Source organism: Plecotus auritus (genome assembly GCF_963455305.1).
Source record: "Plecotus auritus genome assembly, chromosome: 1".
Lineage (NCBI taxonomy): Eukaryota > Metazoa > Chordata > Mammalia > Chiroptera > Vespertilionidae > Plecotus > Plecotus auritus.
Genome location: NC_137770.1, coordinates 33,039,872 through 33,111,960, shown reverse-complemented (window position 1 = coordinate 33,111,960; position 72,089 = coordinate 33,039,872).

The following is a 72,089-nucleotide window of genomic DNA, read 5'->3' as shown; positions in this document are numbered from 1 at the left end:
AATTATACCCATTCTTGGTTCTTATTAAATCCTGACTAGTAGCTCATAGACTGCCTTTGGACATTATTAATTAGGCTGGATTCTCTTAAAGTTATATTATTCTCCCCGTTATAATTTTTTGTTTATTTGTCTCGACCATTAGCATGTAAGGCCCCTAAGGCCAGGTACTGGTCTGTTTTGTTTATTGCTGGCTCCCCAGAACCTAACACTAACAATGTTGATGGATCACTGACTACATAGTAACCCTAAGAAAGCCCCGAAAACATCTCACTTGGCAATCACATCTAAACTGAAAGAGGAACCTAATTTTAGAGATGCTCTCAGCCCATCATGCACGCATCACCATCAATGAATGAGCTTCAAGCCAGGCTCTCATTAAACCAAAGTAAAGGACAAGTCAGGAGAACTTGGCTTTTGCTGTTTTAATTTTCTCTTCAGTGATTTTAGCCTCTCGGTCATTTGTAGATGACAAAGTTTGACAAGGTGTCTCCCTGCCTTTTTTTGGATGCTAATTACATCTTTGTTTCTAATGACTTTACAATCCCACAGGGGTATTGGCAGGGTTCTGGCAAACGGTCCAGGAGCAGGTTGACAATCAATGTGATCATGATAACTTATTTCTGCTGACGCTCAGAAAGTGCACCAGTTTCCCGAATATACAAAATCTCCTTACTAGAAATAATGAAAGAAAAGAAAGAGGAAAAATAAACTGCCTGGTTCACATTGGTGTCATAACCCAGATCTCTTCAGAGATCTAAGAAAGAGGCCATTTTTCAATACTAACTTCATCAATTAACATTTTAAGACTCCAAGACTTGCTATTCTGAGGCTATAGAAGCAAATGTCAGAGGAATCATGTACTGCATAATAATAATAGCCAACAGTTATTGGTTCCTTATTACTCACCTGGCTGATTTGTAAATACCAACCCATTTAATCATCAAAACAATATGGAGAAATGGGTATTATTATTAACCCTTTTATAGTTGAGGAAACTGAGGCTTGAAAACGTTAAGTCAAGCATGTCAAACTTGCGGCCCGCAGGTCACATGCAGCTCACAACAAATATTTTTGCGGCCCAGCCAATATAACAGTATGTAAGAAACATTTTAATAAAAATTTCATAACTTAATTTTTACAATATCCTGTTATATGTAATCTATATTATAAAAAGCCAGTGGCCGCAACGCTGTAACGCCAGAACGACCAAATGACCGGTCACCAGGAAGTGCATTGATGGGTCCTACGGGGGCGGGAAGGACTCTGGGTCCTGTGGTGGTGGTGGGCGGGACTCTGGTCTTGCGCGATTTTGCATGCTGGTCCTCTAGTTGTTAATAACGAACTACAATGTTCACTAATGATTACTATTACCATGTTTCATTCATTTCCCTTACACGCCTTATGCACAGGCGCAACATTTCTTTCCACTAATACTAGCAGCGAATATTTTAGCAGCTGATTGCCACGTCATTAGTCTTGTATTGACTTGTTTGGTGTGCGCAACAGGAAATATTTCGCTTTCTAAGAACAAGAAAAATAGGTTTATTTGTGTTACACTTAATAATTTGTACAGTTATTCAATGCCTGGTAAGTTAATGTTCAAGAAAAAATATTAATTTTTATTAAAATGTTCTATTACTTTATGTTAACTATTACTCATTTATTTCAGCCCTTTGTAGTCAGCATATCTCTATCAAAATAAACCTACGTTTCTGTGAAAATTGAAGCTTTTGTTTTTTTTTTGTGGCCCACATAAACTTAAACCTTGTTTATTTGGCTGTATTAGCCTTTGAGTTTGACATGCTTGCATTAAGTAATTTGCCAGTGATATCCCAGCTTGTAAAAGGTGACTCTTGGATTTGAATTTAGATAGTTAAGGCCACAAAATCCCTCCCTGTCTCATATTTGGGAGTCTCCCTCCCCCCCTTGCCTCCCCAGGGCCATGTATGAATTGGTCAAAATGTGCAAATTTCCCTGCTGGAGGTTCACTCATACCTAATTAACTGCTAGAAATGCCCACCTTAAGAAATGTAAGGAGCGGCTATAGGGTCAAGCCTGGGACTGACCTGTGGCAGGGCCACAAATAAGTCCCAGCTTGGAGGGCAGAGCTCTCCTAGCATAATTAAGTCCTCCCTTGCTTCTTCCTAGGTAGCTAATGGGCTGTGAGGGGTTCAGCAAGTGCTGCCAAAGCAAGATGAAACTCACAAGAACATTGTAAACATGTTGACCACTACCCTTGTTTTGCTTTGTGTGCTCTGACTATAAAACAAAGACTCGGCTTCCACGCTGTCTCTCCATCAGAGAAGCAGCGTCCCACCGAGCCCCAGCTGTATGCTCTTGTCTGTCTTCTTTAATCCTTCACTGCCCCTCCTCAGGCTCACCGAACCTGCCTGTGCTGGACACGGCGCAAAGAAACACTCTCTTAATTGTGATAAACATTGACAGACAAGGGCTCCTTCACCTATCTCTTGCTTGGGCTACTCAGCACTTCCTGAAATGACCTGGGGGGAGGCAGAAGTATAAGCTCTACTATAATAGTAAGTGCCCAGGGGGTAGAATCATGGATGTGGGCCTCAAAGCACTGCTTACTTGGCCTCTGGATTTAACAAACTAAAATTTTAGCTGTTAAGGCCCAGTTTTAATCTATGAGACACTCTGCTTTATCCTCTGGACTTGACCAGGCCTTGCCCTGCACAAAGCCTTCAGTGGCTCCATACTGCCTATTAAAATGCCCATGTTCTTTTTTTTTTTAATTTTTAAATAACACATGAGACATACATGTCTAGGTTATACAATAATTACAGAGCAACCATCTGCATCAATATCACCCACAAAAGACAAAAGTGCATTGCACCCAGGTGACAATGATCAGCATCTGCTGAATCACAGAAACAGACCCTCAGGCTCTGTGACCCTCCAGAGGGAAGGGCAGCCCTACAGTAAAGGAGTCTAGCCCAGAACACTGAACCCAAATCTGATGAAACTCTAGATTGAACTGCCAATTTGTGCAAAACCCTGGGGGCATTACCTATTCTAGAGATGCAGTCTGCAAAATCCAGACAGGAAAACTCTGCAGGACAAATGTAACAAATTGCAAGAAGAGAGAGAGAGAGAGAGAGAGAGAGAGAGAGAGAGAGAGAGAGAGAGAGAGAGAGAGAGAGAAGGAAACTACTGAAGAGTCCTATCAACCTAGTTTGTATTCTGATTTGAACAACCCAACTGTAAAAAGAAATTATGAGACAATTGAGGGCTGATTGCATATTTGATGATATTAAGGAAGTTGTTTTAAGTGCAATAATTGTATTGTGCTTATATTAAAATAATGAGTCTTTATTGAAGTGCATTCCTCTGAAATAATGTGCTTCCTGAGATTTGAGTGGAAATGATGTAGTGGAGGTTGTGGTGGGAAGTGGGTGGGGTTTTACATGAAACCATGTCTTGAGATTTGAGGCTGGGTGATGTGCACATGGGAGTTCATTATACATTCTCTCTACTCTTGAATATATTTGAACACATCTTCTTTAAGGTCCGATTCAAATGCCACCTCACTCAAATCAAAGGTGATCTTTTTCTCCTCAGTTAACTCACAGGGTTTCTTTCCTCTTCAATCTCAGTGTGAATCCTCATTTGTGTTTCTTTACACCTTACCTTCCCCTCCCTCCTTCTCCTCAGTTTGCTGGTGTCTCAAGGCAAGAACTTTGTTGTTGTGCTCCCGCCCCCACCCCCAGCAAAGTGCCTGGATGGCAGGTGCTCAATAAACACACATTAAATTAAGTGGAAAGAGACTCCAGAAAGCATCAAAGATATCTTTAACAAAACTCAGCAGTTGTCTGCACCCCCAACCACCCACAGAGGAGTAACTCTGAGGCAGGATGATCTCCTTTTCATATGTGGGGAGACTGAGGTTGGAGAGGAGCCTGGGCAGGCTGGGAGTCTGGGATGGGGTTTCTTATGCGGCCACAGTAATGCACTCACCATCCACCCACATCAGAGCTGGCCCTCGCCCTGGAGTCCTTTCGGGTGGGCTCTGCTGCAGAGGCTGCCTCTAATGGACACAGAGCCCTCAGTGAGGTTTCCACCCACTTGTCTTCTCTGGCTTTTCTCTCTGCGTGTCTGAGACCAGCAAGAAAGTCCAACGCTTTGAATAAAATCAGGAGATTAGAGGTAATTGTGACCAAACAAGTTGTCATAGAACAATGCTGAGTGCTTTGCCCGAGACCCTCCATCGTTTCCTGGGATTGGAGCACTCTGGCCAGGGGATGCCTCTGCAGACATCCTGCATCCCCAGAATACCATTCACTGTCACCAGCACTAGGCTATCATCATTCCTTTTTCATTTTCATTATGAACATCACAATCATCATCGTCTACTATTTCTTAGCGTCATTATATGCCATTATATGTAAATGTGCAGAGCACTGTACAATGAAGACAGGCATTTCTGGGGAGAAAATGATCTGAGAATCACAGTGAAGCAGCAGCTACATCAAGGTAGAAATTGGTGTTATTTAAAAGCAAACATGCAATTTGGGGGCAGGATAAGAGAAAACACACCTATATCTATTGGAGTGGGCTGCTACACTTAATCTTAGATCACTGTATTTTGAAAAGAAGGGATAGCAATTGAAATGATGCTGAAAAGAGACAGAGACAATAGAGGAAATGCTTCTAACCCTAAGGTTACAAGCGTATTTTTTTCCTGGAGGAAGAGGAGACTGCATTAGGAAAGCTGATTTCTAACCATGGCTAGAGCTTCTCCATCAACTTGGAAGATTAAAGGAGAAGAAATGGACCCCATCAAGAGAAATTTTAATTAAAAGAAAACTGTGCCCATGATCACAAGCCAGAACACTCTCAAAAGAGGTAATTGAGCCTCTATTGGCTCAAATCTTTGAAAATAGAATGATTCCTTTTTTCTCCTACATGATCTAAAGACAGGTGCACTTAGGGACATTCGGCTGAATCAGGAGACTTCCAACTTGAACTCCTACTACTAAATGCTGTCTCTTGCCTAGAGCTTACCTATCACCCCTTTTCTGCCTCCCTCACCGTCCCCGTCCCCCCCCCCCCCCCCGCCTCCAACACACACACACACACACAACAGCAATACTCATGAAGTTATTTGCTCACAGGGTCTGGGGTTTGTGGCAATATTCTTCCACCATCCTGAATGCCACTAAACCCAGGGCTACTCAAGGTAGGCCCACTGCCTGTCTCCCTACTCATGTTTCACAAAGAATTGTGGGTTGAAAATGACCTGTAAATTGTTGAGTTTTACCCTTTTGTTTTGCAGATAAACAATCAAATTGGAGGATTGACTTGTCCAAGGCCACAAAACTGGCAGATTCCTGGATTCCTGGTGATGCCCAGGCAGCCCCATCTCCCCCTATTTCCATAGACAGGAAATGGGAGATCAACTCTTAAGAAGAGCGGAAGTCAAATCGACTCCAACCACAGGCAAGAAAAAGAATAAATAATAAAATGAGAGCTTTGCAGAGCTGCAGGTTTTTTTTTTCTTTTTTCCTCAATCCCCTGGGCATATAAGAGTGAAAGAGGTAGACCAGCTTGTTGGAGAGAAGGACAGAGGTCTGAACTTCAGGGAAATCCAATGAAGATGGACTGAATTGGCAAAGGAGTAGGAGTTACAGCAACCCCATCCTTGCCTTGTGATTTTTTTCGCTTACTATTCGTGAAAAAGGACCCACTATGTGCTGGGCATTGAGCTCAATGCTATCTATACTAATAAAAGGGTAATATGCTAATTAGGGCGGACATCCATCCAGACAAAGCCACAGTGGCTGCAAGGCCTGGGACTCACGGCAGCTGTGGGCTCAGGTAGCTGTGAGCCCCAGCGGCTGTGAGGCCCAGGGCTCAGGCTTCGCAGCCTCCACAGCCGGCAGTGGCAGAAGCAGTGGGGTGATGGGGGCGGCGCCTTCCCCTGATCAGCCCGGTTGGCTCCTGCAGAGGGAGGCCAGACTGTGGCTACAGGGAGCAGGCCTAAGCCGTCAGTAGGACATCCCCTGAGGGCTCCTGGACTGTGAGAGGGGGCAGGCCAGGCTGAGGGACCTTTCGTGCACTGGACCTCTAGTCCTAGCTAATAAAAGAGTAATATGCAAATTGACCATACCTCCACTACACCCACCAGCCACGCCCACCAGCCAATCAGGAGCAAGTATGCAAATTAACCCACCCAAGATGGCGGTTAATTTGCATATCCAGGAGTAGAGCAAAGACTGAAGACAGCGTAGAAGGAAGCCAAGCGTTGCAGAAGGGAGCGAAGCTGTGGAGAAGCAAGCAAGTGGGGCTGCTGAGAAGGGAGGGAAGCAGGCGGGGCGGGGGAGAAGGGAGGGAAGCAGGCAGGGTTGGGGAGAAGGGAGGGAAGCAGACTGCCGCAGGAAGCCCTATTGCAGGAATCTTCCTGCAACGGGCCTCTAGTAATAAATAAAGGTAAATATAAATCTCTGACTTTAACTATTTTTCAGATAGGAGACACAGAGCCCCACAATGCAAGCATGTAGATGCCTAAGGAACTAGGTCATCAAGCAGCCCCAACATTGTGTCTAGGACCCTGGCAAGTCAGAGCCTGGGCATGGCTCACTCCAGGATTGGGGCAGTCAAATGAAATCATTTTGGCCCACAGATCACTTTGTTTTGTTCTTTTTCTCCTCAGAATCTCAAGACTAGAATGAACCTTAGAGATCATTGAGCCCCCTGTCTTCATCACATGGATGGGTAAATGGAAAGAGGGTAGTGATACTAAATAAGTGCCCATGTAAAGGGGAGCCTGGGTTGAAACACTTCCCACAGTGAGCAGCTCAGCCACCCTGCGCAGGGAACATGAGCTGAGCTGCTCCCCTTCAGTCCTTCCCGGATCAATGTCAGTGGCCAAGACCCAGTGCAAAGCAGGTTTTGAAGCAGAAACCTGCTAAATGTGGACACACTGAATTATTTATATTTGGGGTCATAAATAATGTATTGAGAATTAATATCAGATTTATAAATGTATCCATAGTCCTAGGGGTATTAGTCACTGTTATATGCCTTCCAGAGCTAACAGATTACCTGGCCCTAGTGTCTTTGATTAGCCCCTGTCCTTTGGGATGGATCCCCTGCAAGAGCTGTACCCTTCCCATCTCTGTTACTCTGATGCTGAATTGCAGATGTCTGGGCCCCAGTGTGCTTTCAACCACCAGCTCGAACACCAGCTGCTTTATCAAGCACTCAATATAGGTGCGTGATAGCGCCCCCTGGGTCCTTGGCCCCCTTACTTCTGTCTGCCTCACAGTTTTAAGAGTCTCTCCCTCATTTTAGGTTGACAATTTATAGTGAATGCATTCTCTCCAGCCATCTTTTGGTACCTATTTTATTGCTGTGTAAAGATAATCAAGGAAAGCAAAGGTCATTGTTTGAAGGTCAGACACTGAATTGCCTAAGGGAGTGATTTGGGGAAATACTGGTCTCTAACAGATTGTCTCAGGATTTCCTTCTGTGAGGGAAGGAATGAGAATGGAAGATCCTGGTCCAAGAGGTAGCAAAAGTAATCTAGTTTCAACTTGGTCCAAGTCAGGAGAAGGGAGGTAGGCAAAGTGGTTACTAACTATCTCTAAGGTGAAAAGATACCGAAAGAGAGGAAGCATGCTCACCCTTGAGAGGACCTCAGTGCCTATGCACAGGGGACAAGGTCAGGAAGAAGGTCATGCCAAATAACCCATAACAGGAAGCCAGAGCTTTTGCAGGTCCCATAGCCCAGACCCAACACAGTACAGTGCGAGAGCCTCACGTTGGGCATCAGTTGCGGGTACCCTACGTTGGGCTGCCAGTTCTGAGTATCCCCCCTACGACCCGCGTGGTTCAGGGTTCAGGTTCAGGTTCAGGGTTCGGGCTCTGGAGGAGGCCGCACACAAATGGAAGAGACTAGAAAATATAAATTTGGGAATATTGGGGGCCAGGTGGGAGCCCAACTCAAGGGGAAGGACTCCACCCTGCTCTGGCCTTGCTATCCCTTTTATTAAGACTACTAGAGGCCCGGTGCATGAAATTCATGCACTGGGGGGGGGGGGTTCCTCAGCCCAACCTGCACCCTCTCCAATCTGGGACCCCTCGGGGATGTCCAACTGCCTGTTTAGGCCAGATTCCTGTGGGATCGGGCCTAAACAGGCTGTCAGGCATCCCTTTCACAATCCAGGACTGCTGGCTCCCAACTGCTTGCCTGCCTGCCTGATTGCCCCTAACTGCTTCTGCCTGCCAGCCTGATCACCCCCTAACCACTCCCCTGCCAGCCTGATCAATGCGTAACTGCTCCCCTGCCTGCCCGATCGTCCCCAACTACTCTCCCCTGACAACCCGGTCACCCCCAAATGCCCTCCCCTGCATATTCCCTCTTTATTAGATAGGGTTTTTTCTTTAACATATTGGACAGCCCTAACTGGTTTGGCTAGGTGGATGGAGCATCAGCCTGCAGACTCAAGGGTCACAGGTTCGATTCTGGTCAAGGGCATGTACCTTGGTTGGGGGCACATACCCAGCGGGGAGTGTGCAGGAGGCAGCTGATCAACGTTTCTCTGTCATAGATGTTTCTAGCTCTCTATCCTTTTCCCTTCCTCTCTGTAAAAAAATCAATAAAATATATATTTTTTAAAAAAGAAACATTTAAGATTCCTCCATATCTGCCTGGCTGGTGTGACTCAGTGGTTGAGACCCCAGGCTGCTGCCGCTGGAAGGGGGATCACGCTGTAGGGGTGCGTGGCCCTGCTGGGCTGAGACCCCAGCCCAGGGTGCCGCCATTGGGAGGGGATGGGGACGTGGGGAGTGAATTTGTTTTTGTTTTTTACAAAGGGTCAGGAGGGGCTCTGGGCAGCATTCCGCCAGGCTGCTTACTCTGCAGACTCTCAGCAGCAGCCCTCCCTGAGACTGGGGGACTCCGGCAGGGCTGAGAGGACTGGGCGCCGCCATCTTGTGGTTATGGGCGCCGCCATTTTGTCACAGAGTTACAGTTAATTTGCATATTACTCTTTTATTAGATAGATGGGATACACCCATAGCGTTTAGGCAGGCAATTCCAATAATAGCCCATCAGCAAGAATCTGCATAAAACTAAAAGGTGGAAGTTGCTTTAGCTACCATTGTCTCAACTAGACAGTGGGTGGTTGGCTCTGACCTTTCAGACCTTCAAGGTTGACCAGCCTTTTGGGTTCCTTGTCCACACCTCTCTGCTAGTGAGGACAATGGGCGGCTTCCAACAGTACAGGGTCCTTCCTTTACTTCTGTATCTAGGCTCAGAGTCCAATCTTGTTCCTCAAAGTCTCAATCAGAGAGGCAAGAAACAGCCTTGTCCTTTACCATTAGAAATGGAGTGAGGGAGCCCATGAGCTGCCCCCAAGTGGCTGGAATGAACCTTAACAATATAGAGGAAATGGGTCCTGCCCATTGCCCCCATTGATCCCTGAATCAGAGAAGGGCAAGCAGTGAGATCTAAATTCTTAGTGCCTGGTTATGAGGACAGGAGCACCCATGCTGGTCAGGAGGTCCCCTGCCAGCCACAGGAGAGGGCCCTTGGGGGCAGAGGTGCCTCTCCACCTGGCATCCCGCTGGGCCCCGACGGGTCTCTGCCAGTGAACCCGTGGGCACATATGGGAGCCTCTGCAGCACCCACTGCTACCAGTGGTGTGAAAACAATAACATTATGGCTTTGCTACGAGGGGGTGCTGACATGTTGATGCAAATGCTCATTTCCGACAAGACTGAGAAAATGAAATGGCTCAGAAGGGAATGGAGAAGTGTCCAGGGAGTAATAACTGTTATGCTGTTGAAAAGCTTCGACAATGGATAGCTCTGCTGTGATTTCATCAGCTGAAACCCAATTAACCCTCTCGGAGCTATTCACCACTCGGAGGCAGGCGGGGTAGTGGGAAATGCCTCCAGGGATCGCCTAGACCAGTGATCGGCAAACTCATTAGTCAACAGAGCCAAATATCAACAGTACAACGATTGAAATTTCTTTTGAGAGCCAAATTTTTTAAACTTAAACTTCTTCTAACGCTACTTCTTCACAATAGACTCACCCAGGCCATGGTATTTTGTGGAAGAGCCACACTCAAGGGGCCAAAGAGCCGCATGTGGCTCATGAGCCACGGTTTGCTGACCACTGGCCTAGACTTCTCTTTCACCAGCTAAGCAATAGTGCTGAGGTCCAAGGTGAGAAATGTCCACAAACGTGCATTTCAGGGTACACTATCTGATGGGTGATGCCCTGCAGTTGCCCAGTTCCCACAGTAGATCCCCTCAGTGACCAGGGTGGGCAGGAGTGAGCCAGTCTGATATCACCAGTTTGGGTAACGGGAGATGAGCAAGAGCGTTTGGGAAAGACAGAACCAGGATGCCACCCAGAGAAACTGCCCCTTCTGCAGCCCCTGCTGCTCAGAGGGTCTGCGTTTCACCAAGTGGCTCTGTGCCCCTCCCCCTTCAGAGGAACTGACCCAAGTACAGCCACCTGGACTTCTCAGACCAAAGCCCAGCAGGAAGAGATGACTGGAGCCCATCAGATCCCCCCAACCTCAAACCAGAGGACTTCAGAGCCCGACTCTACACAGGTGGAGCTGAGGTCATGAGGTTGGGAAAGGCCATGATGGGCAAGTGCAGGACAGGTGGAGAGGAGCAGAAACCAGGATCACAGAGGAGGCAACTGGAGAGAGAGATGCTAAGAGGAGGCAGGCAGCCTTGGAGGGAGGCAGAGGGCAGCTGCTCCCAGGACCTCTCCTCTCTTAGGCCCTGTTAGTTCTCAAAGGTACACACCCAGCCTCTCTCCACTGAACCTTTGCAGTGACCCCCACCCGCACCCCCCGCCTTTTCTCCAGGCTGTGAATGAGCCTCTGTTTCTTGCAACCAAAAATGCCTCCATGAAAACATGTGGCGAGGGGAGGAAAGACCACGTTTCGAACAGAGTCAGAAAAGCACATTCACAATCCAGCATGGAGAAGCCCGGTCGAGAGCAGCATCTAGAATAAGCAAGGAGGGTCGAGGACAGAACTTTTCGCACAATACAAGACAACAGCCCACTTTCCCCGCCTCCAATCCATTGCAAACTGATTTTCCAAGCATAAATGCAATAAAAATGTTGTGGCTATGTCAAATTGCTGTAAAAACTTCTAACCACTTACTCAGGAATCTCATTGCAGAGCGGTAGCACCTGCACAGTTTGGGGTACCACTGACTAGGAGGTTGTCATAGGGGAGCTGAGGGGTTGAAAGCTTCTGGTTATTGGCCAGCAGCTACATGCGGAGAGCTGAACAGAGACGGCTCAAAGTGGTAACTCTCCACTCGGGGTATAGCCCCTGCCCCTGCCCCTGCCAGAGGCGCACAGAAGGAATTGTCCTGCACGAGGCCAGAAGCACCTCTGTTGGGAAACACTGGTTTGAAGCTTAAAAATTAGGGCAAACCCTCTCCTCTGTAGCAACCCAGACAGGTGGCCTATTAACCAGCATCTCTGCCCAAGAACAAGGAGGATCTGGGGCCCAGGACAGGGCAGGCGAAAGGGTGCTGGAGAGGCAGCTCTGGGCTCCCAGCCAAGCAGAGCCTGTCACGCCCAAGGACAGAGAGATAGCGTAACCTTTGACAAACTGCAGTGGCTTAAGAGTTGTCAGCTCAGACAGAACTGCCTACAGCCATTTAATTAGATTTTAATTTCTCTTTACACATTTGGTTTTCAAAGAGTCTAAGAAGTAATTGTTTCCTGTATCAAATGATGAGGAAGAACAATCCCCAACTTAGAATAAGCAGCTTAAAGAGGTTTGTCTGATCCCTGTTCAAACAGGAGTGCCTTCCAGCAGCTGCTGGACTGTACTGCAGGCCCCGGAGCTGGCAGGGACAGCAACACCTGGCGGGAGGGGGCAGGTGGAGGTGTGAGAGAGGAGGAGGAGAGCTCTCCTGCCTGTCACCTCTGAGATGCAGAGAATGAAAGAGGGAAAGAAACTCCAGTGATGCCACTTGGGCCCAGAGCTGCGGAATTATAAGCAACTGCGCCTTACCCGTCTTTTGGTGTTCAATAAAAACTGTCTATTCTCAAATAAAAAATGAGATTCCCACCCCCCTCTCTCTCTGGATTACCTTTTGGGAGAATCAGTTGCCTTATCATGGAACCCTCACAAAGTGTCCCACATTAAAGGACACAGCCTTCAGTTACCTTATTTTAAACCCCAAACACTGGAGAAACTGCCCCAGCTAATGTCATAGAGGTCACCTCTGCTGGACTCGGTTAAAAAGAAACAAGGGGCACAGAAATTGAATAATTGAGCTCCATTAATCGCTGAGTATGTAATCTCACAATTTTATCCCCATTACTATGTAGCTATTATTTATTAGTTTTAGCTCCATTTATCATTGTTGAGTGGTAACCTCACAATTGCAAGTATGGCCGTCATCGAAAATAAGCCTTTTCATTTATTTTGCATTTTTTCTTTTTTATTCAATTTATTGGGGTGGCATTAGTTAATAAAATTATATAGGTTTCAGGGATACTATTCTATAATACATCATTTGTATATTGTATTGTGTCTTCATCATCTCAAGTCAAGTCTCCTTCCATTACCATTTATCCCACCTTTATTCTCTTCTACTTCCCCCCAATCCCCTTTCCCTCTGCTAATCACCATACTGTTTCTGTGTTTATGAGGTTTTTTTTGTTTTTGTTTTTGCTTAATCCCTTCACCTTATTCACGGAGCCCCCCCAAACCCCCAAAAGCTGTCTGTCTGTTCTCTATCTATGAGTCTGCTCTATTTTGTTTGTTAGTTCATTTTGTTCACTAGAATGCACAAATGAGTGAAGTCATATGGCACTTGTCTTTCTCTGACTGGGAATTAAGCCTTTTTAAGACTCACTTTAAGGAACAATACAGCAAGGGGTTTGTAGGTTGTAAAACCCAGGATGTGTTCACAGCAGAAGTAATAGTTGAAATGTCTAACAATTGCTCAGGAGATACAGAGCAATCAGAACAGAGTGAGGGGTAAGCTTAGCCCATCAGCCGACCACCAGCCCTGCCCACAACACACACACACACACACACACACACACACACACACACACACACACACGGACAATCTAACTGTCTTGATGTTATGCAAATGCATTTTTTATGCCATGGGATGAAATTTCCATGTGATACCTAAATGGGAAAACTGGTATGTTTCAATCAGCGAACTGCTGTGCGGGTGATGCATACCAGAAACTGTGCAGATGTCACCAGCTGTGGCTTTAGGGAAGTGAAAAGGAGCCTGTGGTAGAGGATGCATGTGAAGTTCAAATAAGACTCTTCTGTGGAATATGAGAATGGAAAAGCAATGTTTTAAAATTAATTTGTTAGTCTGTGTAATGCATGATTTTAAAGGTATATATGTGACTAAATTAATAAGTAAAACCTAAGTAGGTATTCTGATCACATTCTAAAAGCTCACATGTCCAAGTTGGCTAAAACTTGATGGGACTCCTTTCAGCTGTGTTTTCTTATATGTTGGCACATATGACATTTGATGATTGGATGGTGGAAACAATGAATGAATGCACTTGACCAGCCCAAATCTAAAGCATTAGCATTCACTGGGGAACTATAAAAATTTTGATTTTTAGATACCACTCCGGAACAAAAGAGTCAGAATTTCTGGGGCTGTTGCTCAGCCCCTGGTGTTCTGGAAAGCTCTGTAACTGATTGTAAAGTGCTCTACCGGTCTATTTCACATATCTACAACGATGTTCTTTTTTGGAGGATATTCAGTGAAGTTTGTGGTTAAGAGCAAAGGCTCTGGATGAGTTCAAGTCCTGACTCTTCTACTAACTAGCTGTGTGACCTTGGAAAAATCACTCTACCTTCCTGTGCCCCAGGTTTCTCATATGTAAAATGGGAAAGCAGAAAGAAAAAAAAGAGCAGCAACTCAGTGAGCAGTTTTTATGAAGAGCAGTATATTAACATATACAACGCCCTTAGAATAGCGACTGGTACAAAATGGGAGCTCAACCCATGCTGGCTGGCATGATCCCCTGGGTTGAGTGAAGCAGGCACGCTTCCTGCTGCCACCCAGCCTCGGTGTGCGTACATCAGCTCTTCCACGGTTCAGCTTCTAGCATGACACCTTTTAAGGAGAGGAGACAAGGAGTGGGAAACGGGAGTGGATGGGGAGCCTGAGGACTGGGTGTAGGGTTTCAGCGCAATGTTACCTGCCAGCACTGGTCATGCCCCCTCCACAGGGGCTGAAAAGGGGAGGTCCAGGTGGTGTCTGGGGGAAAGAGAGCCGGCTGACAGAATATCTAAACCTTACACCCTTTACACTTCCTGAGTGGCCATTCTTGCCATAATTCATACACTACTCAGGGGCAGTGACACCATTTCCATGTTTAGAAGCCCATGCACAGACACCAGAGAAAATGGCAGCTAAATAGGCAGACATGTCACGCAAATCATCCCAGGGCCAGACTGGAAATACAACTAAATTGGAGAATATTCACCCAAAATTAGCAAACGCAGCCCGGCTGAGGTGACTTATAGCAAGGAAGGATAGAAGCCCATGCAGCAGCCCCTTGCATTGATGTGTGTGTGTGTGTGTGTGTGTGTGTGTGTGTGTGTGTGTGTGTCCCTCCAGGTCTGCTTGGAGTGACACATGGAGATTCTGGGGATACTGGTTTACATATGGGGGTGGCTTCCTAGACAGAATAATGCAAGTTGAAAGGTAGTCTGTGCCCTGGAGCTCAGCACAGTTCCAAGGGAAGGACTTACCTCCTGTCCCTATAGCATAGCAAGAGCCTGGCTAGCTATGGGAGCATGCACTGGGAAGCCAGTCTGTGTGGGTTCAGCTGCACCACTCATTAGCTGTGATCTTGGGCCACATGCTTAACCCTTTTGTGCTCAGTTTCCTCATCAGTAAAAGGAGTTTTGTGAGGATTAAGTGAATTGACATATGTGGAACATCTAGAACAATGTCTGGTACATAATACACAATATATAAATACTGGCTGTTGTTTTTATAATTTTATGCTCTGAAGATGTCAGTCTCCTATGGAACACACTTTATTTTTTTTCAAATTTGATTTTCCTTTCCCTTCAGATCTCACTAAATCTTAAAGGACAGGTCACTGTGGCATCTCAGTCTCATGCCAAGTCCTTCTTCTATGTTTTAATGAAGAGCTCTTAGGGAATATCATTGTGTTCCAGGGTGTTCTCACTCCTAGAATTACTAATTTAATTTAAGTTATAATGAAACTCACACTCTGTCCATTTTTTGGTACATTCTCCAAATATTGGAGGACTTTATCTGTTATGTTGGCTAGGACAGACTAGCTGTGGGAACAAGACAAAGATTCAAATGGTACAATCAAACTCAAGAGAGGTACAAATCAAGGGTAATGGAGGTCAAAGCGGATAGGGATCCCACCTGGTGGAAGGGCCATATGATTTCATCAAGTGGGGATAGAGGAGTGGGGGGAAAAAGCACTCCAGAGTTTATATGAAAAAAATAACAAGTAGAAATATGAAGATGGAGAAGTGCCAGAAGTCATCTAATTTGATTGATGTGTAAGGTACAGAAGGGTAGAGTTGGGGGACAAAGTAGATCAGGGCTTTGTCATAAAAGACCTTAGATTCAAGGGTGGGCAATTTATACATAATTTGTCAGTCAGTGGAGAGCCATCAAGGGTTTGTAAAGGAATGCCTAATCACAGCTGTGCTTAAGGAAGAGTAATTATTCTCACAAGGGAGAGAGGTGAAAGGTATGGAGACTAGAGAGAGGTTCCCAAGATATTTCAGATGAGGATTAATGTGAGTTTAAGCAAAGGTGGTTATGGAGGGACAAGGAAATGACAGAATCGAGGGTACATATTAAATTGATTGATTGTTATGGGAAAAGGAACAATCAAAGATGAAGCCAAGGTCGCCAGCCTGGGGGAATAGAAGACGGATGGAGCAATTAACCAAAATTGTAAACCACGTGGGGAAATGGTTTGGGGAGGCTGGTGAATTAGGGTTGAGGTGCCAGTAGAGATGTAGGTAATATGGAGCTGGAGGACAGGAAATTGAGGCTAAATATTTCACTGGTCCTAAAGCTGTATTATTTCCTCCTACTTTTGAATCATCTAGTTCTATGCTTAAGACCGAATAGATGCTCAGTAAGTCAATGATCTCAATTAGAGAGTAATCTCCATGAGTGTGGTAGCTGAAACCCAAGGAGAAGCTTAGCACAAAAGGAGCAAAATTTGAGGGTGGAACTACAAGGAACATACATGCATACTTAGGGATAGGACATCTAGACATGTGAGCCAGAAAGGAGAAAAAAAAATCGCAGAGCAATAAAAAGTAACATAATGCTGAGTTGAGGAGGTCAAGACAAAGGAGTTTTGAGATAGAGGAGCAGTAAATAGAACAGGTTGAAAACGCAAAAGGAGAACTCTAGCAATTTCCAAGCTTCCATAACTAAGTACCACAAGCTGGGAGGTTTAAACCAGAAATTGATACTCTCACAGTTCTGGAAGCCACGAGGAGTTGTCAAGGCCATGTTGCCCACAAAGCCTCTAAAAGAGAATTCTTCCTTGCCTCTTCCTAGCTTCTGTGGCCCTAGGTGTTCCTTGGCTTGTTAGTAGCATAACTCCAACCTCTGCTTCTATCTTCACACCTTGTTTTCTTATGAAGACACAAATCCTATTAGATTAAGGTCCCACCTTTTTCCCATATGATCTCATTCTAACTAATTATATCTCATTCTGAGGTTCTCATTCTGGGGTTAGGACTTCAACGTGTGTTTTTTGGGGACACACTTCAACCCATTTTAAGGACCAAGCACAGACTGTTGGGTTGAATGGTTGGAAGGTGGCTGGTAAGGTTTGTAAAAATGCTATTTGGCCCAAAAATTTGGGATGGAAGCCAGATTTTTTTTTTCCTTTGGGAGGGCGGGAAGTAATGAGTAAAAGGTGAAGGAAAAAAAGCAAAAAATGTGGCAATGAGTGGAAAGTAAGAAACAGGGTATGAGGGGCATCTGTCCATGTGTTTTAGTTTTATGCCACCAACATGCAGTGCATTGGTGGTCCTTTCACAGCAGCGTGTGCTGCCTAGCATGTCTTTGGGCCTTAACATCAAAGCCTCTTTACCAGGATTTTAGTGGCCAAAATTGGTTCCCATTTTGGTTCAAACAACTTCTCTTCTTGTCAAACCAGATCATCTGGCTGTTTACACAGGTATTTGCAATTCATCTATGGAGCCCAGCCCCTGAAATGGAGACAAGATCACCTGTCTGATTTGGCCCCACTTTCAAGTGGAAAAAGAACTGGGTGATAGGAAGGCATTGGAGAAGAACCAGAATATGCTACTGCATGAGTGAAACACAAAACGATGAGCCAGTATGAGTCTGTAAGTATCTTAATTAATTAGAAAACAACAATTGCAGCCTATGACCCACTCAAACAAAAATGAGGCCATATTGATAATGCAGTCCTCCCCAAAGTTTTAGGAACCCTGCATATCCACTCAGCATACCCACAGGCACAACCTGAGCTTCATCCATGTTCCATGTGTGCTGAAGCAGCCAGAATCCTTGGTGGTTTCCTGGACTAATGTTTTCAGGAAACTCCATAAACTACTCATTTTAGTTCATAAATATCCAACTTTGGCTTTCTGACAATTTTAATTGCATGCTTGGTATGTTATTAAGAACTAGCTTATTTATACACAAAAATGCACCTGGTATAGTGACAGACACATAAATTGGTCAGCAAATGATCCTATTCATATTATCAGACTGATGTGAGTTTAAGAGGGTTGGTTGGGAAATAAAATCACATGGTCGGCTCTAAGATAAACTCAGAGCCTCCTCTGATCATGTCGGTTTTCCCTGAGGATTAAGCTCATTGTTCTGGCCCTTATATTCCTTAGAATGGATGATATCCCAGGGCACTCCTTAACGGACTTCTTTCTGATAACCCCATCCATGAATTACACGTGGCTTAATCTCAGGCTTTGGACCCAGCTGGGCCTTCTTACCCCAGATATGCTTCCAATGGATTGAGAATGTTCCAAACAATGGAGGTGGGGACAGGGCAGGGGGATAAGACAAAGGAGAGAGAGCGCAGGAGTCTCTTGCCTCAGCAAACACTACTCAATGGCCCAGCATCTGAGAATCCCTCCTCCTGCCCTCGCTTTGTAAAATTGGCTTCCTCAAGAGAAACTACACATGGAGTCATCTAGAAGAGTTGGGTGTCACCTAGCGAGACAGCTATTTTTCTAGATAGCCATTTAGTAAAACAAAGGGACGGTTAGCCTATGAAAACATTCCCCCGTGGAACTTCTGGAAGATGCAGAGGTGGCTGAACTCTCAGCCTAAGGAAACACTGAGTGGCTCCCTGCAAGATCACTCCATTTTTCTTCCTTTCCTCTCCATATCTCCTGGGCCCATTAATGCCTTTTGAAGCCAAATTTGTTTGGATTATGAGGGCAGTAAACAGCAAGATTTATTGCCAGGCTCGAAAGGAGCACGCCTGCATAATCCATGACCCAGCTGTGGCAGCCCCAAGCCGCAGGTGGCTCTGCTCCAACCTTCTCTTCCTTTGGCTGTAAACTGGACTCATTCTGCAAGCAGGTGCCCCAAGACATTCACCCCAGCTGCACAGCACAACCGGGATCCATGGAAGGAACCAAGACTCTTCAGCTCAGCTGGGATCATGGAGGAATTACAGCTTCATCACGGAGCTCCAGTGAGCTGGCCAGGCAGCCAACCAGTAGATATATGTTTACGGGTACAAATGCTTTCTCTGCCTTCAGCTTTCTTTAGTTTCAGAAAGAGCATTTCAAGCAACTTGTTTTTCTCTACTGTTCTGGCCCAGTGTGCTAGGTAAAGTGGAATACAAGAATCATGAGGTGAGGGTACATTTTCAATCCTCATATGGTCTGTTAGTTTCACATGGGATTCTCTCCCCATCCCCTATTATATCTCAAACCATCTGAGCATTTCTTTTTGCACTGTCAGATGACCTTATGCTTTGAGTTAATTTTGCTCTGTTGGTAGTGAGTTGTTTGGGGCCATTCACATGCTGATGTATTTGTGAGCCCTAAGCCATCTCTGGAAGGTGGCAGCTCCTTCTTAGAGGTATTGTCTGTGGTCATTGTAAAACCCGAATATGCTGATTTGTATATAACCCGAATATAATATTTTCAATGTCAGGGTAACTGAACCATATATGATGTGAGCCTATATGACCTTGACCTAGAGCCCTAGACCCACCACAACAGAGACATGCTTTTCTACATTGCTCAGCTCTTTTGCAGTTGGACAGAGTCAACTGGTTACTAGGCTGTTTGTGAAAGTGATATATGTCACATCTGGGCCATAACATTTAAAAGCTGGTGCTTTACTCTCAGCTTTCTCTTATGCTTGCTTCAAAGACCTTAGAGACCTTGTCTTCTAGATGGTACAACTACAAAATGGTAAACTACAGAGCTTCTATCAAACTGAATCTTCGGAAGAGAACTGCTCTGGGGAGCCCTAAGAACAATAATGGATTTTGAATGAGTGAGAAATAAACTTTAAATTTTAAACCATTAAGATTCTCGGTTAATTTGTTATTGTAACATAGCTTAGATTATCCTGACCAACATATCCTCTCAAGGTTTAGAGTTTGGAGAATTTGATCTAAACTCACCAACTCATATATAAGGAAACTAAGGCCCAGAAAAAATGAGGTGACTTACATAAAATCACAGAAAGAGGCAGTGACAAAGCTAAAACTGAAACTTCCCAGGTAGTTACCTTGCTAACACAGAGCATCTTTTGTACTGATTTGTATAGGACCTGAATATAGTATTTTCAAGCCTACTTCTCAGTTAACCCCAAATTATTGTTTTACTGAAAAAATAGACCCTACAAGGCCAAGTACTTGCCTCTTGTTTTTTGATAAAAATCACTATTTCACCAATGATCTTAGCTATCCTGCCCTAATTTCAGAGAAAATAAGACAGTACTGCCAGGCTCCATACACATGTAATTTCTTTGTAACGTGTAGTCTGATGCAAACCCTGGGCTGGAGGTGGTTAAGACACCTGGGAAGCTTGGATTCTAAATATATCTCAGTAGCTCTCTGTTCTCACTAGCCAGCTATGGATTCTTGGTATGTCTGGGTGTGTAGAGGTGTTGCTTACCTAGAGTGCTGATGTGTGGTAGCAAAAATCAAATTCTGGGTGAGATCTGAAGGAGAATACTACGTCAGACTACCATATCCAAAGCAAGTAATCAAACCATGAGCACATACAATAAAAATTGGAGGCAGAGAGAGAACAGGATGGAGACTGAAAACTCAAAACTAGAGAGGTTCAGAACAAGTGAGATAAATGGAGGCTTGAAGTTGCCCTAGGACCGTAGCCAATGTTCCCAGCTCATGTTTTATATGCTTGTCGCATGTGATTTTTGTAGACAGTTCAAATTTATGGAAGTGACTCTGACCAATAAGCTGAGGTAAGAAAAAAACAACACTTGCTTTAACCCACTCCATCTTCATCTCCTATAAGTTATAACAACCTCTAGCCCACCCTTCTCCTTGTCAACTTGGCCCAGTTTTTCTGAGGCCATTTCTGATGCTGTGGTGCCTGCTCATGCCATTACCAGATATCAACATGGATGATGTGCATATGTGTTTCTTAGATCTATTCTTCTCTGGTTACCTGAGGAAGCAGGTGGATGCCCACCCAAAATGTGGCTCAGATGTGGAGACTGACGATGGCCTCCACATGCCAAGAGGGTGTGCAAAGGTTTGCATTAAATAATTGAGGTCTCTGAGGAGAGCAGGGCAGGCTGCTCAGGCAGGTCTGGGAGGTGGAGAGAGCAAAGAAAGAGGATGGCTAGGGCTTTCTGTGCAGTCGGGGATGGAGCCAGCATGGCAGTTCCCAGGCTTGCTCAGTTTGACTCCCTCACCCTCACTAACGGAGGGGCACTCAGGCTATTAGCTGCTGGGGGTACACAGGGAAGAGGGAGAGTTGAGGCTTAAACGCTGTTAGCAGTCTAATATCATAAACTGGAGTCAGACTCCTTTGCCATAACAATGGCTTCTCCATCAGTATGAGATGGCAGCCCAGGTTTCTGCCTTCAAAATATGACTCATGTTTCTCTACCTTCCCACCTGTGCCCCACTGCTCCCAGCACGTCTTGTGGTCTTCTCCCCAAGTACACCCCCCTCCTATCCTTCCCTGCCTCCCAGCCTGAGTCCTGCCCTACCTTTCTTCCTACAACATCACTGGCATGGTCCCCAATGTGCTGACATTGGAGTCAGTAGTTAATTGGGGAGAGCCCTTCCTGTTCATTGTAGGACGTAGCAATTAGAAGAAAGTAAGGAGATTTAATTTTTTGAAGTTTCAAAACAAAGAAAAGTCAAACCTGGAATAGAAAAGTAGAAAAAGAATGAGGAACGCAGAGGGGAAAGTCAGTGGTTAGAAGAATGGAGACAGAATTAGACCGTGTCCTATCCTAATTGCTCTGGGTGATCAAGCGTCTCTGCTGAACCGGGAGAATTCTGCTTCCCTCGTGATGCAGCCTGGAGGAAGATGGCAGAGTACAGCCAGTGCATTAAATTCCAACACACTCTTCAGGTCTCTTATCCCTATGACTCTGATTTGGCTCCTTGTCTAAAGGCAGCTCGTCCATGGCCAGGCTTTTTTTGTTCCTGACAGAAACAAGCTCCCGGAAACTCTCCCCCATTGAGGGCTCTAATTGGCCTTCTTTTGTGCATAAGTGTGAAGACATTCTTCTGTCTTCCTTGTAACTACTTTCCTTTTCTCTAGAGTGGAGAGATGGCCTGGAGCTTTATAAGCTTTATAATGGATTTTACATGCAGAGAAGGGAGAGAAAGTAATTTTGCCAAACTCTTTTCTCTGTTGACTTACAACACAAAGAAACGTTCTCCTTGGCCAGCATCAATCTCACCAAAGCTAAAACGGGCTGCTTCAGCCAACGACGCTCTCATTCAGAGACGCTAACATCATGGGTCCCTAGCTGATTTCCTCATTTTAAGAATTTCTCTTTTCTTCAAACTTGTCCCTTTCCTGTCACCATTTTTACTTCTGTGGGACCTACTTTTTCCTTCATGTCTGCTTTAGTCTCACCATTTTTATGTCAGAGTAACTGAGCTGAGTTCACCAGTTTTCAGATCTTCTGTTTGGATTTTTGATAAACTGGTGAGAAAGTTTAGAAAATAATTCCTTCATTGGCATAATTACATCATGTCATGGTGCTCTTAGCACACACACACATACACACAATTGTTTAAAACTTGACTCTGGCTGAAAATCTCCCTCTGGACAGCAGGTGATAGGCATGAGGCTAACAGGCATAAGTAAGAAAGGTAGTCTTAGAAGTCAGAGAGAGGTTTGATATTAAAATGGTATTAAAGATGGAGTTTTGGCCAGAGAGCCCAGAAACACATGAAGCCTGCCCATGTTAACTACTTCTCCCTGCAGGTGAGGTCTGCAAGGGAGGGGTGAGCACAGCACAGCAGTAGGCCAAGCAGATGCTTATGACAGCTGGGCTGTTATTCTAGGACTAGGAGCTGGATTTGGTCTTAGGGTGCCTTGTTTGTCCTAGGCTAGTGAATTAAATGACCTTATTGTCCCCCAGGCCACACCCATCAGCACCAGAGAATGCAGAAATCCTCCTTTTGCAGACTGATTACATTTCTGTAGAAATAGGGAAAGCCACTATGAGAGGTAAACCCAAGTGTAGAGTTTAAAACTATAATTCATCTAGAATGCTTTTTGTATATGATGTGAAATAGGGATCTAGAGTCATTATTCTATATGAAGAGCCCGTTGTTGCAATACCATTTATTATAAAAGACTATTTTCCCCACTGAAATGTTTTGACATCTTTGTTAAAAATCAATTGACCATAGAAGTGTGGGTCTATTTAAGAACTCAACTCTATTCCATTAATATATTTATCTATCTTGATGCCAATACCAAACCTGCTTGATTATTTTAGCTTTATACTAAATCTTGAAACCATGGAGTGTAAAATTCTCAATGTTTTCTTTTATTGTAAGATTATTATGCTATTCTATACCTTTGCATTTCCATAGAAATTTCAAAATGGGCATATCAATTTAAAAAAAATGCCTGGTAGAATTTTGATTGGGATTTCATTGAATCTACAGGTCAATTGGGAAAAATTGACTTTTTAACAATACTGCATTTTCAAAACCATGAACATTGCATATTTCTCTATATATTTAGGTCTTCTTTAATTTTTTCTCAGCATTGTTTTGTGTTGTTTTATAGTTATTTGCGGTGGGAGAGTGAGACTGACACCCATTGTTACGTCGTGGCCAGATCTGGAAATAAATTACTGATTCTTGTTTCTTAGATTTAAACTCTGCTCTTGGGTTTACCTCTCTAGTGGCTTTACCAATTTCTACAGAAATGCAATCAGCCTGCAGAAGGAGTTTCATTCAGAGAACCAGGGCTGTAAGGGGACTGAGCAAACCTTGCTCTACTCAGAAGAGGGTTTGAATCTATCAGTTCAATTTTAATGTGGAGGTAACATTTGCTATGGGCCATGTACTAGTATCCTCACTAAAAAATATTCCAGTGGTCATTTCTGAATGAGAACATTCTGTCTAGCCCTTGGACAATGTATCCCATTTAGACAAGTATTTTGGTTGGAGTCCTGGTGTTTCCTTCTTGATATCTTAGATTCACTGTCATTTCCCCCCTTTGATTTCCAATGGTTCCCTCTGAGTATGACATGCTAAAGTGACCTTTTAACATGTATATTGGAACATGCACCCCCTCCGATTAAAATTTTCCAATGGCTTCCATTTTAGTCATCTATTGTATAACAAATCATCCCCAAACTTAGTGACTTGAAACAACTTATTATTTATCATAATTCTGTAGGTCAGTAGCCTAGGCTGGGCCAGCTGGGTAGTTCTTCTGCTAGAAGTGCCTGGGTTCACATATGTAGCTGCAGTCATTTGACAACTTTTGGGTTTCACGAGTATTAACGTCCCCTTATTCACATATCTGTGACTTTGGTGTGGTTACTGGCCAGGCCTTGTTCTCTATATGTTCACTTACATTTAGCAGTCCAGCCTGGAATTTCTTACCTGGTGGCATAAGCAGCTCAAAAAGGTAAAGATGGAAGCTATAGGACCTCTTGAGGCTGAGCCTTCAGAATTATCACATCGTTTCTGTCCCATTCTGAGGTCAAAGGAGTCACAAGGCCAGTCCATATTTCACATAAGAAAGTACACTCCAACTCTTGAAGAGAGGAGCTGCAAAACATTGTGTCTTTGTGTTTAAATTTCTTGCAACTTCCTATTGCACTTAGTATAAATTTCAAATTACTTACTGTTTGTGGTCCTGCATAATGTAGGCCCTGCCCCTTTCTCTGAATTAACATTTTACTAATCTCTCCTCCGTTCACTACAAACAAACAATTGCTCTTATTGTAGGGCTTTCACAGTTGCTATTCTCACTGTCTGGAAGGAATGCTATTCTCTCAGATCTCTGCAAGGCTGAATTTTATTTTGTCTTTAAGTTCAAATGTCACCTTCTCAAAGAAGCTTTTTCTGAGCAACTCTCCCAGTCACTCTATACCACATTACTTTGTTTTATTTTCATATGACACTTAACAACAGCAGAAGTTATAGTATTCATTTCTTCATTACCTATCTTCTCACCAGAATTTCAATATCATGAGAGCATAGTCATTGACTCTCTAGCTCACCTCTGTATCCCCAGTGCCTAGGATAGTGCCTGATACCAAGTAGATGCTGGATAATGATTTGTTGAATCAACTAACCTTGTAGTCTTCATCTTTATATCTTCAAGAGTTCTCATCACCTTAAAAGTAGGTGAGAAAATGAATCTTTATTTGTGAAGTTGGGATAAAAAACAAAATCTATAGGTGCTTTTCCTGCAATTAGCTTATGTTGCCACCAGGTGGCAGTGTCTTAATCATTCTGTGCAATCCATTGGGCAAGGGCTTTCCCTTAGATTCAAATGGTTGTTTGCCCAAGTCCAAATGAGCAGATTAATAACGATTTATTTTTTACTTTTTCATTGTTAATTATATAGTATCCTTTTAAAAATTGCTGACTTAACAATAAATAACAAAGGTATTTATTCTTAGAGAATAAACACTTTTTTTTTAGAAAAGCACTTTTTTTCTAGTATATTAGTTATTAATGACCATTAAATCAAACTCTTTTCCCCTAGCTATATTCTAATTAAAATGTTCTTTTCACTTTGACATGAATTCCATCTTAGAGTCATTGTGTCTCAGGCTGACCCTGGAACTGGACCTTCAGGCTAGATTCATGTGGCAATGCTTTGTGGCTCCTCTCAGCTGCTAGCTCTGTTCTCATTTAAAGCCTGCTGATGATTTAATTCCTCAGGTGTTTCAACTCCCTTTTCCTCAGCACTAGCTCTTTTGCTTTCCTACCTATATCAGAAGTAGGAAGAGAGAGGAAAAACCACCTATTCCTTTATTCTGAACACAGGATTCTGCCCCAGATTCTTTGTAATGCTAAGAAAGCAATTCCTACTTGTCTTCAAATAGGAGTCAAATATATCCTTTCACTGAGTTTTCTCCTTGGGCCTTCTAGAAAGTGGTGATTATGCACAATAGGACTTATCTTAGCAAAGTCACAGCAATGGTTTCACAAGAGGCAGTTTATACAAACTGTCCTTATTGATAAGCATTCCTCAGAAACTCATTTTCTAAAGAAAGAGATAGAGCTCTTAAACAGAAATGTGAAGCAACATTTAGACAAAGCTCCTGTTTGGGCATTTAAGCTTTCTGCATAGCTCCCCTGAAGAGTGCTGGCCCTAATGGGTGGACTCGTGAGTCAGCAGCAGGATCCCACTGAGTCACGTTAAGATTCCTGGAACCACATCCTCCCCTTGGCTCACACTTCTTCACCAGGCATGCTAGGGGTGCAGTAAATGCCTACTGAGTATTCTACAGGAGTGATCTAGACCGGGGTGTTCCACAGCCCAGCTGCTTAACCCACCGGAGGGATAACTTTTTCTTCTTTCTAAGGCAATGGCCCATTTATATATTTGCTTAATGCTAACAAAACCTGATCACCCTGAGGTTAAATGCCTTTTAGACTATATATGCAATCAGCACTTACTAAGACAATATTTGCATGTAATGAATGTTTGTAGAATGAATAAAGGAAAATGACCATTCAGAGTTCAGGATTTATAAATGTGTAAATTTTTATCAGTATCGTTGGATATTTTGGGATTGCACATCTCATTAGATAAAAAAAAAAGTAAACAACACCTTAAAAAGTATATGTATTTATTTATAAATTAGTCATATATTATTTAAATGTACTATTGTACCTATGTTTTATGTACATAACATACAAAATATATAAATTTAAAAGGGATAAGAAAAAAGAAACAAATGATGCTTTTAAGTAATTATTTTATCTTTTAATGATAACATTTTATTCCTACTAAAATCTTTTACACATTATTAATATTCTTGGTGAGAACAATGCAATTGAATATACTTTGTTATGTTTTAAATTCTTGGTTTAGGACTTTGTGATATACTTGTTCAGTGGGCTAGGTCTACGTTTGGTTTGTATTCTTACTTGTTTATAATGCTGTCAAGAGGGGAAAAAAGGTATTTCAGAGATGCAAATGGGAGTCATGCACCATTAGCACCCACCCCTTACCAAATCATGGTATTCATTGCTCAATCATATTCACCTATTATGCAAAGGCTTTTGTGAAAATATAGCTAACACCTTTCTATAGTCCCTGATATCAACATTCTTTTCTTAGAAATGAATCAGAAGGGATGAAATATAGCTTTGGTTTTATATTTTTATAAAATGTGTTCAAAGTTAAGCATGTGAGTGAATTTTAAATGTTATAAAATTTAGTTTCTTTTTTTTAAAAATCTTTATTATTGAAAGTATTACATATGCTGCCCCCCCACCTTTTTAAAGAAAATTTAGTTTCTTAGTGTGAAGACATGAAAGTTTTTATAAATGGTGCAGTGTCATTTTCAACAACAAACTCACATAATGATGATTACTCGATTTTCACAGCAGTCTTTCTTAGCACAAGTTTCTTTGGAAAAGCAGATACTTTCTTATTCACTGGTGAACTGCTCCTTTTATCTTAAGAAACAGATTAGGTGTGTTAATTAATTTACTTAATACCCAACTAGATAGAATGCTATTACTAGATATTTGTCATTATTTAAAAGGCCAAATTTTGGAAAACTATGGTATTTCTGCAAAAGCACATTCAGCAGAACATCCTAAGGACTTTGCCACAATAGAACCAGCACACCTCTCTGTGTACAAAAGATTTGTATGATCTCTCCATGTCACTACAAAACAATCTGAAGATTTTACTATATTGTAAATGATCTTATTTTTATAAAATCAATACTAACCCCACCCTAGCCAATTTCGCTCTGTGGTTAGAGTGTCAGCCTACAGACTGAAGGGTCAAGGTTTGGATTCTGGTCAAGGGCATGTACCTCAATTGCAGGTTCGATCCTGACCCTAGTTGGGACATGTGCAGGAGGCAACCGATCAATGTATCTCTCTCTCACATTGATGCTTCTCTCTCTCTGTCTCTCCCCCGCCCTTCCACTCTCTCTAAAAAATCAATGAGAAAAAAATGTCCTCGGGTGAGGATTAACAACAAAAAGAATCAATACCAACCCTAACATTCTATATTTCTTTACTATTTTACTATTTCTTTACTGGTTCATCAGTGTCACCTGGGAGCTTTTAGAAATGCAGACTCCCAGGCCACAGGCTGACTCTGCATTTTAACAAGGCCCAGCTGACTCCTACACACATTCATGCCAAACACACACAGTCAGGTTTGAGAGTGCCACCCTGTGAAACTCTGGCTTCCGCTTCTTTGCTGCAATCGCTTGCTTAGGAAAAAACAAACTAACTACTATCTAAATTTCACACATGGGGCAACTCTGTAGCCTGACTTCTTCCGAATCCTGTTTTCCTCCAATCAAACCACCTGCTTCATTGGTGGTAACATTCACTCGGTTTTTAAGAAGTAATTTTCTGGGGAGAACATATTTTCTCTAGTGCCTCTTTCCTTTAGTGACTCACTAAAAGAGTCACTAAAATAGTCACTTTACACTATTCATTATTGGAAAAGAACCTAGTAATACCATTAACTTAGACAACATCTATACTTATACCCCAAACAAACCTCCCAGTTGGTGTCATTTGTTCTGTACTCGTTTCTTCTAACTTTCAACAATGTTTTCTACCCAGTTTTTAATCTTATCCTATATAATAAAAGGGTAATATGCAAATTGACCCTAATGGCAGAATGACCTGGCAATGACTGGTTGCTATGATGGGCACTGACCACCAGGGGGCAGATGCTCAATGCAGGAGTTGCCCCCTGGTGGTCAGTGCGCTTCCACAGTGGGAGCGCTGCTCAGCCAGAAGCCAGCTCACCGCTGGCCAGCACAGCGGGGGTGGTGGGAGCCTTTCCCGCCTCAGCTGCAGTGCTAAGGATGTCCACGGGGAGTGGGCCTAAGCCAGCAGGTGGACATCCCCTGAGGACTCCCCAGCTGCCAGAGGAATGTCTGACTGCCAGCTTAGGCCTGATCCCCCAGGGAGCGGGCCTAAGCCGGCAGGTGGACATCTTCTGAGGGGTCCCGGACTGCAAGAGGGCACAGGCTGGGCTGAGGGACCACCCTGAGTACACAAATTTTTGTGCACCAGACCACTAGTTTCCTGATAAAGGAATCCATTTTAGTTTGTGGCCATCCTCTTTTCCACATGGTTTAGCTATTTTTACCACTGAAAGAAGAGCACAGAGAGATGTGTGGTCTTTTGCTTCTTCCTGAGTAAGAAGCTTTAATAGACGGTTTTTATTGTGGTATAGTGACATGTTTAAAAAATACTGGATTGAGTATCATCTGCCTTAAAATATTGCTGAGGCTATTGTAGAAGTGGGTGTCTGTGTTCTAATTGTTCAACTCCTGGATATTCCACTAATGGATGTCTTCCTTCTCACATTCAGCATAGCGTCAGGTACAACACACACTTGCGGCTAATTTAATGACAGTTTATGATAGTGGATGCAAATATGTAGTAGTTTAAATAATCTTTGTTATTTGCATTTCTTTTTATTTGGCTGATTCTCATTAGAAGGAGCAGATCACTACTGTTCCACCAGGCAGTGTGGCTGACTGCGGAGAGCTAGTGTCCACTCGGCCATTTCCGCTGTGTCTGACTTTCAACTGCTATTTCTTTGCAGGAAACTTTAAAGTTATGTGTCCATTTTCTGAGAGTTAGTTTGGTTAAAATGAGATACTATATTTCACCAGTGCCCCAACAGGGAATACTTCTCACTACAGGAAGTGAATGGAGAGGAGCACCACGTGGAGACCCCTGGTTTGTGTTATCACAAAATAACCGGGTACCTCTGGGCCAGTTATTTATAAAACTCAGAACAGCCTGTGTCTGTATTTGTGGAATGGTCCTGCCTGGAAATAGGAAGAAAATGAGGAGAGCGCCCCCTCTCACAGACTCATGTTCCTGTTCCCTGGACTTCACTGATCCGGGAGCTCACTTCTCACCCTTCCAGGTGTAATCTGGTCGTAAGCCGTAACTGTCTGGCCCTCCCTCTTGCAGACACTCCTGTCTTTCTCTCACACACACACTTAAACTCTTTCACAGTCCAATACTCATCTTTAATAAACAAGCTTTGGAGAGAATATTTTCTTTTCTTTTGCCCACGAGCAGATGCTACCTACTTTGTGAGATGGTGGAGGGCTCCCTCCCTCTACAAAAGCACTAAAGCTGACTTTGCTGTCATTAAGTTTTATAAGGTGATGCTGGCCCCACCAGCCGTGCCAGGCTATTCGTTAACCACAGTGGAGTGTTAACCTTTCCAGACATAAATAATGCAGCAGCACCTGGGGGGGGAACAGAAGAGGCGTGAAAGGCCCAGCCTTTAATTGGCCTTTTTCCCTTGGTTACTTGCAAACTTCTTTTTCTTCTTGTGTTTGACAAAATGTCAAAACGGTATTTCTCTTTTACCTATGTTAAGAAATTCTTCATCCTGCCCTGAACCTTTGCTCTCTGTCGTTTAACTTTGCCATGTGGGTCCCATGACTTGAGATTGGGCACAGCCACGTGACACCCTTTGGCTAGAGGGGTATTAGGGGGTAAGACAAACAGAGGCTGAAGATGGGCGTGGCCACTGGAGCCTGCTCCCCTTCATCCCTCCATCACCATGAGGAGGACAAGCCGAACTGAGCCCACCAGTCCCATGATGAGGCTGAGGGTCACGTGGAGCAGAGCCCAATCACTCCACTCACCTCTGGGTCAGTGGACAGCAGTGAAGCCCAGAGCGGTGAGTCCAGTCAAGACCAGTGGAGCCACTTAACTAACCCCCAGTTGACTCCAGAATTGGGGACATATACACTTACTGGTGTATACGCCTGGGTTTTTTGAGGTTGATTGTTAATTGGCACTAGGTCTGTCCTCCTGTCCAAGGCCAGTCGATCCCACTGCACTCTGGATCAGGCGAGCCCCCTTCTCAGAGACCCCTCTGCAATTATCACCCCCTGTGCTTCCTGTTTCATGAACATTTTTTCCCCAATTGTCTCTTTCTCATCAACATTTGAATCACATCAAGTCTGTCCTTATCATTTAGTTCCTAAATAATTGCCTTCTGTCCTATCACTGTCTTCTTCCACTTATCACCCTCCTCTTCCATGTATCACCTCATCTTCCCATCCCCTTCACAGGTAGAATCTTGCAAAAGAAGGGTCATCCCTAGTCCCAGATTCCACTTTTCCACCTCCCATGCACTCTGCAACCCACTTTCCCATCACAACATTGAAACTGCTCTTACTCAGACCGCCAGTGATCTGCTTATTATTGAACCTGATGGATCCTTTCAGTCCCCACCTCCACCCCCTCCACATCCTTCTCTTCTTTGATGGTCCCTCCGACACTATGCTCTCCTAGGTCTCCAACTTCTCTGCTGACCTCAGGCTGCCTTAAAGGCTTCTCATCCTCATTCCACCTCTTGGTTGATTCCCTCAGGCTCTGTTCTAAGATCTTTTTACCCTCAGCCCAGGCTAATCTCATCCATATCTCAGCAATAGGCTGATGACTCCCAGATTTCTAAGACCTGCCAGCTCCCTGTACTGAGCTCCAAATAGATATATCTAAGACTTTATCGGATGTCCCACAGGAAACATGGGATGTCTAAAATTTAATTCAGTGTCTTCCCCGTCAAACTCCTTCCTTCCCCTCTATTCACTGTCTCATGAATTGTACCATCTCTCCCACCTAGTAACATAGCCAGAGTCCTTGGCTTTATCTTTAGTTTCTCTCTTTCCCCCTGAATTCAACCCATTCTTAAGTCCCATTAATTTGACTTTCCTAATATATCTTCAATCTGTTCACTTCTCTCTATCCCACATCAGCAGCTTTTATCCCTTGACTTGATTAATACTTTACCAGGCTCCTAACTTGTCTCCCTTCCTCACATATACTGGCACCAAGCCATTTCCCATATGCTACCAGCACCGTCTTTCTAAAATGGAAATTTTATCATGTCATTCCCCTTCTTAGAATCTTCCAGTGGTTTCCCATTGCAGGAATCACAGAAGGCTCCTTGTGATCTGGATCCTTGCTTACCTTTCTGGCTTTACCTCTTGACATTGCTGCCCTGAGCTAGTGAAAGGCAGAAAGAACCACTTGCAGTTGCTCAAGGATGCCCTGTTTTCTCTCTTCTTGCAGTTTTTGCACCTCCAACTCCTACTTGGAACACCACACCTCAGCCTTGCCCTGGCAGGTCAGGTAGAAAGCATTCCTGTATCCCCATCATGCACTGGCACTTCACCCCCTACCACTTACCCCATCCCCTTGCATTCAGTGATCTCTCTCCTAGTCTCTCATCCTGTGTAAGTTCCTTGAGGCAGAGATCCATATCCTCAGAACCCACCACATATGGAAACATCAACATTGGTAGACTGAGCCAATGAGAAAATAAATGAATTAATATGCATATGAATCATAGACCTCCTACCTGAAAGCTACTCCCACCTTGTATACTGCAGAGCAAAGATCTTTTCATTCCTCAAAGATTACCTGCTCTTGCCTATCATTTACAAATGGGTTTTGTCCTTATTTTATTGGCACTATCTTTAGGTCCTATAAAAATGTCTTCAATTTCTTTTATTAGCTATCTCAGAGCCATAAACTTCTCAAGTTCCCCTTGTCTCTAATGACTGCCATATGGGGACATGATGCGCTAATGCTCGCTTCAATAAGCTGAAGTTATTATTAAAACACACTGAACTACCTCCAGCTCACCTCCCATTTTAAAGGGCCCACTAAAATTGATTCTGTGAGATAGGGTTTTAAAAAATATTCCCCTTAAGGAGAAAATATAAACAGGGGAGGGCTGTTGGCCAGGAAAACACAGGCCTATTTGGAGACTTAGTGTGTTTGTTTCACTTGACCACACAAGAGGTAATAATGCCCATTGGCTCAGTGTAGTCTAAGCCTGCTTCTGTCTACACTAATGCACTCTTGAGTTCTCAAAGATTCTGAGGAAAAATGACACCAGCATCAGCTTTAAATGATTCCGGGAGGAACTCAGCTGTGATGTGCGCACAATTCGTGTGTCTGTGTGACGGCAGTAACAGTGCACACAAGCCTTGTAGCACAGAATGTCTTGTTAATTTGTGCCATGGGTCCTGCACTCTAATAAGCCAGAGTATCACAATTCTGCATCTAAAAACTTTCTTATGAATGCATGAAAGTTGTGGATTATATCAATTTATACACACACACACATTTGTCTAAGCCTTCTGTTTACTACCTTCTAAGACTGTAAACAGCATTTTCCTGCATCTCCATTTGGGGTCACACTGGGAACTGAGGGTCCAGGAATCATCATCAGACAGGTCATTCAAGGCTGGAATGCAGTTTCAATATGGGAAAGAAAGCTTGGACCTCTAATGCCTGTTTGTAGACTTCTTAAACTGTGGCCATTTGGCCAGGTAGCTCTCCTGAACCCTAGTCACTATGTCCACCACCACAATGAAATGTGTTATTAGGGGCTTGTCAACATAACCCAGACAGGGACAGAGACAGATAGAGGAACATGCTTCAGAGAGAGCTGGAAGGCTTGGGGGCTCCTGGCACACACAGCCCCAGGTAAGGCACCTGGAGAGAATCCAGGTGAGCTCGGATTAATGATTTGGGGCCATGAGCTGTCAATTGCTTTTGCAGGTGTTGACATGTTTTTAATGTTGATTCTAGTTTTAGTTTAGTTTTGTTGTGGTTGTTTTTTTGTTTTTTTCAGAGAAATGAAACCACTGTGCTGTCAATAAGTGAGAAGAAACCATCAGAAATGTTTATCATGCAGTAGAGAGAAATGTTGAAATGGTTAAATAGGGGTTATAGTAGAGAAGCAGAAATGAGTCTTAGAGAATGGGTCCATTGGAGGGTTAGCCACAGCCTCCCAGGCTGGACCTAGCAAGCACATTACCTCCTCACCAACCTGGGGCACACGATCTGTTTTCATAGCCCACGCCAGCCCTTTGCGATCAGTCTGAAGAAGTAGAGTTCAATGTGTGCCAATTTCTGGATGTTTTCTCTCTAGCCAGAAAATCCTCAGAACATACATGGGGCGTCTACTGGCTTCCAAAGGTAGAGAAGTCTTCAATCAGTTAAAAAATATATGTTTGTTAATACATTGTAAACATGTACTACTATACTAATATAACATGCAGATGATAAAGCATATATAAAAAATTAAAGCTAAGTAATGCAAGAGATAAACATATTAACAGGTTCAAACATGGTATTTTTATCCCACACAATAGGAGGTTGCCTTTCATGCCTCCTGTAGCAGGGAGGCGGGTGAGGCTGCTTTGAGTACTCATGGGTAGGCCTCCAGAGAACATGAAGATAAAGAGAGTGAGAAGCACCCTGGCTGGGTGGCTCAGTTGGTTAGAGCATTGTCCCCTGCACCAAACAGGTTGTGGGTTCGATTCCTAGTAAAAGCACATTACCTAGGTTGTGGGTTTGATCCCTTGTTGGTGTGCATACAGGAGGCAATCTATTGGTTGGTGTTTCTCTCTTTCTTTCTCTCTCCCCTCCTCTTTCTCTCTCCCCCTTCCTTTCTTTCTAAAAATCCTTGGGTGATGATTTAAAAAAAAATTTTTTTAGTTTAAAAAAAATCGTGAGAGTGAGAAGCTGGTAAATTCCTCAGAGAGGGGATTTATAAATACGGAGCTGTAGACTTCCATTTCTGGAACTCCTAAAAACCTTTCTACTCCAAAATAAACAAATAAGCAAACAACATCTTAGAACATTGAATAAAATGTTTTCAAAATTCAGAACCCTCGGGACAGGGAGAAAGGCTGAGAATGTGAAAAAAGTGGCTGTGGAGGCAGCACCTGCCCTCAAGGGTTTCCATTATCTCTTCCCATGCCTGGGTTTCCTGGCCTTGTTGGGGCAGGTGGAGAGTTGGAGAAGCAGGGACCCCCACATGCTACACCCTCAGTGAGAGGACAGATGAGGAGAAGACTCTGTTTCACAAGGGCACAAACAAGGACACTTGTTAGTCTCTGCCTTGGCCCTTGGAAGATGGAAAACCTCTTCCAAATACGTGTAACCACAGGCTGGTTCCCACGCGGGGTTGGGGATTGAATTCACACTCTCTCTTTATACCAAAGAGCACTGAGACTAATTAATGAGAAATTAGTTCAAGGCAGCCCACTGTGGAAAGCACCCCTAGCAGATGGCAGAAGCAAATGCAAACGTTCTCTCTGGAGGAACATCTGCCGGTCTCCTGGGATTCCCATAGATAAATGCCTGAGAAACAGGAGGGTGTAGAGGAGCGAGAAGTCAAACATAGATCTAAGCAGAGTTCCCGAGAGAGATAACACAGAAAATGGGTAGAGGCAATATCTGAAGAGTAAAGGCTGAGAATTTTCCAGATTTGGAATCACAACAAATCCTAAGCAGGATAATAAAAAGTAACCCAATCCACACTTTGACACATTGTAGTACAACTGCCTTCATGCCAAAGGCAAAGAGAAGATCTTAAAAATGGCCAGAGAGAAAATGTGGATCATAGGAACAGCAATTGAGGGACACTAGCCTCCTCAAGAGCAATGATGAAGGCTGAAAGGTAAAGGGATACCAGCTCCAGAAGGCTGAGAATCAGGGATAGTAGACCCTGTGGGAACATCTTTGGAGAATACAGGAAAAGAAAAAACATTTTTCAGACAAATGTCAAAAGAATTGAGCACTGATAGAACCTCCCTAAAAATCTTCTCTTTGGGAGATACCCCCTCATTCTTAGAGAACAGTTCTCAGTCACAATGCTGGTCCTGAGAGGCACTGTAATTCCCATGGAGAAGGTGCCCCTAGCTTCTCCTGCCCTCACACTTCCTGTCTACTGCTAGTCCCCCTGTGCTCAGAGCTACCTGGATGGACTGGGTGTATTTTTTTCTCTCTTTTCTCTTATTGCTTCACTAAAATGACATTAAGGAGCTCCTGACAAGTCATTCCTTGTCTTTCCTGAACAGATTGTCTGCACCAGATGTTAGATATTCGATCCTGTCCAGACATCAGTGAATCTTGGATATGAGGCATCTCCTGGGCTCCAGACGAGACAAGACCAGAAAGGCCTACCCAGTGGACACACAAAAGAGGTGACTAATGTCCTTTGTTTCCCAACCAGCCTCATACTTATCCCCATTTATAGTAGTTCCATTTGCTCTTCACCTTTTGGTATTTGGGTGACCCTAATAGTATTATCAGGCAACATGAGAAAGAAATTGGGAAGCATAATTAAAATGAAGTGCACATAACTCTGCCCATCCAAAAGCCTCTTTCATCGTAGCTCTGAGAGCAGTTCATTAAGTGGTCCTGCCAGCTGGAAAGGAGCAGGTAGAATGTGTGCCAGGGTGGGTCTGCCCTGGTCCTCGAGGCTGTGGATGCAATGCAGCTCCCTGCCCTCTCCACTATCCAACTGCCTAGGCGGCTCCTGGGCCTGGAGTGCATTTGTCAAGTGTCTCCTGAAACCAGAGTTCGGGGCCAGAACTCAGCACTCCACCCCAGAGGAGTGAATCTGCTCCAGAATGGAATCCTTCAGGGTACTGGCAGGTTGTGGATGTAGAATTGGCTTTTCACCAGGGCCTTGACCATCCTTGAAGGCAAACACTAATCTCAGGATGGAGGAGGGGTGCTGACAGAGATTCACACACTACACAATAAGGTAGGTAAGCCCCAAGTGTCTGAGTAATTTTATGATTTCCAAATAGTGTAGCCATTTCATTGTCCTTTACAGAGAATAAAAGCTCAAGCACGAGGCCGGTTTCATTAGCTTCTTAGAACAAACTTGATGAGGCAGAGATTATAGGCATCCTTACTTTATAGATGGAAGATGCTAAGGGGAGAAGTCAAGGGAATAGGTTCCATGACTGGTGAGCTCAGAGCCCTAGTCCTTTCTAGGCAAAGACAGAGCTTTATCTGACAAAGACAGCACTCATGGCCTGGGAAGTTACACAGGTACATATAAAATAGTGTTTGGCCCTAACCGGTTTGGCTCGGTGGATAGAGCGTCGGCCTGCGGACTCAAGGATCCCAGGTTCGATTCCGGTCAAGGGCATGTACCGTGGTTGCGGGCACATACCCAGTGGGGAATGTGGAGGAGGCAGCTGATCAATGTTTCTCTCTCACCAATGTTTCTGACTCTCTATCCCTCTCCCTTCCTCTCTGTAAAAAATCAATAAAATATATTAAAATAAATAAATAAATAAATAAATAAATAAATAAATAAACAAACAAACAAATAAATAAATAAATAAAATAGTGTTTGTATTTACTGAGCTCTTCTTGTGTGTTAGGAACAGCTCTCAGGTATTACATGTACTAACTCATTTATCTCTTAGGCACCCGAGCAGGTACTGTTTTTATTCCCATTCTACAAAATTGGAAAACTAAGACTCAGAGAGGTCAAGTTTCTTGCCCAATTTTTTAGAGCCAGTAAAGTGTCTGGGATCAAACCCTCCAGAGTCTTTGTTCTTAGTGACTTTTACAAGTATATTCTTTACCTTCCTTCCTCTCTCCTCTACCTCCCTCCTCCCTCTTCCCTGGCTGTATGCAAGTCAATCTCTAAATAAGGGCCTGGTAAATACTGAAATGCTAAAGTAATACGAAGAAAATGTGAATTGTTTTTCCTTTAATTCCCAGTGCTGCCAAGTAGTAGGTTCTCAGTGTAAATGGGTCTTCGATGGGTTTTTCTGATGAGGGAAGGATCAGCATTCAGGCATATGCAGCTTAAACCCAGTTGCTCTTGAGGTCAATGGCATGGGGCATGCAGGTGCTTTGTGATTGTGGATGAAAAGACTGGGACTTAACCCAGGGCTTGGTGATATTAGCCGGGGCTGGAACTAATGAGCCGCAGCTCCATCTCTGTGATCCAACCCAGGGCACCGTGTCGCAGCACTGGCATCCACAGATCCACCCAGGTGCAGAGCCCCTGCTGGCTTCCCCATGGCCTGAACCAGGTTCTGTTCTAGAAAGGCCAGCAGGGCAGGCCTGCCCATGCTGTCCTCACCATACCTTCCCGAAAAGCAGGTGTGGAAGGTGGTCAGCCAGCAGAGAAGGTGACTGCCCCCTGGTGTCACACATAAGGTTTATTAAACTGCAGAGCACCAGTGTGCTTGTGACTGGCTGGTCCTTGGCAGCCTGCCTTTGTCATCCGTGTCACCAACTGTGTTTCGCTGCCACAGCTTTATTAGGATGCAGTGACACCTTGCAATTGCTCCTTTGTTTGGGCCCATTGACTGGACCATATGTCTTAGGACTCTCTGCCAGTAGAGCTATCGTATATTAATTACCTCTGCTTTGGATTCTGCAAACACTGCCTGGCTAGTCATGGGTAGAAAAGTGTCTTCAGGGACAAAGATAGAGAGAAAAGGACAGGTCCAGGTTTTGTAGGGCCTGAAGTTTATACAATTTTGAGGGCTCTCTTTAAGAAAAGGAATACAACACTATGAAGATGAGATTTCTGGGCCCTTGTGAGCGACTTGGAAAGGACCTATGTGAATGGAATGGGGTGCTGAAGATGACATCTCATTAGCTTTATGGTAAGAGTGTCTCTCCATTTCCAGTGATTGACAGATGTATGGAAGCAAGGGTGTCACAACTGTGGTTGCCACTTGAAAAGACCTCTGCCATGGCTTGTTTCGGGGCCTATCTACAGAAATTGGTCTTCCTCTTTAGCATACAACAAAGGAGAAGAAGGTAGGAGAAAAGAAGAGATGCAACGCAACTCCCAGCATGAGTTCACAAAAGAGAAAAGTCAGAGTGTCCATAGATTGCTCCAGCTAACAGAGCACAAAGCAAAGGGACAGAGTGAGTGGAGAAAACAGAAATGCCCAGCGAGCGACATCAGCACCTTGCTCCTTCTAAAACTCATAAATAAGTGAATCAATATGATTTTGGAGGGAAGAGGGCAGGTGGAAGTAATGATCTAAAATATCTTTTACTCATCCCACTAACCAGTCTCACTGTTGTCAATAGGTGGGGTAATCTCTCTGCTGGCTATTTTCTATTTGTTCTCCACCCACCACCCCCAGCCATTGTTTCCATCCACTCTCTACCCTTTCCTACCCTGCTAGGGACCCAAGGCTACCCCTACAGATTCCATCGCCCAGGCTCTCTTGCCTTCTGGAGTACAGTTGGCCTTGGCCAATGGTAAGCACCAACAAGAGATCAGGAGAGAGGAGAGAGAGAGACTTGGGTAATTCTTCCCTGTGCCCTCCCTACTTCAGTATCACATTTGTGGCAGGGGCTGAGCAGTCATGCCTCCATGCCTGCAGCTCTCACTGGGCTCTGGTCACAGGCATATAGGTGGCAATGGCTTCCCACTGGCAGTAGTTTCTGGGTGACTCTACATGCAACGGATGGTCAGCCTGACCTGCAAGACCTCTTATGAAAGGAAGGCATGAAGAAAGGAGGAAAGAGAAAAGGACACATAGAAAGAGGGAAACAGGCAGAGAGCAAGACAGAGAAAGAGAGACACCTACTTGCAATGATTAAATGAGAGCTCTTTTCCTTTGCCTATCCCAGGCTGCCTACCTCCAGTCAGGATTTCTGAGAGATCTTTGAAACAGAACCTAATGTTAAAGGTTGATGATTTGTAAAGAAACAGGGATTCCTGTGTGGAAACAGAAGGGGAGAAGTTTACAACATGGTCTTGAAAGGAGTCTGTTATTTTGAAGTTGGAAGCTGTGCTGAGGGTGACCCTGTGTTGGGAACATCTCTCTCTCCAGTCTTTAGAAACCGGAAAGGGTAAAATAAAGCCATGGGCCTGCTTGCCTTTGGCTGCTGGGTCAGAACACTCTGGGCCAGAAGAGAGTGCTGGAGAGCTGAGATCTACACTATGCTAACCCCAATCAGTCACGGGCCTTGAACAAATCCTTAGCCTACCAGTGACACCGTTTTCTTTCCAGTAAGACACGTTGATAATGCCCATACTCCCCATCTCCCCAGAGATGCATCAGGAAAGAAAGATTTAAGAAATGTCATGTTGAACAAGCGCAAAACACCACCCCGAGTTAGGTCTTTTTATAGGTTGGTGTATGACATCCAAGAACAGAAATTACATGTTACACTTTTATAGGTTTTTCCAACATGTTGCAGATGATAGCGATGAGAGTTCCATAGGAAACAACATTCAGTGAGGACACACTAGTAAAGAGCCTTCTTACAAAGGTGTGGTCAAGGCTAAGACAAACAGCAAGGAGTGTTCATCACCCAGAAACTGCCAAGTGAGAAGCCAGTACTACCTCTAGGCCTGTGACCATGAGAGCTGAAGCAATGGAGCAATTGTCACTCAGCATCACTCTGAACAAAGAACTCAGTGTGACTTCAAGAAAACCTAAGGAGAAGGGGGTAAAAAATGCCACTAAGAATCCCTGTTATTTTCTCTTACATCCTCTTTTGGCAGTAGGTGAGATTATCTCTTATAAATCTGAAAACCTAACAGATAAACATATTTATGGAGAAACAAAATTTATAACTATTATTCCAGAATAATTTGTCTGGGATCCTTTAAATAGGAAACATTTTAGCTTATTAAAGAACATCAACTGATTTAAAGAATTTTATTTCATTTTATATTTGAGACTTGGGCTAGATAGATATATCTGCAGAGAAGCCCTGCCTACAGCTCTTCTACTAACCAGTAATAGCTCCTGCCTTTAGTGGTCGGTCCATCTCCCACTGACCAGCAGCTCTTTCCTGTGGTGGTGAGTACATCTGCTGACTGACCACCACCCATTGTCTATTTCTCACCCTAGTTCTTATTCAGCTTTTAAGAAAGGAGACCCAGTGATCCAATTGGACAATTGGAGTTTTAGGGTTGCTGATTGAGTTAAGAGGTTGGGTAGAGGCTTGTAGCTACTTTATGGAAGTTTTCTTTTATCCACTTCATAATCTTTCTGTCACTACACATGCCTTTGCTACTACTTGGGGAAAGACTCAACAACTGGACTTTGCTCAGGAACTTTCATGCATGACAAAGCCTCCTCATTGGCTGTTGGGTCTCTGCAGCCCCTTTATGTAGAGTTTTTCCCATAATGAGGACCTGATTCTCAAGAACTGAACCTATAAAATCACTTGCTATTGATTATCTTCCTGCATCAGGGAAGAGCCAAAAGACATCAAAATCTTATGAGCAAGAGAAGTAGAATGAACAGATGCTCTTTGCTCTGAGCCATTACTTTCTTTCTCCCTGCTTAGGGATTCTGTAAATCACCAAAACAAGCAGAGTAAAAACAAGGTAAGGATAAAGCCAACCATAAAAGGGACACTCGACCCAGGCTACCCCTGATCTGTCAGTATCTTCACAACTCCATGCCTTGAGCAGGGTACCTGACTGAAAATGTTGTGCAGGCTAAAATTCTGTACCTGCTGGGAAGTCAGATGATAAAAACAAAGGGGAAATAATTGGGCCACAGCTCTCAGCCTAACTCAATATAAAAAACAACTTTATTATGCAGCAGCTTCCCTTCTATATCCAAAAATGCCTTTCTCATCTGTTAAACTATCTGAGGTCTCTTCCAGCTCTAAATACCTATATGAATATACTTAAATAGCTAAATAGCTTTTATGGACCCCAAAGAAATTTGTTCACAGAGAAAAAGTCTGGGCTAGCTTGATTTTCCCCTTAGAGACACTGATAGAAATCCTGTCCCAGTATTGTTCTTATTTACCTTATCGGGTCTTTTTATTTATTGCATCTCACATCTCAGCAGAGAGCTTATCTTTACTCTATTTCCATATTATTCTCAGGGTGTCCTTGTAACTCTATTCACTGTATTGAAGTTTGGAATATTGTTGTCTTGAAAGATAACACCCAAAGCCAAATTCTTATAAAAGACTGTCACTTCGGTTTGAAGGGTAGAAATGAGTTGGCAGTAAAGATAAGGCCCTCCTTTCACGTGAAGACCAAAGAATTCTGAAATCTTTAAGAAGCCCAATTATTAACTGCATAGTTCACTAACAATGCCAAAAACAGATACATTATACTTTACAGTAAAGAAATATCACCTTTAGCAAAAGGCAGGGATAAAAATTCCATTGAATCATTGTTTATACAAGAATCTGGAGTCCCCCAGTGACTTACCTCTTCAAACATTACATCATATATTCCCAGCTCAGTTCAATTCCCTTGTGTTGGATGTCCTTCTTTACTGAAATTGATCTTTGTTAATAACAGGCATAATGTCTTCTCCGGCTCTTAAAGGAAACTGATGGACTCTTGCCATGACAGGAGATAACTGGAAATCTATATGCTCCGTACACCAATTCCCCATCAATACCCTGAAATGTCTTTTCTTTAAAAATAACAGCTCTGCATGAATTTGATCACTTTCCCAAATTAGTGTAATTGATGCACCCTGAGGCCTTAATGATTCAGAAAGTGCATACTCAAGGGATATTTAAATAGCTATTTGGTAGGAAGATAAAATATGGGCCAGCTCACTGAACATGCATTCCCTGAGTTTAGGTAATGCTCAGAGCTTGGCTGAGGGCTGGCCAGTGTATCAGGAAAGTTGCTCTTAAATAACGCAGAGGGCAAATAGCTTTGTGTGTACATGCTCTTGTCCTTTTCCCAGCTTTCAGTGAAAGATGTAAAGGACTGGGCATTTGAGGAGATGACAATTATTACAGTAGAAATTATTAAACCAATTGTTTTTAAAACTGAGATGAACTTCCATTTTCCAGCCTACAAATTGGGATGATAATAGTAATTTCTATTTCCCAGGGTGGTTTGCTGATGTTGAATCTAAATGAAGTGCCTAAAGCATTGCTGGGTCTGCAAAATCGCTTCAAGAATCCCTGGAACTTCTTCCTACAGCACACCCTCACTTTCTCCAGGGCGGCAGTGCTGCTCATGGAGGCTGCTCTGGGAGTGCCGAATACATGAGGGCAGAAGTGAATAAGTTCCTTCCCCAATGCCTTGTGGGCGTGCTCCAGCTGCATGTCAGCTGGGAGGAGCTGGCTATACTATTTCCAGCTAAAAGGTCACAAGTATACCTCCACTCTTCATTTCTAAGCCCTCAGCAGACATAAATGACCAATCATTGCATTCTTCCCAAATGTGGCTTTCAAAATATTTCTCAAGACAATATTCCAGGCAGCCACTAACGATTGTTCACAGTCGACACCAGAGGTAAAATCCATTTGAAATCTCCCGGGCTATCCAAGTCATTGTCAGGGCTCCCCCTGAACTGGTGTTTGAATCATTGATTCATCACAGTTGCCATCTTGGATTGTCAGGACTGCCCTCAGCATACCCGTTTGCATTGGGGGTGGAGACGGCTGGGAAACCAAAGTTTATTTAAGGGCAGACCATGATTTCTGCTGCAGGGACCTGCAGAGGATCCTATTTGCTTTGCCTCTGCTTGGCAGTCCTCAATCCTGCCCACCCCAACTTTCTTCTGAAGTGAAGTAGCCACTGTCTTCGACCTGCAGCCTCTGGCCTTCCTGGTCTCGGTACAGAAATCACCCATATGGTTAAAAAGCCCCACGCTTGTTCTTCACTTGTGTGTCTATCACCCCTTCTCTGTGTTTCTTTTGGCTTCATTTGGACCTCATTTGCTCCGGCTACTCAGGCTTTTGCCTGAGTGCCTAACCCCCTGATGCTTATCTGTTCCCAGTTATCCGGACACTTGTCTGGTGACCCCTGGCAAGCATCGGGCTCGTCATGCTGGATGCTTCTTCAGGTTGTCAGCCTCAACTAGGAAACAATCCAACATCCATTGCCTGCTTTGTTTGGTGCCAGCTTCTTTAAATCCATTACTTAATTTAATTTTTAAAACAAAGCCAGGAGGTTGCTAGAGCATCATTATAACCTATAGGAGGGGATGAGAGACTGAAGATTTAGAGATGTGAAACAACATGCCTGGAGCACAGACCTGGTAGATGGCAGAGTTGGGACTTGAGATTGGACCCCAGAATCTGGACACTGCCCGTTCACCATCCTGCTTCCTGAGCATCATACATGGTGGACTTTTGGGGGCAGAGAGGTTTGCACAGTTACCTCTTTTCTGCTCTTCCCTCTTTAACAACTTCAAGCCCCAGATCTGCTCATCAATATGACGCAGGCTCAGGGGATTCATATGAGGAGAGGAAGAAAATAGCAGCCTTCTCTGGGTACAAGAAACACAACGCAGTGATTTGTGGCATGAGGCCTGATAATTAACTAAATAGGATCCTTTGCAATGAGACAATCTCACTTGTTTTTATTACCACATTAAAATGTGAATCTTAAGCAAAACAAGAATATAAATCTTACTGGAGGATGCTGAAGTTTAAAACAATATATACTCAACTCAATTCTCAACAGAGAGAAGCCTTTATTGAAGGCCATAAACATTTTTTGAGTGCCAGGGGGGAAATATGACCATAAAACTAGCTCCGGTTTAGTGATTTGGTAAATGAATGAAATGTTTGCGGGGTCCCAGCAGGATTCTTGGGGGATAGTCATTAAGACCCCCATATCCAACAGTAGCATTCTGTAGATCAATGCTGTCTAAGTTCAGCCTTTCTTCCTGGGGGAGCTCTTGGCATTTGGGGCAGGATAGCTTCATTTTGGAGACTGGACACTGACATCCCTGAGAATAGACCCCTCTCATTCCCCAATACTTCAGTGTGTTTCCTAAAGAATCCACAACAGGATACACCCTCCTGCCCACCAGGGAGTGCCAGGACAGGAGTCAGCAAACAGGGTGAGTCTTCACTTCTCCCAGCCCTATTGTTCCATCTATGCACAGAGGAGAGTACCATCTGCTCCTGACTTACTTCTAAGACATGTGATTGTTCAGAACCACAAAGAGGTCAGGGGAGAAAGAATAGGGGAGATTATGGGGACCATGTCTATTTTGTACAACACTGTATCTCATACATCACCCCATGCAGTGAATAAGCACTTAATTAAATACGTGTTGAGTGGATGACCTGTCATTTGCCACTGTTGATAAAAGAAAAGGCTGACATCTTTGCCATGGGCACACTCTCCACCCTGCACCTTGGACTGAGGTTCTGTATGGACTGAATGTTTGTGTTTCTTCAAAATTCATATGTTGAAGTCTTAACCCCCCAATGTGATGGTATTAGGAGGTAGGGTCCTCCTGAATCAGATTAGGGGTCTTTGCCCCTTTCCATTTTGTGAGGAGACAGCCGTCTACAACCCAGAGGAAGGCTCTCACCAGAAGCCAACAGAGCTGGCCACTTGATCTCAAACTTCTAGCCTCCAGACTGTGAGAAAGATGTTTCTGTTGTTCATAAGCCTCCCAGTTTGTGGTATTTTGTTATAGCAGCCTGAGCTGACTAAGACAGGTTTTTAGTAACCACACACAGGACTGCTTACAGGGTGGATGCAAGTGATACACCCTGAACTCTGGTACCAGCATTAACAGGAAATAAAAGAGATGGGAGGGAGAAGCACAATGTAAAGTCCACACAATACAAAGTCTTACTTTCCAAGGATTAAAGGAACTGTCGAACTCCAAGCCAATGGGGGCTTGTGCTGTTTCTCTTCCCCTGGGGGTTTCTCCTTTAAGGACAACTATCTACTCCTTGGCACTTCCCGAACTTATGGTAGCCCTACTACTGCCCCCACTGCATATCCACTCCCAACACACCCAGTTACTTGGTCTACACTTCACTGTGACCAAGTGTAGACCAAGTAAAGTGGTTTCCCCGAGAATGCACAGTGGAAACAGAGAGACTCAATCTTTCTCACATGCAAATTGGATGACTGTGAACTATGACTCAGAAAAGCAGAAGAGATTTGTCTGTAGACAATGAAGAATCAAACAGATGCTAAATGAGGGCCTGAGAAGAGAGATGGAGGGAGTGGGTGGGAATATGGTCCTTTCTTAAAGTCTAATGCAAACCCAACCTCAGGTGATTTGGAATACCCACCTTTTTGATTCGGCAAGTAACCTGCTGAAAAGTGAATTCTAAGTAAGTATAACAATTTCACACAGGTCACCATGTTTAATTCTCATAACAATACAGCAGGTATTATCCCAATTTTACAGATGTTTTTTGGTTACGTGGAAATTAGTCCTAGATTGAGTGTTAGGGAAATGAGTTCTAGTCTTAATTCTCCCAGGACTGCATCATCTGAAGCAAATTAGCTTCTTTTAGCCTCAGTCTTTTTTAAAAAGCAATTTTGGACTAGTGGAAAGGGTCAAGAATCCTGTTTGTAATTCATGGAGTCAATGACATGACCATGACCCAGAAGATTTTTAATGGGGAGAAGCTGTCAATGAGCCTGGCCTCAGTCTCCTCATTTCTAAGTACGTGAATTGGATTATATAGTATCTAAGATGACTCCTAGCTCTAGCATTCGACAGATTATTCTCTGGCTTCAGTTACCAAGAGGTTCATTCTCAATCATGAAAGAGCTGAAAATGGCTAATAAATTTAGTGGAACATTTGGACAACACAGTTATAGACCCACTTGTATCTGCAATAAATCTTTCTGGCTCTGAAAACCTTTGAAATTTTTATTTTTTATTATGACTATATGGATCATTACTTGGCAAAGAGAATTCCCCTAATATTAATCTATGAACATAAAGAATTATGTGTTGGGATAAAAGGATATAAAAATAAAAATCTATTAACTTATTGACAATAAAAGTAGGAGATGAATTTTCATGAAAATGAACAAAAGCTACCATCAAAACCAGATGAGCTTAGAAAATACAAGCTTAATTGACCTATCCCAAGCACGTGGTTTTCAAGTTAATGTTTCCCAGTTCTATACAACCAAGATTTTCTTAAAATTGTTTAATGGATACAGTTGATCCCCAAATTCCCAGCCTTATGTCAGCTCACTGAGAACTTCGACCTTGACTACCATCTTTATCATGCTATATGGGCAAATCATCTTCACACTCATTAGCATTCCTTGAATGAATGAAATTCCAGAAAACCAAATCCCCTAGCCTCACTGCATTAATGGAGAAACACATACACGGAGTCGACTAGCACTGGACCTCACTGAGTTCCTAAATTGAAAACCAATTAAAATAGATTCTGAAGATAATGGTCTACTAATCACATTGACAAAGACTTCCAAAAATGGTCACAAAATTTGGAATCACATTTACATCAGACACTACCTATGTTTTTCAAACATTTAAGATTTAGAGATTACACATAAAAGGACACAACACATTTTCATTTTACATTATCTGTCCGTGTGATTCTTCACCTCAGTTTGAATGTCTGTTCAGCCAAAGTGGATTCCTCCACAGGGCCTTCAGAGGCTCATCTTCTGACCTTTACTGACCTCATCACCTGTAGCTTGGAGGACAATGGTGAAAACTTGATTAACTGGCCACATAAGAAGAGTACTTCGCCTGTCCAAGGCATCCATATGTTATTTTTCTCCCTTGTCACACAGATATAGATAGATAGATAAATAGATATAGAGAGAACTAGAGAGATATATTTCAATTTTACTTGCCTTTATAAAGTACAGTAAAAATCCTGAACTTACCTCTTTTCCTGCCCCAAGCTGCACATGAAGCAGCAGCATCCCCTGCCTGTAACAGAGCTGTTCATCTTCATTAGATCACCAGGTTACTGGCCTTCATTAGCCTGCCACAACCTTGCATTTGATTTGCATTGCAGGCTCCCTATATAGGTAATGATTCTAATTTTGAGAATCTCTAGAATCTCTAGAAGTTATGGCCAAGAAGCTGGGCCAGAAAGGTGGACAGAAATGACAGGAGTTGCGCTGACTCCCCTGACCCCTGCATGATTCTTTATCCTCTAGAGATAGGACAATCAGCAGGATGCTGGGACCGTGGGACTTGAGAGCCTGAGCCTTGTTCTATGCTGCGTTTTCTTCAGTAAATGAGCACCCACGGTTAATGCCGCAGAAAGCTCAACAAAGGAAAACCAGAACCATCGCCTGAAACCACCAAGAGTTTTTAAAAGTCACCAGCTCCTCTTGTGCCCTTTATTTCTTACACAACTGCCACAACAATTTGCTCCCTCCTTTCTTGCCTCAGGACCTTTGTACATGATGTTCCATTGGCCAGATCTCTCTCCACCCCCAGCTCTTTCTTCCCATCCAAGTACTAACCAGGCCCGACCCTGCTTAGCTTCCGAGATCAAACGAGACTCCCAGCTCTTTCTTGATAAAATTCCTACTTATCTTTTAAGTATCAGTTTATGTACAGTTCCCTAAAGAATACCTTCCTTGGCACTCTGATCTGACTTAGTTTCCTTTTTTTTTAATTCTCTTTTAGCATCCTAGTCTCCTTCTTCATAACACTTACAAGTGTTACTATATATTTATCTGTTGTCTTTTGTTTATATAAAACCAAAAAAAACAACAACAGAGGCATTAAACTTTATATTCATGGACAGATTCCTATGTGGTAATCACCCATTAAAAGGTATTTATGAAAAACTTACAATAACCCAGGCACAGTGGCTAAGCACTAAGACTGAAAATAGTCTCACTCTTCAGGTAATTATAATACTGGTGCCTAAGTATTTCTATGAGCACAAGAACGTGGAACAGGAAATGAGCCTAAGGATAGCCTATCATGGGATAAGAGACAGTTTTTGGAGGATGCAGCACAAGGAGAGACCTGAAGGACAAGTGGAGTTAAATAGAAAATGCAAGGAATGGGGACTAGGTCATGGGGCAGGGTGAGGATGAGGAAGTACCCTGAACAAAGGAACCAGCTGTGCAAAGACTTGAAGGTAAGAGAGCTCAGGCAAATTTAGAAAATAAATATTATTCAACACGGCAGGAGCAGAGTGGTTGGTGGTATGAGAAGATAGATAATCTGGGGTTGCATCATGGATTAAACTATATTTAAAAAACAATGGGGAGTTACATACTCAGATTTTCATGTTAGAAATCTAGCTGCAGGGTAGAAAATGGATTAGAGAGGGCCAGTGGTAGACTGAATTATCGGCCCCATTGCTCACTGCTCCCTGCATTCCCCCCCTTACCATGGCCTCACAGTGAGCCAGTGTGCTTCTCTACTTTTTAACCTTGGGCCAGGACATATGACATGTTTTGGTCAATGGCATGTGGGTGTTATATTTCTAAGCCTAGGCTTTAAGAAGCCGTGGGTGTTTCCACTTGCCCTCTTGTACCTCTGCTTTTGCTATGAGGAAAACATGCCCTGGCCAGCCCACTGAGTTCCTAAATTGAAAACCAATTAAAATAGATTCTGAAGATAATGGTCTACTAATCACATTGACAATGACTTCCAAAAATGGTCACAAAATTTGGAATCACATTTACATCAGAAACTACCTATGTTTCTCAAACATTTAAGATTTAGAGATTACACATAAAAGGACACAACACATTTTATTTTACATTATCTGTCCATGTGATTCTTCACCTCAGTTTGAATGTCTGTTCAGCCAAAGTGGAGGAAGATGGGGGACAAATGGAGCAGAGCCGCCCCTGCTGTTGCAGCCTGAAGCACATCAGCCCAAATGGACCACACACCCATAAGAGGAAGCAATTTTTTAAAAATTAGATGTTGAGAGTCTTCTGTGTGCAGCATTACTGTGACCATTGCTAACTGAACAAAGACACACACTAGAAATAGAGTGATGTATTAGGAGATTATTGTAGTGGTCTGTTGAAAGCTTATGATAATGAAGGTGGAGATGGAGAAAAAGAGAGATTCAAAAGATACTTAGAAAATATAATTCCATGACATAGTAGCCTTGTACAGAGAAGTTAGTTAAGAATGTCTCCTGGGGTTCTTCCTTGGGCATTTAATTGTTGGTTGAGATGTGGAAGACAGGAGAAGATGGTATGTTTAGTTACATTGAACTTGAAGCACCTGTGAGAAGTCCAAGGGAACAGGTTCAGTAGACATGGGTCTAGAACTTGGGAGAGGTCTCAGATGGACCATAAATGAACAACTAGGTGGGTCTGGATAGAGATCCTCAGGGAGAGAGTATAAAGCAAGAATGTGGCAGATAGAACTCTGCAGATGTCAGTATTCAAGGACACATAAACACAAGTCCTCAAAAAAGAGCAGCAAAGAGAAGGAGACATCCAAGGAAGTTAATGTCCTGGAAGCAAGGAATGAGAGAGCTCTAAAAAGGAGAGTGTATTTCCCTGACCGATAGGGCTTCATATGACACACCAAAAAGATTTTGGGTTCTATTCCCCATCATGGCATGTACCTAGGTTTTGGGTTTGATCCCTGGTTGGAGCTAATCAATTGATGTCTCTCTCTCTTCTCTCTCTCTCTCTCTCTCTCTCTCTCTCTCTCTCTCTCTCTCTCTCACACACACACACACACACACACACACACACACCACATTAAAAACATATCTGTGGGTGAGGATTAAAATAAAATATAACAATTAAAAATAAATTAAAAGGTGGGTGTATTCAATTGTGCAGAAAACTGTGAGGAAAGAGGCAATGAATTTACAAGAAAGCACAAAGAATTTACCTAATTTACAAACAAAGAAAGGAAAGAAATTTCGCCCAGGAAATTTTAGACAATCCCACAGTAGATGAGCCAATAAAGCCCAAATCACAGGATAAGATGCTGAGGTTTACTGGATGTTTAGTGAGCAAAAGCAAGATCCCAGGGCATTTATGGGCTTTCTGCTTTTTACTCCCTGTTTTATTGCAGTCACTTTTTAAGATAAGGTGGAGTGGTTGGCAGGATGTGGGCGACTCACAGCCAGTGGGTAAGGGTGGAACCGAGTAGAGAGAAGCATTCTTTTGCTCTCATGGACTCAGTCCATTGCCACTCAACCCAGTCCCCCGGGGGAAAGGTCTGGAAAAATATTAAGTGCCCTGGGAGAGGAAGATGACTGGGGTGGGCTAACAGGCACCAGAAACCCGACACTATGTTTGAAGCAAACCCAGAATTAGAGTGGCAGCTGTTCTCTCTCACCTCCAGCCCTGTAGCCATCTTTGGGGGCAGGTATAGTAGAAAGGGCCATTGGTCAGAGGGAAGAGATTATAAATCTGGAGTTCTGGAGAGACATTCTGGAACTTCTGGCAGTGGAAGGTCATCAGTCCTTGTGTGTGTATGTTGGATTGTGTGTGAGAGAAAGAAGATTGTGTGTGTGGTGCAAAGTTTTACCTACTAGTGGCAGACCCTGCGGAAGGGTCTGGGAACCCAATAATGAGCTGTCCCTGTCCTCCAGAGGCTCCAGCCATGTGGGGTCACTGGGCTGAGAGCCATGTGGGCCTGGGCCCAGGGTGCTATGAGAGTGCTCTGGAGAGTTTTCTGGAGGAAGTGGAACCTTTGACATGAGACATCTGCCGGTTTAGCATGTTGGCAAAGAACCCTCCCGGGCTGATAGCCTGGCTCTGTCGTTTGCTAGCTCTGTAGCCTTAACCTTTTGGTGTCTCCATTTCTTTATTTGTCAAAAGGGGACAAAAGTGGGCGCGTCATCATGGGCTGCTGAGGTGACTGAATGAGAAAGTCCGTTTAACATGTGAGGATGGTGCTTGCACACCAGGGGCTCTCAGTAAGCACAGCTCTGCTCATGGGACAGGCCCTGACCTTGTATGTGAATGTCAGAGGGGATCAGGAGGGTGAGGAACACCCGGGCCTGTGCCTTTGTTCTTCGGGCCCTGTTCACATAGGACAGATGGCTGACCCAGTCATAATCAGCCTGAGAATGAATGGGTAACTTATTTACATGGGAGAAGGAGCGCAAAGGTTTCCTTTATCTATCTTATGTCTTACTTGGGGTTAAACGCCAGCTGTACTCCTCACTTGTTTCCTTGTGAAATAATGGCAAGGAGCAGTCCACCTCTCCTAAGCGGGAGAATGAAACCTCAAATTGGTTAAATAACTTGTGCCGAGTCCCACAGTGAGATTATTGAAGAGTAGGGGCCTGAACTCTGATCTTCGAAGCTACAGGCCCAGGCCTCCTAATAAATCACACTTCTCCCTGTCATCTGCCAGCCAGCAAGATCTGCTCCCCGCCGTGGCCGAGCTGGTCACACAAGGTGGAATGATTTCATGGAGCAAGAAACAGAAACAGAAAATGTCGCCTCAGGCATTTCCTTGGATGTTTGATTTTAATATAAAAGGTAGTTCTAATCTTAATGAGCAAATACTAAGTGATCATTCCTCTCCGGTTTCTCTGACAGCAGAGACTGCAGGCTGAGAAGCAAGCTAGCTTTGAAGGGTCAGCAGAAGGGGCCAGGAACAGAGGACTTTTATCGATGTGAACAGGAACTTGACCTTGCATTGTAAGCCTGCTCAGCTGTTCAGCCAAAGGAAAACTGTGGTTCCCCATTACAGAAAATCAGTAGCTAGAACTATTAATAATAGCAAAAGAAGCTGTTGGCACTACAAGTAATTTGTGGTAATGTTTTATAATTGATGGTCCTTTTTATTACTTAAACACTAATTAATTCATGTTCCAAACAATGCATTGACTTTATTTATGGTGTTAGGACAGCCCTCCTAGCTTAAAGTCATTCCTTATTGTTTTTTCTCAATAATTAAAATGCACTGTTTATTTGTTCTATCTGTGGGTGTTTAGAGGACTGCACCTTCTGGGAGAGCCTTATGGGCAGTGCATACAAAAGCGACCCCATAGACACTCTGGTCCTCTCAAGAAGCAGCCTGATGATTTTCTTCCCAGTACAATTCACACAGCATCCCGTGATAATTTATCCACACAGTCTCCCCGTGGTTGGCTTCATGTGACCCATTTATAAAATGAAAAGTGTGAACTCTGTGAATGCAGCTGCCACTTTGCAGCAACGACCTGGCAGGTCTGGCTTGTCTGCAGACAAGCCGCGTGGTCAAGTCCCTTCACCTCTCCAGGCCCCGAGGCCTGTGAAATGAGGGGGATGGAAGTGGTCATCCTTTAAAGTGCTCAGAGCCCTACATTTGAATGTGTTAATGGAATCAGTGATTATGCTTTCTTGCAGGTGCATTGAAGGTTCTGACTGCTGGAAAGAGAAAAAACATGAAAAGATTAATGGGCCAGTGTCGCTGGAGGATTCACTGCCAACAGACACGAGCTGCCTGTTCCTATTTAGTATCTCTGCATCTTCCTGAAGGCTGAGTTCTGCTATTTGACTCTTTCTATCCCTTTAAATAATAGGCTTCACATAAAATGAAATCTACTGAATTTCAACTGAGGCTGTAGGCAGATGTTCTGTATGAGATATTCCATAATATTTTTCTAAGTTTATTTACAAGATGGGAGCCCTCATATTCCATTTATTCTGTATATTAATTTTGTTTTTGTTTTTGTCTCAGGAAGACAAGAAAGGCATTATGTCAGCCCTCACCTCCCAAGGTCAGAGCTGAAGCCCAGTGCAGAACAAATCAACTCCAGAATGCAACACATATTGCTACTGCTGGCCTGTGGTTACGCAAGTCAGTTGTCTCAGCACCATGAGAGATCAAGACCGTAGATTAGTGTTCCTTGTAATTCCATTAGTTCTGTTCTGTTTCATCACAGTCCTAGCTCCACCCAGTTATCCTGCAAAGCTGTTATAGGTTATAAGAAGTATTTGCTCTGAACTGAAGCTTGGTCCTGGTTGGTTTTTTGTGTTGTTGTTTTTTTTTGTTTTTTGTGTTTTTGGTTTTTTTGTTTGTTTGTTTGTTTTTGTTTTTTTTTTTTGTTTTTTTTTTTGTGTGTGTGTGTGTTTTGTTTTTTTATGTGTTTATTTTTTACCTGTGAATGGACCTTTTTCTCCTTCTTGGACCTACCCACACTGAGCACTCTCATAAATCACATGTGGAAAGGTTAAGTCTCTTGGCACAAGAAGCCTTATCTGTTGGGTGAATACTGACTTTCCAATGCTAACCCCCAGCTTGACTGTTTTCCCATCATCCCACTGAGCACTTCTAATGTCAGGCCCTAAACCTTCCCCCCAAAGCATTTGCCTAGCCTTGAGTAAGCTGTCATGAGCCTTGCCAACTGGTGCTGAGATACAGCCACAAACAGCACCTCTGGGAGGTTATGCAACATTTGGAAGAAGTTAAACAAGTGGACCTGGTTACTTTTTTCTCCGCATCCTCTCCAGCACTTGTCATTTATTGATTTGTTGATGACAGCCATTCTGACAGGTGTGAGATGGTACCTCATTGTTGTTTTCACTTGCATCTTTTGGATGATTAGTGACATTGAGCATGTTTCATATGTCTCTTGGCCTTCTGTATGTCCTCTTTCGAAAAGTGTCTATTTAGGTCCTTTGCCCATTTTTTTATTGGATTGTTTATCCTCTTTTTGTTAAGATGTATGAGTTCCCTATAGACTTTGGAGATTAAAACCTTATCAGAGATAACATTGGCAAATACGTTCTCCCATGCAGTGGGCCTTCTTGTTGTTTTGTTGATAGTTTCTTTCTCTGCGCAAAAGCTTTTTATTTTGATGTAGTACCATTTGTTTATTTTCTCCTTAGTTTCCATTGCATTAGGAGATGTATCAGTAAAGATATTGCTATGACATATGTCTGATATTTTGCTGCCTATGGCTTCTTCTAGGATTTTTATGGTTTCCCATCTTGCACTGTTGGTGGGAATGCAGACTGGTGCAGCCACTGTGGAAAACAGTATGGAGTTTCCTCAAAAAATTAAAAATGGAACTTCCATTTGATCCAGTTATCCCACTTCTAGGAATATATCCCAAGAAAACAGAAACACCAATCAGAAAAGATATATGCACCCCTGAGTTCATAGCAGCACAATTTACCATAGCTAAGATTTGGAAACAGTTTAAATGACCATCAGCAGATGAGTGGATTAGAAAACTTGGTATATGTATACAATGGAATACTATGCTGCTATAAAAAAGAAGGAATTCTTACCATTTGCAACAGCATGGATGAAACTGGAGAGCATTATGCTAAGTGAAATAAGCCAGTCAGAGAAAGATAAATATCACATGATCTCACCCATTTGTGGAATATAATGAACAACATAAACTGATGAACAAAAATAGAAGCATTGAACAGACTGTCCAACCTATGAGGTAAGGTGTGAGGGGGTAAGAAATCAACCAAGGGACTTGTATGCATGCATATGAGCATAACCAATGGACACAGACAGGGGTAGGGGGGTAGGGGGTGAGGGCATGTGCTGGGGAGTGGGGACAGCCAGGGAGTGGTCAATGGGGGGAAAAGGAGACTTATGTAATACTTTAAACAATAAAGAATTTAAATTTTAAAAAAAGAGAAAAAGGAAAAAAAAAGATGCTACACTATGTGTTAGATTTCATGCATTTTATTTCCCCAGAACTCAGAATAGTACTTGATATGTGGTAGAGACTCAAAAAAAAAAAAAAAAAAAAAAAAAAAAAAAAAAAGAATGTGGATGAAAACAACTGAACTTTTCTTTTAAAAGAAAAATAGTGAGGAGGGAATGCCTTAGACATTAAAATATATTATTAAAATAAAATAAATAAACATTTTGGTACAACTACAAAACTAGACAGACATATCAAGAAGAAATAACCCATAGACCTTGATATTTATAATTGAGCTATAATAAAGGAAGAATTAAAAATTCAATAAATGGGAAGTTTAGTGTTCGAGAAAAAGAATAATTAACTTAGACATTCTATAGCATTTTACAAAATAATGTTCAAATGGATAAGATGGATAAGAGAGGTATGTGTAAAAAATGAAACTTGTATCATAAAAATTGTAAAAAGATGTTTATCTAACACATACATGACAAAGTCTTTGTCATATAAAAACAATGGGGGCAAGTCAAATGCACTTGACTAAATAAAAATTTTAAACATTTTGTATATATAAAAAGATCAATGTTCATATTTAAAGACAACCTATGAAAAATTATTTTTTAAGGAAGGATTCTGGGAAGATAGTGACAATGGCTTGGTTTTTAAATCCCTCCAAATTCCCATATCAAAACAGACAGAACATCTAGAAAAATATTAAAATTGGTGGACAGCATTTACAATAGTTAACTGATGAAGTCTCCACATGAACCCTTAAGTACAAGCAGGGCAACCACCAATAGTGTCAACATCTGCATGGTGTCAGCATGTGTGCCTGGGGAAGCTGGGAGAGGGGGATTCTGACAAAGCAGGCAGGCCAACTTGAGAAGAGCAGTTGAACCTGAAAGGGTTTTGTCCAAACCAGTAGTGGTGCGTGCAAGGGGGTCTGTGATGAGGTCTTAAGTGGCCCCATAATGGTCTTTACCCTGCCACCTCTTGAAAGTGACCAGTTAGGGCTCCCCTCCAGGAGAGTTCTCAGTAATTATGTAAGTTGTGATAGTTTTTGTATTGTTATTCTGTTGAGTATAGAAGATGGATTAAAGCAGATGAGTAATTTTGGAATAGTCTCTCATCTCCTATATCCTTGAGCACAAGGATTTGGGGTGTGGAAGAAAGGAGATGCAGATATACTATAGATGAGGCTAGGCAAAAATCACATAGTCCTACAATTGAATTGGAAGTATCAGTATGAACTCATGAGGTGTGTGCGTGTATGTGTTTAGTTCCACTAGAATATGACATATGCGTTCCTATAAATCACCACAGTGTGCAAAATCATGCAATAAAACAATGGGCTTATGTTAAAAATGGGGGTAAGAGCACAACACTCAAAAACTTAATCAGTGACACATTTTTATAAAGGATAGAAACAGCAAAGATGGCAGCACAGTTCTGTATGTGTTAACTAGTGAAGAAATACATAAATACTGCAATAAACAGGGCACTTTGCCTTTTTAAGGGCCTGAAGTCGTCTTGTGGCATGGCATTGGCAGGGCTGTGGCTTGGTAGGGACTGGGAAGCAGTAGAGGAGTGTACCTGAAATTGGACAGAAAGTTGTAACACCAGCTGTGGGTGACTGGCTCGTCGTCCTCTGTTGGGCATTGATGCTGAACACCGGAGTTATGAGATCTTTTATAGCCTTGAATCTGGGCCATTTTTCCTGCCTTTGAGATGGAGGCCCTTTGAGGTATGCATTCATAATAGATACCTGTTTCATCACCATCGGAAATGCCATCCATTGTATAGCCGCTTTCTGTGTCATTGCTGGAAATTCTTTCACTGCTTTCTCGTCTGTATTTGTAGCTTCACCTGACAGCTGAAACTCTAGAAATTGTAGTGATGTTTGAAACCACCAAAGCAACCACTCCTAGCAGTGAGAGGTGCCACTGCTGCAGGATTTGGCAAGTTCAACTTAAGGTCTTTATGTATAGTCTGTGCTTTCTCTTTGTGGAAAAGCTTACTCCAGATTGTTTTGCTGTTTTGCATATTCATTCCTACACAGCTTGGTTCAGTTTTATCTAATATTTCTCCTGTATAAAATCACCCGTAGACAATTTGTGTTAGGCTCAAATTGTTCCTTAATCGTGTTTGAGCTACTTTGTGTTTTTAAAACAAGTGTTATAGCAGAACTGGCTATACGTAGATTTCCCCCCTATTAACCGAGTAGCTCTGTCCACTGAAAGGACTACAAAGAATGACTAATGGCATCGTATTCCACTAAAAGGAATCAGGGCTTCTTGGAGGAATGGCCAGTTACAGGTCTGGGGCAGTAGATGTGTACGATGAGCCTGCAGTATCTTGTCATCCCAGCTAGTGGGGATGAGCAGGACTCAGGAGCCAACTGAAGAAGCTCCCACTGCCAAAGATGGGACAATTTGTATTTCAATAAGGATAAGAATTGCATAAAGTTATTTAAATCCATCAAATATGGTTAAATCCATGGGTTCCTAATGATATTAAAAAACACACAAATTGGTCGCTATTGAGTATTCATTATCTTGAAAACTGATCAGGACAAAGAATCAAGTATTTGTCCTGCCTTTCCTTCATGAATCACTGGGTAACCAATGGTAGGTAAGAGGAAACATCTCTTTATGGGAGTATTCCAACTAATCAAAAAAAAAAATGATAGAACATCATTTTGCAGCCCCCAGTGAATTAACAGATTTGGGCATTGACCATCAACAGCGGTTAACATCACAAAAAGGGAGACTGCAGACATTCTGTGCCTTTGGATAAAAAATTCGCCACCAACAATCTATAATCTTGCCAAAGGGATCCAACTTAAGTTTAATCAAGACTCTGGATCCTACTACCAATTTCCAGGAAATACCAAGCTCAGAGGAACAGCTCAGAGGAACATATTAAACTGTTCCTTGAATATGTAATCAGCAAAATTCAGACTGTGAGAAACTTTACAGGTTTAAAAGCTCAGGTTCTTAAACAGAAAATTTTATAAAAACAAAAGGGAGCCTAGGTGGAATTTATAGGTTAAAAATGACTCAAAAGACATACCAAGTTTTTAAAAATTGGCAAGACTAAATTATAGTATTTTAGGGATGCACTTTTTAGTGACAAAACTCTAAAGGAAGTGGTTGCTAAAAGAATCAAGATAGTCAGTGATTAAGTTAAATCAGAGAAAATAACAGAACTGCATTCCTCATGCAACTGTGTTTGTGGATTGAGACTCATGCCAAGTGCCTGCCTTTCTGGCTGCACTTTCCCTAATCTGCCTTGTCTTCGGAAGGTGCTTCTGTAGTCTTATTTGCATCCCCTGCAGCAGCAGCCACAGGGCCTCACATCCCCAGGCTTACCCTTTGCCATGGGATGAGCTGAGGTAGTTCCCAGGGAGGAGCAGGGCCTCTGCATTATTCCCAGATCTCCTCTCTATGACTGCAAATTCAGGGTTTGCTCTTTGCCTCCATCCGTCCAGGCAAACAACAAAAACCAAAAACCAATGCTGAGCCTATCTGAGTCATTTTCCTCACTGTCCCTGCAAGAGCCCAGGAGTCCCATTTGGCTACTTTATGACAAGCCAATTAGACAAAGATTGTTAATCAGACTAATGAAGGGAGAAAGGATCTGAGGAAAGAGAAGGAGGGAAGGAATGTGGCAGAGGCAGTAATGGAAGAGGGAGAGCATCTCCCTCCCTGCTCTGATGTTTTATTCAGAGTATCTGCAAATGAGCCAATGGAAACAGCATTAACAATAAATGAGAAGCATTAGACTGCGGAGAGGAGGGGAGGAGGGATTGGAGTGCTGTTCCATGCCAGCAAGGGTCACAGGCTCCCTGTCTTATCAACCAAGGTGAGCCCTTCTCAGGTGGCTTTACCTGCACGCCCATCTTCAGGCCTCTGAAGAGTCTCCTATTCCACTTAGCAAATAAGAGAAGAAATTCAGAGGCATTTCTAGCATACAGGCGCCAACCTAAAAGGCAAAGCCAATATATCAAAACCCAAGGGCTGATACTTTCATTCACCTCGGCCTCAGCACTGAAGTTGTTATAACCCAAAGGATCTATTAGGTAATTGATCCATTTTATGAAAGTAGCTAATACTTGATTAGTGCTTTACAATTAACCAAGCCCTTTTTCATTGTCAAATGTTTCTCATAATCACCCTGCAACCAATTTTATAACTTAAAAAACGGAGCAAGTTTACTCAGGGCCTGAACCCTCACTTTCAAGAATTCAGGTGTTTCCATAATTCTTCCCATTCGGACAATCTCCATCAGTTCAAATCCCCCCATCTACTAATTTACCTAGACTTGTGTTATTTTTTTCCTTCTGTTCTACAAATATGCATTGAGCATCTCCATGGGCCAGACACTGAGAGGCAGAGAATAGCAAACCCAATGGATAAACAGTCCTTCTGTTTTAGTCTATAGGCTCTCAAGCTGCCTGTTTTCCTCTTTAAAAAACAAACAAGCAAACATTTTTATTGATTTCAGAGAGGAAGGGAGAGGGAGAGAGAGATAGAAACATCAATGATGAGAGAGAATCATTGATTGGCTGCCTCCTGCACGCCCCACACTGAGGATCAAATCCACAACCCAGGCATATGCCCTGACCAGGAATAGAACCGTGACCTCCTTGTTCATAGGTCAAAGCTCAACCACTGAGCCAGTCCACTGGGCTGCCTGTTTTCCTCTAGATACAAATTCTGATTCTGCGACAATCAATAGTTCCTATTAAAAAGATTAACAATAGCTGTCATTCCTTAAGCACTTACTAAGTGCCAAGCGCTGTGGTAAGTAGTTTACAAATGCTATTTTATTTAAAGCTTTGAGTCCATGTCTAAGCACAGAGCTCATGCTTGGAACCAATTTGCTGTAGCACAGTTATTTCTAAAGGGGAAAGTTGCACATTTCCACATGGAATCCTCACCTTTAACAGGCTTGGTGAGACCCGGCTCCCAGGAGCAAGACCTTTGCCCCTGTCTGACCCAGCAGCACGATTCTGCCAGCACCTTTCTTCCCCTGTATTTCCTCTGCACAACTGTCAGCACGCTGGTAAGGGTCTTTCAGCAAAGGAGGGTAAAGGAAGGTCAGGTTTCCTTCTGAAGCGGAGACCAAAGCTGCCCACCTCCCCACCCCGTACACAGACATTGGATTCCTGTTGGCCAGGCCAATGAGACCTTGGAAACTTAGGTTAGAGTCATACTGCCTGGCATCTACCTCTTTGCAATGTCATCCAAAATATCCCCTGATTTCTGGGAAGGCATAAAGAAAGGAGAGACCTCTGTCACAGAGGCCAGGGGCTCGAGAAGGTGATGGCTTACCTGAGCCTCACTTCTGAGCATGTGGCCCTCACTGCATAGCATGGGCACCAAAATCCACTCCGACCTACTCCATCAGTCTGGGCTTCAACAGGATCTCGGATGACTGAGAGTCACGTTAAAGTTGGAGGATGTGGAGAAGGAGTGCACTGCGGTGTAGTGGTTCTCAGAGTGTGGTTCCCAGAGGCCAGGACTATCTGCAGGACCTGGAAATGTGTTAGATGCAAATTGCCGGGCCACACCCTACACCAACTGAATCAGCAACCTTGGGGGTGGAGTCCAGCCATCTGAGTTTAAGAAGCCTTCCCAGGCTGCATGCTAAAGTTTGAGAGCCATAGACAATTACCTCTCCAAGCCCTGGCTCACTTACTCCTTCTACATCACTTAAGCTGCAATCTTGGCTGACTGACATTTGGGGAAATGGAAGGCAGGTCCTGTGCTCCGGTTTTCGCTTTTCCATTTTATTACCCTGGGGACAGTTCTGAAAACTCAAGCTTCTGAACAAAACCTCCCTTGCTTGTAATTTAATCCTTCATTTGCATTGCCAATAATAATGGGAGGAAAGAAATTCCAGGAGACCAACTGCCTTTTAAGTGCTTTATTCTATCTGATCAGAAGCATGCCTGGGAATGTAAGGCCCAGGTTTCTCAGCCCAAGAATAAACAAGGGCACAGAACCAGGAGGAAGAGGGGCTCTGTGGCCCCAGGCTGAGCATGGGGTGGATGGGTAGGTGTGGGCATGGAACCAACAAAACAGTCAGATTGGTGTGGTGGGGGGGGGGGGGCAGGCGGTGGGCAGGGGCATCTACATAGACAGAAAAGGCAAGAGGATAGGAATAGCCCCTAAATCAAAGAATCACTAACTGCCATAATCTAGTTTATTTTCCCAATTCTGATCAATACCATGCCTATCTCTCTCCTGACCTTGGACTTTCATATTTTCAGTCTGGGAAGGTGCCAACGCACTCACTGGTATTAAAGGAAAGAGTAAAAGTGCGCCTATTAATTCCTTTAGCAAGCCTTTTTTGAAATTTCCTGAATTTCCTGTATGCCAGGCACAATGCTAGGTGCACAAAGAAAAACACTACTCCCAACCTCACGGAGCACGGATTTTAGTGGAAGAGATGGGTGTCACTCTCTGTACAGCCTGTGACCATGGCAGGGGCATGTGTAACAAAAACCCTGGCCTAGTCTCAGGTCAGGGAAGGATCCCTTGGGGATGAGGATGTTTGAGACGAGGTCTACAGGGGTTAGCTAGGCAAAGGCAGGTGTTTATGGTGGTGAGAACACTACAGGCAACATACAAAGACATGAGCCAAGATGGAAATGGCTCCGAAAGAAGACCCAAGGAAGGGACACAGGAGTGGTAGGCAGAGACCAGCTGTGCAAGTTTATAAGGCTTTGGGTCTTTACCCTACAAGCACTGGGGAGCCTTTGAAGGGTTTTAAGCAGAATAGTATCAGGGACAGGTTCACATGTTGTAGCGCTCACTCTGTGTCATGGAGAGGGGAGTGCAGATAGCAGAGGGTAAGCCAGTTATGAGGTCAGTATGTGGTCCAGGGGTTTCTGACTGAGTACTGGGGTGGAGGTGGAGAGAAGAATGCAAACTAGAGAGAGTAACTTGGATGAAATCCACAGACCTTGAGTGGATTGGCTATGGGATAGGCAGATAAAAAGGCATCAAAGGTGTTTTTCTAGGTCATCAGAAAAGAATCACTAGACAAGGACTGAAAATAGGATGAGAGCTCAATAGGAACGAGTGAGTGGCTTAGCTACAAGGGTAGACGTGGTGCACCCAGAAAGTCTGCAGTGAACAAGTCACAGTGTTTAATTAAAGTGGGTGTCCAAAGCTCAGTTATTCATGGCGATCCAAAGTTGTTGACTAGAGTTCTGTTTCCCCTATTGCCAGCTCTGGGTTTTGTTCATTCCTGCCTTTACCAGCAGGTGGAAGGAGAAGGGAAAGGCTGGGGTGGGGGGCTCAGTTATGTACATGTGGTGGATAAATGGAAACTAAATGGTCTCACCTACTTAGAGGGGCGGTTTATTGTGACGAGCTTATAGGACAGCAATTCTCCCCTGAAGGGGAGGACTGCATATAAATGCAATTTACATCTCCAGCATCTTTCTACAACCATCCCTTAATGAATTAGTCAAGCTACCAAGGCATCCAAATTGGTTCCTGCCATCTTTTCATCTTCCAGGTTGTCTGGAGCTTAGAGTGGAATTGAAGAGTATTTATAGCACTGGGGCATTTTTGTGGGCCTGGGGGAAAGAGTCTTCGAAAAATAAACATGAGACAATTGCAGAAAATAAATCCAGTTAGCGGGGCTTTGAGGCAGGTTTGCATTGACTTGTTGCTCTGTCTCTCAGGAAGGTACAGGGGTGGCAGCCACCACTGGGCTGGGAGGTTATTTGTGTGGAAAAGAGAATTAAAAACAACAATAAAAATTTAATTGTACACTTAATCTATTTCAGGATGAAGAATCCCGATATTTAGGTCTCTGTATTAGTCCGGGTTGGGGCAGGAATTAAACAGTCCATGCCGAAGAGATGATTAAAGATAAATTAATGAAGGAACTTTCTCTAAGGGTGTGAGCAGGGAATGAGGAAGCCAGTTCAGGATAGTGAAGCACCCAGGCAATCTGGCAAGCTCTAACACCCCAAGGCATGGGAAGGGGAGCAGGGAGAGTGGTTAATTATTCCTGAGACTGTAGGATTACCCTGAATCTGCCCAGGAATGAAGCCGCTGCCAACTACAGCCCAGCAGGGAGGGAGCCTGGGGAATAAATATTCAAACCTCTCTTCTTGCAAGTGCTTCTTTCATCTGTCCATCCAAACCAAAACCAATGAGCAAGGGAGCCCATTGACCCAGTTCACACAGGCAGCCTCCCGGGCCCAAAGCAGGGCAGGGAAAGGAGAAGAGTGGATGAGCAGAGACAAGCAGCAGAACCCAGCTCATGAGCTGAGAGACTGACCAATTCAGATTTGCAAATTTATGGAGATCAGTATATGTATGTGGATCTATGAATTTCACTGCCAATGTTCTTCTGGTTTTATAATGATATAGTTCATCCCACATTGATGGTATTAAACAAAGCAACAGAAAACAGAACTGCTAGCCCAGGATGTGCTTGGGGGGGAAGGGGTGGGAGTGAACAGTAAGTACTGTCTGTTTGTTTTCTCCATTTCCCCTGTGAAGTCAGCTGTGCCTCTGCCCACTGGACATCTCCCCTCACTCCCTTCTTCCCTCATCTCCCTTCCTCCTTTCCTTCCTTCCTTCCTTCCTTCCTTCCTCCCTCCCTCCCTCCCTCCCTCTCTCCCTCCCTCCCTCCCTCCCTCCTTCCCTCCCTTCCTTCCTTCCTTCCTTCCTTCTTCCTTCCATTTTCCAAAAGGAGACAGGGCTTGGATTATTGATGAAATCAAAAGGATAAGCTAGGGATTGCCTGTTTCCATCTTGCCTGTTGTTGTCTAGTAAATCACATTTCCTCTATAACACTGGCGCTTTCATCTGTAGTGTGTGGACCAGACTTAAGCTGACAGTGAAGCTTCCTTGGAGAAAACCCTCTGTGATCCTGGCTCTGTCCCCATATGCAGAGTCCACCAGGACACGTTCCCCTCTGCTCTGTTTTATTTCCCACGGTGCAGCACATTCAGCCACAGACTCTGCTCCTGGTCTTTCCTCTGACTAGATATACCCTCCCCTCACTGGAATTGGCTAATTTCAGAGCAGTTAAAGTGTCCCCTTTGGTGAGTCAAGGAACCCCTGAGCGCCCTAACAGAGGGAGGTAGACCCGCTCAGACACTGCCCTCTGCTGGAAACTGCTGGGACTGTTCAAGTCTTCAGTGAGGGCTGTGTGCCACTTCTGAGCTCTCAGGCCCCCCCCCCCCCCCCTCCGACCTGGATTGTATATATACCCGCAGGTGGATAAGGCATCACTTATTAAAAAACCTCTCTCCTCAACAACCTGGATGTAAAGAAACATTAGAATATGATTCAGGACGTTGTTTTTATGACTTGGTATCAAAAAGGATTTCTAAGCAAGACACAAAAAATAAAACACAAAAGAATGGTAAACTTGACTACATCAAAAACAAGAACTTCCGTATGGAAGAAGAAATTATAAACAAAGTTAAAGGAAAAAGAGAAAACACTCGCAACCAAGGATCAGTATCTAGAGTATATAAAGAACTTCTACAGATCAAAAAGAAAATGGGAAGCAATACAATAGAAACATATTCTAAAGATACAAAATACTAATCACAGAAATGTAAATGTACAATTTCTATAAAGTAAATATGTAAAATGTAGAAAAAAAGGCAATGTAAATATAAATTTAGCCCCAAAATGCATGATAAAAATGCTTAGTTTTCCTAGTAATCAGAAAAATGGAAATTCAAACACAGTGGAGTTTTTATTTTTGTTTTTACTTATTAAATTGAAAAATAAGTAAAAGTCTATGGGAGACAAGGTATTTCCATGCACTATAGAGAAGACTGTAAATTGGTGTGATCCCTCTGCACAGTAACTTGGCAGAATCAGTAGTGTTACATGTTTATACACCACAGTCCAGTGACTGCACGTCTCCATTTCTCCCCCAGAGAAACTTACCCCTGTGCTCAGAAGGCAGGTTCAAGGAGGGCTGGGTGGGGCAGCTTTGCAACAGCAACAAATTGCTTCATCCATAACACACACACACACACCACAGCAGTTTTTTAAAATGTAATATATGTACTTATGTGGAATGATCTTCAAAACCATATGATTGATTTCAGAGAGAGGAAGGGAGAGGGAGAGAGGGATACAAACATCAATGATGATAATCATAGATCAGCCCCCTCCTGCACACCCCCCATTGGGGATCGAGCCCACAATCCTGGCATGAACCGAACCCTGATCTCCTGGTTCATAGGTTGACACTCAACCACTGAACCATTCCAGCCGGGCCAAAACCTATTTTTGAGTAAGCAAAAATCAAGCTGCTGAATAACACACAATACAATCACATATATAAAATATCCCTACACATTAAACAATATTATATTTTTTTCTATGGGTCTTTCAATGTATGGTAAAATGTGTGGAAGATACATCAGAATGATGCTGAGAGTTATCTCTGGGGTGGAGACGAGGATTGGAGGTGGTGTTCAAAGGCGACTTCAGCTTTATCTGTAATGTTCCATTTTTTAAATAAAGAGAGTATATTCATATATTACTTATATAATTAAAGTGAACAAAAATGATTGTTATTTAAAAGGAAGAAAACCTTTCCTAATCTCTACCCATTAAGCACCTGGAAGGACTGGGAATCTTTGAACTATAAGCAAAATGGTGCCTTGGGTGATTTGTCAGGGGACCTGCTAAGTAGAGGGCACTGTGGTTGTCATGGAGATGGCTGTCTTCAACATAAACCATCCTGTGCATCTATCTCCATGTCAGACCATCTCGCATTCAGTGTTATGCTTTTAAATCTTGGTTCACAAACTCAATACTAATAATACAATCCCTTTCACTTATTGAGGGTGTTTGACATGAAAATGTACTTACCTCATTTAATCCTTTATTCTTTCCCTTTCTCTGTGTGTCTCTCTGTGGCCCTGTCTCCTATCTCTCTGTCTCTGTCTCCAGATGAGGTTATACAGCTTAGAAATATTAAATAACCTGAGGTCAGTTGACCAATATGTGGTAGAGTTTGTCCTAACCCCAGCAGCCATATGCTCAAAGATTTAAACCACATTACAACATCATTAACATCTTTATAGTTCTGTCAACTTCAACATATTAATATTCAATACACATATAAACACGTCCTGTCAGGAGATGTCCTGAGTTTCCCTGTCACTCAGGCCAGGTCCATTGGCTACGCTGCTCTGAACCCAAACAGCAGCTGGCTCATTCTGGGAGAAAAATCTGCCAGAAGATGAGGTGTTATTTAAGCTGGTACAGCTAAGATGCTCTAAGACAAATACAGAGGAAAGGAACAATTAAGAAGTTAGAAATAATCCTCAACCAGAAGACAACTTCAAATATTTTTAGAGTTAATTTTAGAAACAAAACTAGTCAACAATAGCAAAGCTTAGAGTCTGACAATATGGAAGCCCTACAGAATTCGCAGAGGATACGATGTGTGCCACCTTCCAAATTCTGGGCATTTCTCGTGCCAACACAAAATGCGTTCCGGTGACGCAGGCCTGCTGTCCCTGCTCCACCACCCCTGCCCGGTGAGGAGAGCACACTGAGCGACGTGGGGATTGCAGATGTGAGGGGCAGAGGCCCGCCAGCAGGGCTCTCAGGTCCTCTTCGGGGAGAAGGCGGGCCTCCTCTTGCTGTGGAGCAAAAAGCTTTTGAGGGATGTTTCCAGAATAGCTTATGAGTGGAGCGGGCAGCAGGTTTACAAGTCCAGAGCTGTGATACCTTTCTCCCAATTTAAAAAAAAGAATTAATCTCTATTTGGTTTCTTGCTTGAGAACAGGTGTGTCTATGAATAATACATAGACGGGCAGGCCACACATGCATCTGAAGGCCCAGAAGTCTGAAGGCAAATGAGACCCAGCGTATGAAGATCACACAGCAGATTTTAAGTAGCATCACATAGGCAAGGAAAAACCTAGGAGAGCACAAAAATATTCTGCAAATAACAAGCACCTCTAAGCCTCCAGTGCACAAACATATCTCCTCTCCAGTAATGGTGATTGAAAGTTACTAGGTTCCCATTTGAGGAAGAGAAAAATAAATCAAGAAATGCAATCTAAAAAAAAAAAAGATGGAAACATTCGGGTTTTAATGAACCTGAAGCTTTGGGGCAGAGAATTAAGGACATTTAAATTTTGCTTTCTGGATTAGAACTCCAAATCCTTCAACCCACCAGGACTGGCACGAGAGGAACCATGTAGGGCAGCAGGTCTGGGTGGGCAGGTGGCTGCAGCCCTCCTGGGTCCACTCTGGGATTCTCCGCCTGGCCTTGCAACAGCTTGCCTCTGACTGTTCTGCCCAGCAAAGCCCAGATGTGTTTTTCTATCAGTTAAACATGAGATGATATCATGGCATCATATGGATTAGGGAGATTATATGTCAGCACAGGCCTTGTGAAGTAGGAGTTCTAACCAGTGTGTCTTAGCCTACATCTCCTTGGGGGGCACAGGAAGAAGATGTTGAAAAATGTGCCACTGACAGGCCGCAAGGGCATGGGGAAGACTCTCTACTGCTTCATGTGGTCCTTCGAAGGCCATCAGTGTCTCCAGATAAAAGGGAAGCCACAGCATCTCTGAGATGACTCATCTCTCAGTTAGGAAATGTTGCTGTCCCAGGCGGGGTAGGAAGAGATCTCAACAGCTTTAAATGCCTGCATGCCTGCATGTGCTTACACACACACACACACACACACACACACCCCATAGGCTTCTTATCAGCTCTGTTGAGCAAAGAATTTTCACAAATAAAAGATTTGGATTTTTATCTTATTCAAATCCCTTCAGGTATTGTCTGGAGATAAGACAATGTCCCTTTAACTTTGCCTCATTTGAAAATGTAACAAGTGAAATATTATCTCTCCCCCACCCACCCGACCCCCTTAAGTAAAATAGCCTGAAATTTTGAGCAGAAGGTATTTGGAGCTGTGACAGGCAGCATATTAATATGTGAACTGAAAACAGATATATCCCTTAAAAGTCTGCCCACATAGCAGGACTGGAAAGAGACAAACCTCTTTCCCATCACAGCAACAATATCACAAGGCAGGGTTTGTTTGCAGGAAAATGAACTGGCAAACAAGCCGGGCCTGGAAGGTGGCTCCCGCTTCCTCTGCAGTCTGAGCAGGACTGAGGAGGAGAGACCCAAGGCGGTGGTGGTGGTGGGTGCCCAGGGGAGGCAGGCCAAGGGGCTGTGCAGAATGCCCACTGCCCCCAGTATCTCTCTCCAGATGGAACTCCCCCTTGAGTCTCATGGTTGGAGCCAGGTAAGGTAGGGTTGGGTTGGGTAACTTTAACTGGCCCCTGCTGGGACCAGTCCTAGTGGTGGAGAGATAAAGAGCACAGACTCTGCCAGCTGCCAGCTGCCATCTAACTGTATTCTGGCTCTACTATCTATGAACTACGTGACCTTAGACAAGGCGGAAGAAGACATGCGCAGAAGGTGGACTAGAGTAGGTGAGTGGTAGGAAGGAGGCTTGGGAAGAGCTGCAGAGCCTTACACACTAGAGAGAGGGTGGCCTTTGTATTAGGGCACATACCATGGTCCTTACTCAGAAATCCTCACCCTGGCTGCAGGTCTTTGCTCCCCTTGGCTGTGAGTCACATTCTAACATCTCTCTCCTGACATTTCTCCACATCCTCCATATACCCGTTTAGCACCACCTGAGGCACAGCACCTGGTCACACAGATCTTTAATAGCAAGCGAAACAGTAGCAAGTGTCAGAGCTGAGAGAGAAAAAAAATCTCAATCCCCACTGGAAGGTGAAGATCATTTCCTTGCATTTCCATTTAAAGGGAGAAGTGAAAAGCATGAAATCACATGCCAACAGGGAGAAAGAGTTGAATCAGGAATAACCTTGACAGGAGCAGGCACTGCAGCTGCCAGGTTACGGTTCCCAAGACTGAACTCCTGAGGAGAAATGGGACGTGCAAGCAGGGACACACAGGTAGCAGTCACCTAGCCTTCTACCTGATGGCCTGCTCAACCTTCCCACGTGGACATGCTGCACACTCTCAGGCTTACCCTGCCCCAAATGAAGTTTGTCATTTCTTCCAAATTGTTTCACTTCTAGGTCCCTTCTCACATAATGACTCTTATCCAAGCCAGAAATCAGAGTCTTCCAGGACTGCTCTTACTCCCTAATATAACCCCACTACTGCACCAGCCACAGCTACTCAGCATCTTAGCCCAGTCAATTCTGTCTCTACCTCCTCCATCCCCATGACCAAGCGCCTTTATTGGGCTCCATTATCTCTTGCATGGACCTTTGCAGTAGCCTCCTGGTCAACCTCCACTCCAACTCTCTCTGATGCAGCCTCTATTCTGCTCCCAGTAGGTTTTCCTCCCTAAAAATGCAAATCTGATGATGGAACTTCTCTTTGTTAAATCCTTGAGTGATCCCTCTGCTGTCAGGGTAAATTCCAAACTTCATTCACTCAGTGTGATGTCTTCAAGGCTGGAGAACAAGGCATTCTAAGCCTTCCCCCTGACGAGCTGTCCCGCTTACCCATGCCTCCTGCCCCCACTTTTCAATAATTTCCCTCAGTGTTCTAGGCTATTCCACACACTCATGGCTTTGAAAAGTTTGTTTTTTGGTCTTGTCTCTCCAATGAACTCTTACTCGTCCCTCCAGACCCCTTCATGAGTTTCCCCTCCAGCCCTTCTCCTTGTCACTTTACTCATTTTCTCTACATCACTAGTCCTGCACTTGCTCAGTCACCTTTCTGCCTCCCCCACTGGCTCCTCAAGAACTGGGACTCTGTCTTAACCATCTTTGGATCCTCGGGGCCTAAGACTGTGCCTGATGCAAAAGTCTGAACAAATGCCTGTGAAAAGTGTGAGCCCATGAACAGTTCCCTCCTGGGCAGGAAGAGGCTGTGGAGAAAGATGGGGGCATGGAGGACTGAAAGAGGAAGAAGGCTCCATTCTTCAGAGACCCAGCATCCTGCCTGGGACAAATCCTGGGCCTCCATGTCATGGGGGCACATTGAGCACAGACACTGAAATCCATCAGAATAACAGATAAAATATAAAAATATAAATGTCTGACCTGATGAAGTCATGGGTGAGAAATTACTGCTTGTTCCAGAGATTGGAGAAAGGCCAATCCCGACTTTGTCCTCTTCGGGAGGGATGTCCTAAGCCGGACGCAGGCCCACCAGGCTTCAGGATCTACCAGAGATAGGATGTAAGGATGTCAGAAACATCACTGTACAAGAAAAAAGATTTTTTTGTAACAATGTATGGTGATGGATGGTAACTAGACTTATTGTGGTGATCACTTCACAGTATATATAAATATTGAATCATTATGTTGAAACTAATAATGTTATAAGTTGATTATATCAATTACAAAAAGAAAAGAAAAAAATCACGGCTCCATGAGGAAACTCTATATGCAGAGGAAGCTTAAAACTGAATATACTCGCTTTTTTTTAGAGGTAAAAGTCACAAAACATGAAATTCTCCATTTTAACCATTTTTAAAGTATACGATTTAGTGGCTTTTAGTACATTCACCCCTCCTCCCAACCCCTGGCTGCCACTAGTCTACTTCCTGTCTATAGAGTTGCCTATTCTATTTCATGTACGTGGAATCATATACTATGTGGTCTTTCATGTCAGCTTTATTCACTCAGTGTGATGTCTTCAAGGTCCATCCATGTTTCAGCATCAGCACTTCATTCCTTTCATGGCTAAAGAATATTCCATTGCATGGATATCTCACATTTGTTTATCCATTCGTCAGTGGGAGACATCTAGGTTGTTTCCACTTTTTGGCTCTTGTGAATATTTGGCTGCTATGAACATTTGTGTACACGTCTGTGTGAACATATGTGTTCATTTCTCTTGAGTATGCAGATAGGAGCGAAACTGCTTCGTCAAATGTTTAACATTTGTTGAGGAACTGCCAATATGCTTTTCTTATCAGGTGCACCATTTCACATCCCCACCAGCATAGTATAAGGGTTCCAACTCACTCACTTTCTAAGGATCTTAGATGCTGAATTCCTAATATTGGGGCTTTTACTATAGACCCTGCAAAAATACAACTAATTGGATAGCAACAGAGTCAGGATCTAAATCAAAATGGGGCAACAGCCTCAGGCTGAATCTGAGTTGATCCCTGAGCCTTTAGTCATGCCTCTCCCTCGGCATGCTCTCTGCAGCCGACACTCGGAACAGGGCTTCTGTGCAGTTCAGAATCACAAGGACTGTGCATGCCTCATCTCCTAGATCTATAGATAAGAATGCCCAGGGATGTAATCTCCACTGTCCTCCACTTACAAATCAGATGAGGAAAAGAAGTGAGGCTAGATCTCATTGGCAAGTAGGAAAGGGAGGCCCATTTCAGAGAACATTTTATTGATCAGAAATTATAATCACCCCTCCCCACCAAGAAGCCAGAAGACTGAGGGACCCTCTGGGTTTGGCAGGTGGACCAGAAGCAGGGCCCAGGATGGCTGGCTGCCAGGCAAGCAAAGAGCAGCTTGGCCCAGTCTGAGGTTAGTGATATGCAGAGGTCAGGGCAGGTGGGAGGTCTGAAAGCACCAATCACAGCACAGCCTCAAGGCATGAGTCTGAGGAGTGGGAAAGGGTGAGTGATAGGTGAGAACAAGGCAGGGTCCTGGCGGGCCCCAGAGGCGGGCCCAGGGGCCTTCATGCTCAACCTTGCCGCTGGTCCAACTTCTTTGCCTGCTGGTCCCACACCTAGTGTGCCATTGCCCCCTCCCCAAACTACATCCTAGCAATAAAAACAACATTTATCTCTAGGTCCCTGAACACAGGATGTTCTCTATCTCACCCCATTATTAACATCATTTGCACATGTTGTTTTCAGCTTCCTGAAAATTTACATCCCTGTCCCATCTCTAGAAAACTACTTACTCTTCAGGTCTCAGCTCAAGCACATCCTTCCCCTGATGCTCCCTCCTCCACACTGTCTGCCCTGTGTCATTGTACTAGATGGTCTTTCTCTTATTGTCCTGATCCGTGGCTGGTTCCGCCCTGGAGGGTGAGCATTGCCAGGGCAGCTGTAGCACGTGGTGCCCAGTGCCTCGGAGATGAAAGACTATTTTGTTATACGTCTGCTCCTGGGGAACTGAACAGGGAATGACCAGAGCTGGTGACAGAACCAGGTTAGGGGTCTAGGGCTTGACCACAGGAAGCACCAGCAAAGGAAAACAAAGACAGGGAAAGGGAAAAACTGAAGTAAAGGGAGTAGAAATAAGGCCAAGGGAACACAAAACTCCTAGGCATCCATCGAAGCAGACTTTGTTTGGCCG